This window comes from Physcomitrium patens, chromosome 8 (assembly GCF_059467195.1).
Source record: "Physcomitrium patens ecotype Gransden chromosome 8, ASM5946719v1, whole genome shotgun sequence".
Lineage (NCBI taxonomy): Eukaryota > Viridiplantae > Streptophyta > Bryopsida > Funariales > Funariaceae > Physcomitrium > Physcomitrium patens.
The window spans coordinates 9,562,759-9,620,509 of NC_143417.1; the positions used below are offsets into that span (position 1 = coordinate 9,562,759).

At 38.9% G+C, this 57,751-nt stretch overlaps 5 protein-coding genes and 2 long non-coding RNA genes across 11 annotated transcripts; 3 read left to right on the top strand and 4 right to left on the bottom strand.

Moving 5' to 3' along the window:
• Positions 1 to 1,150: 1,150 nt before the first annotated feature.
• Positions 1,151 to 4,239, bottom strand: LOC112285339 (peroxidase P7). Its single transcript, XM_024526059.3, has 4 exons — positions 2,795 to 4,239; positions 2,505 to 2,670; positions 1,996 to 2,393; positions 1,151 to 1,662 (listed from the first exon to the last, which is right to left on the bottom strand). The coding sequence occupies exons 1-4, from the start codon at positions 3,260 to 3,262 to the stop codon at positions 1,651 to 1,653; spliced, it is 1,044 nt and encodes a 347-aa protein (XP_024381827.1). The 5' UTR covers positions 3,263 to 4,239; the 3' UTR covers positions 1,151 to 1,650.
• Positions 4,240 to 14,613: 10,374 nt separating this feature from the next.
• Positions 14,614 to 17,764, top strand: LOC141045715 (uncharacterized). The gene is made up of 2 exons (XR_012218088.2): positions 14,614 to 17,243; positions 17,389 to 17,764. It is a non-coding gene; the product is annotated as an uncharacterized LOC141045715 (long non-coding RNA).
• A 7,247-nt stretch (positions 17,765 to 25,011) lies between these two features.
• Positions 25,012 to 29,671, bottom strand: LOC112286177 (S-adenosyl-L-methionine-dependent tRNA 4-demethylwyosine synthase). Its single transcript, XM_024527839.3, has 10 exons — positions 29,397 to 29,671; positions 28,399 to 29,180; positions 27,617 to 28,169; positions 27,361 to 27,476; positions 27,008 to 27,183; positions 26,612 to 26,802; positions 26,369 to 26,455; positions 25,998 to 26,155; positions 25,619 to 25,832; positions 25,012 to 25,473 (listed from the first exon to the last, which is right to left on the bottom strand). Exons 1-10 carry the CDS (start codon positions 29,448 to 29,450, stop codon positions 25,318 to 25,320), a joined length of 2,487 nt encoding a protein of 828 aa, XP_024383607.1. The 5' UTR covers positions 29,451 to 29,671; the 3' UTR covers positions 25,012 to 25,317.
• A 180-nt stretch (positions 29,672 to 29,851) lies between these two features.
• On the top strand, positions 29,852 to 32,893 carry LOC112286178 (cell cycle checkpoint protein RAD17). The gene is made up of 4 exons (XM_024527841.3): positions 29,852 to 30,075; positions 30,286 to 31,281; positions 31,465 to 32,250; positions 32,429 to 32,893. The coding sequence occupies exons 2-4, from the start codon at positions 30,571 to 30,573 to the stop codon at positions 32,732 to 32,734; spliced, it is 1,803 nt and encodes a 600-aa protein (XP_024383609.1). The 5' UTR covers positions 29,852 to 30,075; positions 30,286 to 30,570; the 3' UTR covers positions 32,735 to 32,893.
• A 508-nt stretch (positions 32,894 to 33,401) lies between these two features.
• On the bottom strand, positions 33,402 to 34,745 carry LOC112286180 (sec-independent protein translocase protein TATA, chloroplastic). The gene is made up of 3 exons (XM_024527842.3): positions 34,596 to 34,745; positions 33,842 to 34,080; positions 33,402 to 33,726 (listed from the first exon to the last, which is right to left on the bottom strand). Exons 1-3 carry the CDS (start codon positions 34,705 to 34,707, stop codon positions 33,598 to 33,600), a joined length of 480 nt encoding a protein of 159 aa, XP_024383610.1. The 5' UTR covers positions 34,708 to 34,745; the 3' UTR covers positions 33,402 to 33,597.
• Positions 34,746 to 37,045: 2,300 nt separating this feature from the next.
• LOC112285572 (uncharacterized) lies at positions 37,046 to 46,730 on the top strand. 5 transcript variants are annotated; one of them, XM_073535627.2, is made up of 15 exons: positions 37,046 to 38,014; positions 38,518 to 39,027; positions 39,404 to 41,016; positions 41,129 to 41,401; positions 41,550 to 41,660; positions 41,837 to 42,133; positions 42,325 to 42,597; positions 42,773 to 42,955; positions 43,165 to 43,494; positions 43,595 to 43,810; positions 44,013 to 44,162; positions 44,345 to 44,788; positions 44,958 to 45,082; positions 45,230 to 45,322; positions 45,442 to 46,730. In XM_073535627.2, the coding sequence occupies exons 2-15, from the start codon at positions 38,769 to 38,771 to the stop codon at positions 46,169 to 46,171; spliced, it is 5,097 nt and encodes a 1,698-aa protein (XP_073391728.1). In that variant the 5' UTR covers positions 37,046 to 38,014; positions 38,518 to 38,768; the 3' UTR covers positions 46,172 to 46,730. The 5 variants fall into 5 exon arrangements, with proteins under 5 accessions (XP_073391728.1, XP_073391727.1, XP_073391729.1 ...); XM_073535626.2 differs by having other exon boundaries at positions 37,047 to 38,014; positions 41,550 to 41,669; XM_073535628.2 differs by having other exon boundaries at positions 37,047 to 38,014; positions 41,550 to 41,669; positions 42,824 to 42,955.
• Positions 38,198 to 39,529, bottom strand: LOC141045671 (uncharacterized). The gene is made up of 2 exons (XR_012217977.2): positions 39,397 to 39,529; positions 38,198 to 39,157 (listed from the first exon to the last, which is right to left on the bottom strand). It is a non-coding gene; the product is annotated as an uncharacterized LOC141045671 (long non-coding RNA).
• Positions 46,731 to 57,751: the final 11,021 nt, after the last annotated feature.

Sequence of the window (57,751 nt, forward strand, 5' to 3'; positions counted from 1 at the left end):
CTGTAGGAATACAAACAATAATGTGAATGTGGAAAAACCAGCGTCAAATCCACCTGCGTCTGTTCACACGATCGCCGTATCCATTGCCACTTTCAACACACTAAATCAGATAATGTACGTGCATCAGTTATATATAGACTCTTCACAAGTTAAACTCATTCATTCCGTTGGTTGAGAATTGACGTGCTTGCCAGTTTCATGCACTTCAGTAGATTCGTCCAGGTTGAGTGACTATCATTTCTATTTCTTACAAGGCGTCAGATTCCCTCATAAAGTAGACTGGCAACTTGAGAGAATGGCAACACGAATAAGTTCGACGCAGCGCCAAGCACAGCATGAGAGCTATACGCAAGACACATGAACTGGCCTGTTGCCGTCCGCGACAACGACAACATTTGACCCCATTCCACGTATCGTCAGTAACGCAATATTCTCAGTGACTGAGCACCACGAAAATGGACATACCAAAAACGAGCAGGCACAATCTGCGAACATTCCAACGAATAATGTTTCCCAAGGATATCACTTTTATAATCGACTGTGAGAATGAAAGCTATTTTCCACATCCACCAGATGTGAAGCTTGAACAATTTATCTTTCTTGAGATTCGGCAAAAGCTTCCATTTTTCAGTTCCCGAATTTAGCAGACGCTTTGACTGCTTCGGTGAGATTTAATTTGATAAACTTGACACAATAGCAGTCTAATCTGCAACAGCTGGAATAACGATGCTAAGCTTGTCACGCAACAAGCCCTTCCACATTGAGGCTGTGCGACAGCTTGCGACCCAAACCTTAGATGAAACCCCTTTTCTCAAGTAATAGCGGATGGACCTTAAATGACTGTCAACTTCAAGAGATTCTGCACTGCAAATTCTCATAAGGGGAGTAATTAGGCAGAATTGGGTGGCTGTCACCCTTAGCCTTGAGAATCCAGGTGTAGAAGTTCACGTCCTCCCAACAGAAAGGTTTGCTACACTCCAATCAGCTGCTTTCCAGATACTCGTATCTTATGAGGACCATACGTAAACGTCCACAACTGGCTAGTGCTGATGTTCATAAACGTCTAGTGTTGAGAGTAATGGCCGAAACAGATTGAAGCAGGAATCATCAAGAAACTGGATACAATTCAATTCCACCAAAAACACTGGCATTGTCACAAAATCCATCAATTCATCATTTCAGCCATTCGCAAGAATGATGCAATAAGTTCACAATATGGTCCCGGCGGCTTCGCCAGCATCGACCTTATATGCTGCTTACCTTCAACTCATAAGTCACACTAATAAGCCATGAAAGATAGAGGCGCCAAATCTTCCTTATTCGGTAACCTTACCACTAAGTCGAATACCTCTACTCACGAACCAACTCCTACAGTGTTGATCGATCTAATAACCTTGCTCGTAAAAAGAATTTCCTCAATTTATGAAAATGTACGTAAACGCTAATCGGCCTATCCTTTACACTTGCAGCAACCAGTTACAGGGGTGACTTCTAATCACCCCCATTCAAATGGACATCGTAGAACAAAATTGTCGCACTCCACAATCCGGAATGCTCGCTGCTAACCTTGTGCATCGCACATTCATTCCAGCCAAAACCTCTACACACATCTCTTCGTGCATTTTGTACACTAAATGGCCCACCGACCACTCAAGGGTACACCTGTGAAACCAACACCCCACGAACCAACGCTTTAGTGGAAGCTTCAACCTCGTCATAACAACTACAGGTGTCACGTAAAACCACTACCCTACTTTCTTCTTACACCTACAATATCAACCATGCTTTGGTACTGTCGATCTCATATCAAGAAGGCGCCGAAAAAGTCCTTTCTTGAACTCTTTTCTTGCTTTGAGAGGGCGAGCCTTCAAGGTTGTGTACCTTTTAACACTTCAATTTCAAAAGTTACAACCCCCACTCACTAAAACCCTCGTCGAGGATCACGTCTCATGTACGCAAGCTTCTCAAAATGCTTATCTCTAACTGCACACTTACCCCGCATTGCTTCCGGATCACGCCGTTCGTCCCGGTGAGCACATGGAGCCGCCCCATCTTGAGCATGGACGCCTGGAAGCTCTCGAAGAACAGCGTCCGGTTGGCCGCGAACTCCCTCACCATAGGCTGCGTACGCAGGTCGTTGAACAGAACTTGATCCGACGTCATCACACCGCGTCCGATGATCAGGTTCACATAGTACGAGATGTCGAAGCTGTTGGGCGTCTGCAAGTCCATGAATGTTTTGAGATTCAACGTAGCGATATCGCCCGCGCCGTTCCGGGTGCAGAAAGCCAGAAGCTCCTGGCCAAAAGATACGTCGCCGAAGGGGCTGTTCGCTGCCGGATCGAAACGGTCAGCGAAGTTGCTGCAGTGAACCTCCCCAATAGTGTGAGCACCTGAACCACCACCACCATCACTTTCATGTCAGAAATCACCACTGCTTCAGCCCTCGCACATTAATCGATTCAATCTCGACTCCAGATAACCGGATGGAGCACAGGACCCACCTGAGAGAATCACAAGATCATTTATATCCAGCCCCGCCTGCACGAACATTGCCTCCAGATCAGGAATTTTTTGGGTGGATAGAGGCATGCTAGCCGTCGCACCCGCTAGATACGAAACCACGCCATCTCGTCGCCCCGTTTCCGTCACCAATATCGGTCCACCCGCCTGCAAACCATTCAAGATCGACAATCAGGCTATATTTTGTACAATTCTACTCTTCCAATGACGTGCTTCGGAAACGAACGTGTTACAAGAAACCCCTTACACGCTCAGTGGCTATGGCCAATACCAGTTCGACAGCTTTGGCAGCTGCCAGTGCCAGAATGTCGGCACAGGACACGATTCCAGGGCACGCCGTTTCCACCTCGCTCTTGATATCCTCGATGACTTGGAACTTGTCTAAAGTCACGGAAATCGGTGCGTCCTTCTCCGCTGCAAATTCTGCAGTGGAATTCAGCAATATTGAAGCCTCGCACCCAGCCGCAAAACAGTCGTGGAAGAAGAGCCTCAGCACCTTCCCCGGGGTCCGAATATCCTGAAGCACCCAGAAACGCATTCTCGTGTCGATGATAGAATTCAGCGTCGGACAGGTTAAGTCGTAGAAACCGAATATCAATGCCGGTTGCGCTGGCACAGGTGCCTGCTTCAATGACCGCCTTCCTAGGCTAGCGATAGGACATCCCGCGTCTCCTACCCGGAAAAATGCCGCCAGACTGAGCAGAACTATCAAAGTTTGCTGAAACCTTATCCTCGCCATCGCAACTACAAACTTCACAAACAGATTCAACGTTGTGCTTCGTGCTAGCTCACAAGCCTTCGGAATTCAAGCGGCTACAATTTCACCTTCGACACTACAAATTCAAGAAATGTCAAGTGCGCTCAGCAACAGCACACGCAATCCACAAACGTTCTCAACACTAATACTCTTTACAGACCTAATCAATCTGGTCCTAGTCGCTTGACCGACACAAAAGCTACGGAAGACGCGTATTGCCGCTCGACAATTCTGGCTTCGCCGTGAAATCCACGGTGACCCAAATCGATCAACAGCAGGTCAACCTCCGGTGATTGATTCAACTGGACCAGCTCGCACTCCAAAAGTGTGCAACCCCACTCTATCCTTGCATTCAACCACTGTAGCTCCCTTGTGTCGCAGACTGTATGATGGTAGCAATCTGCCTTGCTACTTATCGCTGCACCCCATCACACCTAGGTAGCTATATTGGAAACATGCAGATTGAGTGATCGCTGCACACCGTTGCACAAAAACCGCATTAAATGCTCCACTCTTTATATAAACGCCAACAGAAGCCGGTTCCACTAGAAAACTGCCCGACTCCACACTAGGCGCTTCGCTAGCTGGACGCGGTGGGCCACACGATTTATCATTACTTTAGCTGCAGGACGATTTTTCTCTTTCGGAGTAAGGTGTCCTCCTCGCAGACATTATCGCTCCACGGAACGAACCATGTCAACCAAGCGATGACACTCTCCCTGCTTCGGATCCTCACTGACACCCAGTGGGACTAAAGGGATCTCTTGCTGTGATCCTCCGTTCCGAAATTTCAGCACCCAATTTGGACTCCAATAGTTGACTGTATACCAGATTCGCGCTAGGTTGGGCAACTTCAATCCGGGGTTTCGAGAACGGTTTGCGACACCGCTTCCGAGCCGAATTGGTACAGCGATCCTCGCCGGACCGTTTCCTTCCCAAGTACTCCCATTCTCTCGCTGACTAGGGGGTGTCAGAATCGGAAGCTGGCAGCAGAGTCATGAACATAGGATTCATTGGGGGATACAGCTACGAGTTTGTTGAGTATTGCTATTAGAAATCTGAATTCGACATTCGCCCACTTAACATCGAAGCACTTTGAAAGTTGCACCTTTCAATGATACAAAGTTGGAAAGTTTAGATTGTGGAAAGCACTAAAAAAAAGGTGCCTTTATGAGTCCTTTGGCATATGTGATTTGGATGTTCGTGCTCTTTTCTTCAGATTGTGAATTATTCACTTAATCTGAGAATGGTCTTGCAAGGCTATACCATTTATGGATTCTTATTTTTGTTCATTTATTTTTCTATTTTCTATTTTGGGTTTTGTATTTACAGTAGTTTCTTATTTTTAAGAAGAAGCTTGCTTTCGATGTCGATCTAAATTACCAGCTGCTTCTTGTCTTTGAGGATTTTTGTAGGAAAATGCTCGGAAATTTTGTGCTTTGAAGATGTTGAGTTCGAACTCGAAGAAAACTCACATTCGATCACACTTCAATGAAGTGTAGTATGCAAACCACTGACTCATACCTAGACCCATGTCCCTCACGAGAGAGAGATAGAGGGGGGGGGGGGGGGGGAGGGGGACACCCAGTCAGAAACAAACATAACGAGATCCAATCAACAAACTGCCACTCCATTACACAAATACAATTAAGATCCGAACATCTTCATGCCGATGGATCATCCAGCCACGCAATCGCTATGTCTTCAACAGAACATCTATGCAGGGACGTGAGAGGGGCAGCTCACTTCGCGCTGGCCACATCATTGGAACCGGTAGCGGGACCACCTCCGCCAGTGCCTGACATGAACCAAACCCCGTCTGGATCCCACCACACAAATGCGAGAGAGATGCAACTACCACATACCCCCTTTTCTGCAGCTCCCACATTAACAGAGCCACCGATCGAGACTTAGCTCATCGCCATCCTTCCCCAGAATAAGAATGGAACGACAAAACTAAACAGCGTGGATTTTTTCATTTCAGGAGCTGAAACAATAGCTTTGTCTTTTGTTTCCAAATGGGCACAACTCGACCATCAAGGAGCACGGAGGAGGAACCGCAATGAGGCGCCAGAGGAGCTCACCTTGCGCTGATCAAAGATCCACTGCGGTTTACATTTGTGGTCCAATTTGCTCTGCGTCCTAGTTTTTCGCCTGGGGATTTACCTCGCGAACCTCAGTTTCCGTGATTCCAATATCCAGAGTTTAGTGGGACTGTTTTCTTGAGATTAGGGTTAGCTAGATCTAGGTATATAGAATCATGGAAGGGAAGGCGTCCTATGCTGACACTGCAGGCAAGGATGGCCCACGCCTCGGTGGCTCCCACACAGTCCGCCAAAGACAGAGGTCGCACGCGAACTCTGCGTGAGGAAGTGATTGAACCAGAGCTTGTCGCCGTCGTCATCAACATGGAGAAACATGATGCACTCCACTTCAATCCAGCAGTTTTAGGGGAAGTTTTACCCAAAGGCTTTTCGAGGAGTTGTACTGGTTCCTTCCCATGTAACAAAGTGCTCGAGGTCGACGTCGATCCGGCCATCATCAAGAAAAGATTTTGACTACCTCCAAAAAGCACACGATTGTGGCATACTTAGTCGGAGGTAAGTAACCTCCGATAGTCATTGCTAATTGAATTGAGTCCTTACAAAAACAAGCTAACAATTGGGTTGGAGTTGGCCATTAGCCAAGGCTTGGCTTCTTCCAAATCATCAATACTCAATCCATGACCACTAAGAAAGTCTTCATGCTTACTTCTCACAAGTCTCATTGAACTACATAAACTTCAAACTTGGATGCCAGGGTTCAATGTTTCACACTTAGTAGGTTTGAAAGAGTTCACATAGGTCACCCTTAAAAACATTCCAAATAAATTTTTGGAGATTGTTGCCCAAATGGCTAGTGGCTCAGGTAAGTTGCTTAGTAGCAATAAGTGCAACTCAACTTTGTCAGATCAAAGGTTTTGTGTTAGGCTTTCCTTCAACTCATGCTGAAAAACCTCACTTGTAGTTATAAATGTTAGGACATGGAAAAAAATCATGATTCTCATCGACTATTGTAATCTTTCTATCCAACATTGATTTTGTTTTTCTATAGAATATCGTATGAATCTATCAAGGACATAGATATTGAAGAACTAAAATATTTAGACACTCTTTTGTCACTTGAAAAGACTAGATAATTATTCAAAGATGGTATAATATTAAACTAGAATGGCTATTGCCAAAAGCAAGGAGATTTGAAAGTTATGAAACAAGACTAAGGACTAGAAAGGCGTTGACAAGAATGAGGAAGGCTTTACTCTTGCCTCAATATATATTATCTAATTAGAAGTTATGTAGCAAGATTTTTTAGGGCCTCTAACATATGTTCAAATTAAGAATCACATATTTTAATTTATAAGACAAGTTTTCTATATTTGCATCACATAATTAGTTTGTTCTACAAGCTATCAACATGAGCAACACATGGCTAACTTATTGACTAAATTTATAATCTATGAATCAACTATAAACATGTGTAAAGTCAAAGCTAAGTTTATGAAGCTTTTTAAGAAGCTTTTTTACAAGATATTATCTAATTAATCTATTTTTTTTTACTTCTACTTAATTATATAGGTAATTATTAGAATAAATATATATGCTCATAACAAAAGGATTATTAAATGTTATTAGATAGAAAAAGAAAAGTTTTTTTTTCTAGTGATAAAACATCTGCTAAAATGCTACATAATAGTTCTAATGGCACTAAGTTTTTTCCTATTTTAATCGCCTACTTCCTTCTCCATGCATAGAAAAGGCAAAGACCTCACCATTTTAGTCAGTAATTCTAGTGAATCAAAAATAGAAATGATAACTAGTGCTTCTCAAGATAAAGATGTCTAATCTTACAATCTACATTTTAAAGAAGAAGATTGTTTTTCTAATTCCTTGTGAGATATACTAGAATGGAAATGGAATGGATCAAAGCATGTTCATTGAAGAAAGGAAGTGAAGGATCTTTTCTAGATTGAAGTACAATGGTAACGTAAAAGAATAGATGCCAACCAAAGAAGAAAAAAAGTTGCTCAAATAAAGAAAAAATTATCAACCCTTAATAGCATCAACCATCCGACAAATCCATCGACATTAGAACAAAGAAAGTTTCTTAACCTTGACTTTTTTTCTATCCTAAAGATGTATAATCTATCAATAATTCTTTAATTTTAGGACTCTAATTGACTTTGGTCCTAATCTTTGCAAGTATAATAAAAAAAAACATAGATTAGACATCAAAAAGGTATGTGAATTCCAAGATAGAAGCCTAATCTGACCTACTAATCATTCTAGAGTTCCTTCAAGCTCCTATCTCATGTCTTATCCTCCCCTTCTTCTTCTCCCATCTTCTTTAGTTTTAGGAGTCAACACACCAAATAACTCCAAGACCATCTCTAATTAAAGGTTTTACTATCTTAATATTGCCTTGCAAAGGTTCCAATTAGATAGTCCATTCTTCTCACATTATTAGCTAAAACTAGTCGTATGTATCAATGAGAGTACATGTGACTTCCAAAACTACCTATCTAATAATACTATTGCATCAACTAAACTATCAATTAATTTCAATGGACTCACCTTCCATCTTAAATAATAGCAATTGGTAATATAGGCAAAGTCTCCTTGATATTCTCTCTCCAATTGTTAATTTCAATCCAATGAAAGGACTTACTATTGGCATCTTCTATTCTTAGGTCTTTTGTAATAATTCCATTGTGAACCCTCATTCCTAAATAATTTTATTTCCAAATCATAGAGTAGCTTTGAAAAAGAGATCTAACATCTTCAAATGGCGGCTTCTTCATTGTCCAAGCCTTTAAGTTAACAGACTTTTAATAATAATATCTCCATAAAATATCAAAATTTATCCATTGTCAATGCTTGTTAATTCTTCTTATTTATACATCCTTCAAGATAGAAGACAAGTTGGAACTATGGTCCAAATTTCTTTCCATCTTTTCTAAGGATTATCAATAGGTCCTTTGTAGTGATTAGAACGTCGTCAAGAGAAGATCCAACAAATCTTCAATATATAAAAAAATTATGACAAACATAAAGAAGTTGCTATTTGGCCAACTCAACAATTTATTGAATGTAATTAATTACTTCTCGGCTATAATTCTTATTTAATTTACATCAAATATCAAAAAATATGATAAGGCATAAGTCCTTGCTAGATTAGACTATTTTAATTTCTTTCAACTTATAGGTGCAAGGATGCATTGAATGAATGAATATAAAATTAGAAGTAATATTAATTATTTTAACCACCTTCTTGTGTAGAGGAAACTTTTGGTACAAAAAGAGAATCAAAAAAGATTCCTATATAACATAAGTAGCAAGTTCTTCACAGTAAATGAAGTCTTACAAAACATAACTTAAATATGGCAGTGTTATCTGTAATTGGGCTTTGTAAGTAAGTTCTATCGCATGATAAAATATTACAAGGAATTTTGTATTTGTAAAGCAAAGGAATATTAGCAAGCCAAGACCACCCTTTGTGCCAAGCTATCATTTGCAATTACATCCCTTTATGTGGATTCAATAGATTTAATCCTAAAATTTAAATCAAATGTGATTATAGATTAGCTACAAATCCATGAGCAATGACAAGTTGAAGGATAGTGAATCCAAAGCTAGATGAAGTGGCTTAAAGTAGAAAATTCATGTTCAAGAAAAAATTTCAAAGCTACCCAAGAATACATCGAAGTCTCTCAAATTATACAATTATTAAATGAATATGACTCTCTATTTACATATCAAAGGAATATTGAACAAATCTATAATAAGTTCTATTTTGTATGTATAAACTTGAGACTTACTACAATACCTTAAGAGATGTCATCCCTTAATTATGATTTGGCCTCTTTGATTACTTCTTTGCTTCTACTAAAGAGACTCTCAATGCCCTTATCAATATGCATGAATATGAGGCCACACTCAAGAAGATGGAGGTTGGTAGAGTCTTAGGTTCAATTAGAGTCATTATTAAATTCTACAAGATATATTAGAACTAAATAAAAAAATAATTACATCCTTATGATTCTAGAAGTTAGAGTGAACAATTGATTTTTACCTTGTGTTTCTAAAAAGATCATCTCACAACTACACAAATAAAGGGAGTGTTGTTGCTTAGAAAATTGGACGCCAATTACATTGTTAAATATGGCCTACGAGTTCTTTGTCAAGACTCTTCACATACATATTCAATCAATTCTGATGGAGGTTATCAATTTTGACTAAACAATATTTTTATTGATATTTTTTATTCTTGATAATAATTTATTAACTCATAAAATAATAGAGTGGGATGTCTATTCTAACCAATCTTTGATCTTTTTGAAATTTGATTTTATTAAAGCTTATGAGATGGCCAATTAGGAGTTATTTTTTTAGCCATGAAGCTATTAACCTTTCCAACAAGTGTACATCCATGTCCAAGCCTTTTTTTTGTAATCTCCATAGTTAGTATAAAGATCAATGATGTTTTGTCCCTGACCTTCAATATTACAAGAGAAATATGCTAAAGATACTTCTTAGTGCCATACTTCTTTCTAATCATTTCCATGATCAAGGATAGGATAGTAGTAGGACATATAAAGGGTATCAAATTGCCTATTGATGACAGATATGAAGTTGTGGGGCAATATATTGATGACACTTTTTCACCATTGTATAAAAGAAGACTTTGTTCCAACACACTATTTATATGCTAAATAATTTTTATGTAACATCAGAGTTGGTACTCAATTAGGAAAAGCATTGTGGTGAATGGCAGAGTGAGGACTCTTTTGATTGCCTTTCATAGACCAACTCGCTCAAAACTATATAGATAAATGAGGCAATAGTCAATAAATTGTTAAAAATGCCGTTTGAAATTTTCTTCTCCATTCACCAAGTTGATGATTTTTTGAAAGAAATGACAAAGAAAAAACTTTGATATTAGTGTACTTTAAAAGTCAACACTAGTAGTTGAGAGGTAATTACAAATAAAATCCTCTTGTCCTCTATTTTCTTCTTTGCATCACTCTATGGAGGTTTAAAAGTAAGATTTTCAAAAATCTATGCAAGAATATATGGTTATATATGATTGAGATCAATGTACAAAGCAAGGAATAAAAAGGCATAGGTCCAATGCAGCCAATTGAGAGAACTATGGGGCGATATATTTAGTAAACTCAATGGATGCTTTGATGGATATTTCAAACTTACATATGCTAATAAAATGTTGCATGTTATAATTTTAGCACTACAAAAGCAAGTAATGGGCTCTCAACTTTAAATTTTTTATTTACATCAACTTTCAAGGTAAATATAAATCAATAATTTGAAATAGAATTGAAACTTTATGGCAATCCATTATCTGAGACCTTATTCCAATTTAATTATCTTCCTTTAAAAAACTCATGAATGAGTCTATCTGGTGGATGGCCTTCATCTTGCAAATTGTTGTTGGATTTTTGAAAGCAATGATGGTTGAAATTCACCCCATAGGGTTGTCTCATATTTAAGATATTTGATTTGGACCTAGGTTTCTTACCCCCTCCAAAATCAAATCACAGTTTGATCTTTTGTCTCCTTTAGTAGCACTTGAGAGGTAATAATTTGGAAATTAACAACTTTCTCAAGGTGACTATTATCTCTAGGTCAATCATTTGCAAGCGACCAAGAAAAGGTAGGTTGTTTCTAAAAGGTGTCCAACAACCAATCATCCATTATCTTCTAATCTACTGAAAAGATGAACCTTTCTTTCGACAATCTTTCAAAAAAAATGGCAGATAGCCTCTCAAACCTCCATATTCATGGTTCGATAATTCACTTAATGCTTAATTAAATCCTCTCCTCCCCCCCTCCCCTTTTTCCTTCTCTTCCTCCCTTTCTTGCTCCAAAGATATATAGATGGGAGTTTTAAATAGATTCTTTAAATATTTCTATCGAAGATGTATGTAATCACTTCTACTAGCAGCCTGCAAAAATATCCTATTTGATTTTTCTATGATCAAATAGATAAATTATCATAGAATTAAGGCGCTTACAATGATCTAGACAAGTCTCTTCATTTCTTGTCATGAATTTCTTGTATAAGTTAGGTCGTAGCCTTCTTCAACAAAGATACTCTATTCCAAATGTCATCAAGTATAAATAATAAGAGGTTATGTCCTTCCACTTCTATCTTCAATAGACATAAGTCTAGGCCAAATGATACATCTCAAACAAGGCCAATTTACTATGATTAGTATGGTAATGAGCAATCATGGTGAATATGTGGCAAAGTTATGTTAACTTAGCAATTGATATTTGTTATCCAAAAAGATTGATAAATTAGTCATATATAGATTTTGGAAATGTTCATCTACCCACATGGCTTGGCAATGGAGCATCCACATAATGAACATCTTTTTCATCTCTTGCAATGTACATAGCCCCTAGCCTTTGCTCACTTGGAAGCATGTTATCTTTTCCAACTTCATATTGCAAAAGTTCTTCAAATTCAATTGGATTTGGATGGCTCTATGAATTGTCATCCTATAGACTCTTTGAATGGAATGCAACAATGCATCTTGCAATCAAATCCCATGGGTTGTGGTAAAATTACTCCTACAAGTTTGGTTAGGTCTTGTCAACTACGTGCACATGGATTAGGAGTGTATCAAGTTTCGCAGCCTACATTGCCCAAAAAAGAAAGGCTTGTTGGTACAGGACTTCCACTGCAAATGGTGCACTAACAATGTCTTTGCTGTAATGGTTGTAGGCTGCCCTTGGTGGGCCCTAGCGAGGCCTGGCTAAGGTTTTGTGTATCAACTCTTATAACTGCCCCTTCAAACACTACGGTTACCCTCAAACCCCCTATGGGCTTGGTAGACCATCATACATTTCTAACCCTAACCCATCTGATTCCCTCAGGCTGCATACAGCTGAGTGGTTGTAACTTTTCTTCTTGTAATGAAATCTTATTTCATTTGTGTCGAAAAATAAGTAAATAAAGTAGAGCAAAGTAAAACTAAACAGTGTGCATTCAGGGGTGAATAGACGAGCATCCAGGGGGGGGGGGGGCGGAATGGAAAGAAAGCAAAGGGGACATGCGGCTTGTCCTGGCGCGGCGACGCTTGCAGCAGCGTGGCAGTCATTTAGCACGAGCAAAGCAACTGCATCATGCAGCAGGACTCCGCCCCCACCTATTCCACCTCTCGTCCTTCGCTTTCACAGGCCAGCTTTGAGTGTGTAAAAAGGGTGGAATCTGTGCGTGTGGCGATTCCCTGTGGGGGATCCGCCCCTGGTGCTTCCCAGCAGCTGGCCCACGCAGCTGGCCATGAATTATTATATATTATTATTGTTGTTGGTGCTGTTGTGGTTTTCTTTCTGTAGCATTGCATCGGCGCGCTCATTGGTGCACTGCCCTGTTGGGCAGCACCCATAATTGAACGCTGTGATGGGGGTAGCCAGTTCTCCGTCGAGGCGCTTTGGCTTTGGCAGGAATCCGTGCACAACTCGTAGATTTCCAGGGGATCCCCTTAGTCTGCCAAGAGGAGGCTCAGCCTCTTCGTGGCCATCGTCGCCGCGGCCACACCATCGCCACTCTTCGGAGTTCCGCCCACGCTCTACAGCCCACGAAGAAGGGGTAGGGGACCTTCGAGGAAGCTTCTTGCCTGCTCAGGGGTGGGGGGAGCTGGAATACCCCTTTTCACATTGTGTCTAATGGCGTTGACGTGTCCCAGCGGGCAGAGAGAAAAAGATATATCACCTCGAATGGGGACTTGTCACCTGTCATCCTGCCCCTCTGGGAATATTGTTTTTGGGGTCGTAAGTTCGGACCACTTGAAAGGAGTAGTAGGTAGTTGAACAAATATTTTTGAATGTTTGAACTTCTTTATTTCTTCTATTATTTGGTTTTTCTAAAGAAGTAATTGAATTAGGGTCAAGGAGATTCTTGTTGATATTATTATTATTATTATTATTATTCCTTTGATACCATAATGTAGAATAAGTGAGCATGTGAGTGTATGTGTGTTTATATGTATACTCACAAACACGACAACAGTTAAAAGTTCTTGGGGTACAAGTTCTGCTACTTTGCTTGGAACTATGATAAAGTTTTTATTTTTGTTTTATTTTATTTTTCTTCTTCCTCTTTCTCTCACTAGATTCGCACCAATGTAAATTCAAGATCTCCAAGAAAGAAAGACGAAAAAACTGGAAGATATAAAATTACATCCAAAAGTACATATTCTATTAATGCTGAAGTTTTTCTTTATTTTGGTTGACCAAGAATTGGAATTGGATCAAATCATTAAAAAAGAAAATCTTAAGTTCATATTTTTGAAAAGGATTTTTTCCCTAAAATATAACCTTACTGTATTTTATTGGTAACTAAAATATAGTAAAACAGTATTATTAATTTAATAGCTACCATAAGTTATTACTGTTATTATTATAAATAAATAAATTTTAAACAAGTAAGTTTAGTAGAAATACTGGGAGTAGTTGAAGGCTTCTTCCTGAAACATTGTATAACTATGTAGTATCTCTTATAAGTAGAGGTATTTCTAAGAATTATATTATTTAATTATGTTTCAATTCTACATATAGTAGATTGTTTTACTAACTAAAATAAAAGAACATGTAATACAATTTTAATATATATATCAAAAAAAATTGACAAATTTTCATGAATTTAAAATTTTAATTGTATAAAAACATATATATTAATTTACGTACTCTTGCTATTTAATAAGGAAGAAAATAATAATAATAACAAAATTGATAAATTCTTTTGGACTTATTGATTTGTTGTCTTGTAAGTGTTATGTAAATTTAAATTTTTCAAAAGATAAAAAATAAAATTAGCTTAAAACGGTGCATTTAGTGTATATATATATATATATATATATATATATAAATAAACACCCCACAACTTATGAATTACAAGAATTGCAACATCTCCCCAACTTATGAGATTAGAGCTATTCTTCACAAGATCATACTTTTATTTTATTGCTACCTACTAATTCATGGTGCAAACAAGAAAAAAGAAATATGAAAAAAGAAAAAAAGAAAGTAAATTGAATTCACAGAATTCATTTAATTTTAATACTTCCAAAATGATTGTATCAAATGGTAGAGTTTAAATTTTCGGACACACATCGACCCAAAACCATTGCAACGGGGCAAAACACCATCAATGAAGTGACAGCCAAAAAGTAAAAAGTATCGCCAAAAGCTACGTAGTACGTGCTCCCTCGACAATGTTGTCATGATTGTTAACAGGATCTCGATTTCATCGGCAAAGTGTGAAAGTGGTCGTAATATTAATGCGGGCACTGAAGACCGCGAATTCGGTCAGCTCTAAACCCGTGATAATCTAGTGCGGCGAGTCTGGCGTCAGCGTCTATTCTAAGGATTCCTAAAACCGTGAAATCTAGATAAATTGAAGAGTCCTAAAATCTATCACTAAGGGTGCAGTTTCACTAGTCTGTGACGAGTGATGACTGACCTGTGCGGGGCCCTCTCGCGGATGAACCAGTAATGAAATTTTGTAATCTAGAGTCGAGATTGAACGGTTTCGAATGAGGGAAATGAATCTTGACGTGAGGGAGGTGGTGCATCAGGCGCTCGCACAATCTGGGTGGTACACTGCACCCATGTTGCTGACCGCTTCGATCAGGCGGCGAACAGTTCCTTCAGCGACACAGCTTTTGGCGAGGACATTTGGGTGATCTGTACCCGCAACGGCGCGTCCGGTATCGCATTCTGAATTTCAAAGAACTGATGGGCCTGTATATGCCGAATAGCTTGGACATCTTGTACTTCGGGAACCTGATCATCGGGCCAGGTTCTGTTCAACGACCCGCGTGCTCAGCCTGTGGTGAGTTCGTTCGAGAGCTTGCAGGCATCCATGCGTAAGGTTGGGCGGATCCGATGGCTATGTGAGGTAAGTGCGCAGGATCTTGAAGAGCATTTTGGGATGCTTGTGTGTGTGAGAGGCGATCCTTGAGGACGGTATATAGGGAGTTAGTGTTATGGAATGATGGAGACGGCATTGCAAAAAGGAGTGCCATCTTAGAGGCGCACGCTTTGCAAGCAAGGAAAGAGTTTGGGAAAGAGCTCCTTATGCTGCGCACTTTGAAGATACTTTCCGCGCTTTCTTGACATGGCCTTCCACGCCACTGGCAAAATTGACTTTGATTGTTTCCTGTGGCTGGTTTCAGAGCAAGAGCAAAGTTCTTTTAATTCATTCGGTGTGTCTATTATTCTTATTAGTTCGATGATGAGTGTTATGGGCAGATGCATCGAATGTGAGTGCTTTTGGTGTCTTTTTTCTGTGGTCGCTGGATTAGATTTTCTGTAACGAGAGCCCAGTTCCGTTCCTTTTGGGGTGTAAGTAATAGTTGAAGAGGTGTTTTCTCCTGTAATATGAGATGTGGAGAAGTGGCTGAGGGACTAAATTTTTATGGAGTGGGTTCTTGATTCATTATTAAGATCCAAGTAAAAATACATTTTTCCTGTCATTGGTAACTGATTTTCGAATTGACAGGTGCTCATCCATTCAGCTTCCTGATCTTTGGAGCTGTCCCCAACAGCAGACTCGCAGTAGTACCCATTGTGCGGATCATCGCAGTCCTTAGTGAGTGTCTCCTAGTGCCGTTTAGTAAGTATTGTGAAGGAGTACTTTCGTTAGATTGATAAGTACTGACAGATTTCAAGAGTTTTCATGTGAGCAACCTGAAAATTCTAAAACTGATTTTACAAGGCCTCGAGAGGCGTACTAGTCACAATTTTGGAGAGGTGCATAGACTGCGATTCGTTTACAAAAGAATAACATTTCTGGCTTACTCTGGTGTGTTGACTCGACGTTACCATGTACTGTGTGCGTTGTTGTTATTTATCAACCTTTCAAGTTCGTCAAACTTGTAGGATGACTAATTATTCCGAGAGATTTCGAGTTCCGCATACATAAAGTCTTCAGCTACTTGTCGGTGACATAATGCAAGCTTATAGTTGAACGGCCAACTGCTTCTTGATTGCGGGTTCCATTTTGGGAGGCAATAAAGATTGGATACATACTCGCCAATTTAACGGACAAGCGTCTCCGCTCCACGATATCATGCTCCATAAAGAATCACATGTAATGTTGTGAAATTTCAGCAAAGGTAACTGCCTCCTTTGAGTGCATCCAACAACATGCATGATTTGAGCGTTATCATTCAGAAGGGTTTGTTTTCTTACTTGCCAGACGCCTGTGGATTACAATTTAAAATACTGTTGACATCAATTTTAGCTGTCGACATCATGGGTTTCTAGTTTGCAGTCTTGTAAACCCCCCATCTATATACAATGACCCCTGGAGATGGATCCAGCAAAGGTTGCACTTTGCAGGCAATTCATGAACATCACTGAGATTGAGATGCTCTTATGTGAACCTGAATATTACTTCTCGTCATTAAAGTAGACCTTTTTCTATTTCATTTGTTTTGTTCGTTGTTTTAAAAGTATGTGCAAAGGGGTTGAATCCTATTTTATTTTCTAGAGCTCTTCTTACACGAGAGTGTAATCATGTTTGAGGTCACTGGTTGCCATAGCTGTTTTCACAGCACACGTAACTTGAAAATCAATTTCTACATCAGAAGAAGAATGTTACCTATTATCATCTTTTTCCTCATGATGGCAATATAAGAGCATCATCGTGTTAAAAGAAATTGCTCTGTATAACATTCAATTTTGTTCCATGCTGCGGGTCCCTTGCTTTTAGCACTCACCCCGTCAACCGAGCCTCTCCGAAAATAATTCTACCTGTAAAGGCGGAGAGACTTTTATGCTTTTTTTGCCAGGGTTTTATTAGCTTTGACCAAAGGTAGGCCAAGCTCAACCGTAACTGCCGCCAGCATCACAACCAATCGCAAGAAGCCACTAATTGAAAATCCTGCAATGAAAGTGTAATAATAGTCTTCCTAAAGTTTACTTTTATTCTGGGTTTTTGTTACTTCACCAATCGTGTAATAAAAGTCTTACTATACTTCAGTAACAAAACCCCGAATATTATAATATACTAAGCAACTTCTTAATACTGATGATACGCAGGTAATCATACAATCTAATTCATGGAAATCAATCTTCCCAACACCTGATAGTGTAATTTGTAATTCCAGAAGAACATCAGTTCCGCGATCGATGTCGATGCACTATTCCATGCTCGTCGCTTTAATTTGAGACAATTTCTGTTGGGGCTTGTGGCATCCACTGGCAGCTTCAAGTTTCTCATCGTAATTGTAAAGTAGATTTTTGAAGGAATAGAACTTCACGGGTTGCAATTCCAATTCACTCATTAAAGCCGCTTGTATTGCATAAGAAAACTGTGTTGTTGCTACTCTTTCAAAGCAGTATCTCATCTTGTATACTTTGTGGAGAGCACTCGCTTTCGTCTCTAGATTATAATAAAACTACGGCATATTTAGTGTTACATTCTTGAGTACATTTGATCAAAAAATATGTCGAAAATGGGTAGTGCTTCCTTTATTTCGTGTAATGAAGATCTTAGTAAACTTCAGAAACAAAATCCCAGAATATAAAACCATGGATTGAAAAGCCTTCTCTTTACAAATTGGGGTTTTATTTCCAAGTGTCAAACGTCCACTATTAAGTGAAACAACTCATTCCTCAATCCAGGAAACCAGGGTCAAGGCAGAAAACACACCACGTTAACCACCGTTACTGCTCTCGTGGAGATCTGTTTGAATAGTACGGGGCAAGACCGGAATCCACCGCCTTTCTCAAAACTTTACTCGAGACAGTCTGAAGGATCAGCCTTCTCGCACCACTGAATGGCTTTCTCCGACGATCTGACAGCCAACTCTTCAAGCAAGCTCCTCGTGCAATTCTCATTGGCCCTTCTATGCATTATCAACATCTGTACGAAAACAATCAATCAATTCTCCAAGGCTTCCTCAAGGAACTAATTCGAAGTCCAGTAGAATTCTTTGCTGACAAGGCCTCTAGAGCTCCAGGTGATAGAGGGCATGAGGATCATTCGACCATGACTCTGCACATTGACGAGTTCATCGCACCGGTAGTTCAATTTACACCTTGACCTAGGCCTGAGGTAGAATTCATGTCTAAATGTTTTTCTTTTCAATTAGACAGATAGCTAAGTCGCGGTGCCAGATGACGATTGATTTACAGGGGCGAAAATTGCGGAAGTGCCTTGGCAATGGCACCAAAGGTTCGAAGGAAACCTAAAAGTTGTTTGGGGGTCAGAGAAATGAGAAGTCAGTATCAGCGGAAAGCAGCTCGTAGCAATCTGTGTAAATGTCCACGTCGTTCTGGGAGCTACAGATATCCTCGCGCAGGTCTTTCAGGATTTTCCGTCTCCTTGCTTCGGGGAATTCTTCGTGGTTCAATCCCTGCAGTACCGCGAAAACGCTGCGGTCACGGCGGTGGAAATTGATGGATGGAGACTTGGAATCATTCTCCCTTGACCCACCGGGGAGGAGGTTCACAGTCGATGTACTGCTCTCGTGAACCTGGAGATGGGAGGCGACTTTACTGCCTAAAACCGAGCTCTTGTGCACTAAGTAACTCAGGACAATTTCTACATTGAACGGCATCCTGTTCTTGCGAAGCAACGCTACACGCACAATCTCTGTCGCCATTGCCGTGGTCAAGCTGCGGACTGGCCGCATGCCTCCCAGAATCACTCCAGTGCTGATCACCTTTTTGCACTTCTCCTCCACATCTAGTGAATTCCACAATCCCTTCCCGTAGACACTCTCCAGCATGCCAATCGCCGCGGAGCCGTCCATCTCCCTTACATTATTCGTCTCGTTCTTCTTTGATTGGGACTCTATGAATGACCAACTTTTTCCGGTGTGAAACAGATGTAGTCCCATGTCCTTCTTCTTCAGTTGCAAGAAGATGTCCTTGAGGATGACAACGCCGGAAACCTCTGTCAGGAACACATGGCGGTACTTGTGACGTATCATGCCCAGCAAAATTTGGTAGCAAATCCACCGCCGATGGTTTAAAGAGGGCGAGTCGAGGAATGCGGTCAGTGTGTCGTCCGGGTCCAGTTCCTGCACGTCAAATCCTACGACTGCGCCAAAATGTGGGTTAACTCCATCCTCATCCACCTGCTCCTCCTGTACCACCTCGGAATCAGCGGTTTTAGAGCTTGTCTGGTTGTGAACCTTCCCCCAGACAGAATACTTAGTCGCCTTTTCGGAATCCACCACCGATAGTGACTGAAAGTACGCATTGTGGTGGAAGATGCTCAGTTCGGGTTGCCGAATCCCTTCCAGGTCTGTGGGATTACGAGCTTCGGAACTCCTCGGCTGATACTTTGCAAGCAGTCTTTGGAAGTATATTTCCTCTTCGTGGATTACGGCCGCAAATTCCACTGCCAGAGATCTCGACGGGAAAAGAAATATGACGTCCGCTCTGGCAGGCAGCCCGCTGCGGTGTAGTGCTCTGAGAAACACTCTAAGATCTTCAGAAGTGGTTGTTTCGGAGAGATGCGCAACGACCAGCTCGGGCATCCCACGAGTGCCTTTCCTATAGAGTGTTCCCATGCCCTCTAGCGCAGCTCCGGCTGTTTCTGCCTGCACATGTTCTCGCCTCTGTCGACTCGAAACCTCAACATCCTGCTTCGCAAGGAGAGTATGACTTTGGAGCCTGTAGGGGATAGTGGCCAGCACGCGAGAGCCATGTTCAGGCAGCCGCCAGGACTCCTCGGAGATTTTAGAGAGGTCCACTGCGACAAACACGAACAGGACGAGCGTGCATAGAGTCATGCCTACGCACATGATGGCGGACTTCGTTTTGCGCTGTTGAGGCGACTTCATGCGCCCCGAATGACATTTTGTGAGAATCTCATTGTAAGCGAGATCTCCGCCTCCGCTGCCAATGCTGATCACCTCCAGCATGGGCATGCTAGGCGATTTCCGAATCGCCAAACCCCTTCCCGCTGATTCATACATTTACGCAGAATGCTGGTCCCTGAATCCTGTAAATTGAAGAACTAGCTTCCAGCGCAAGACACAGAATTCTAATTCGCCAGCAGACGCTTGGCATTCTCGACGGATGAAGATGCCTCATCCTCAAGATTCATCTCAACCAACCTTAGCTCTCTGATCCAAAATAATCAATATCATTCAGCGGTAACATCTACCCGCCGAGAGTCCAATCCACCAGCTACAAACTCTACAAACCCGACACCCCTAACTACAAACAGCATCACCTCCCACACAAACTCCTGGTCTGAGGTCGACCCACACAACAAAATCTGCACTGCTTACACAGAAGAAGTACCACCAGCAGCAGCGAAATCCTATTAACAACTCAAATTCCACACATCGACACACGAACGACGCCCTTAACACTCAGCACCACCCGACCCAAATAGCGAGCTCCACAAACGGCCAAGAGATGGCGAACAGCAGGCATCAGAAAGCGGCAACCCAGCAGTCACACAAATCAACCTGACAACGGGGCAGATCTTGCTAGTGGCGAGCAGAAAGGATGACTGCACTGGCACGAGATTTGCACGCGCGTGTCCACGCAGCCGAGTTGTCGCCGCAATCAGTCATTCCTCCGTCGTCCGCTCGATCCAACTGCTCCTCTTTTTCGTTCCGTGCCCTGTGACAGCTACGACAAAAAAAAAACAAAAACCAGCACACCCGTGGAAGAGCTGGCTTTCAGTTCGGTGCATGTCGAAGGGAGCATCGGGGCACATCCACCGAGTCCCGCCCATGCTCCAGAAATGCCCCGAGCGGCGAAGTTATTGCAGGATCCCGAATTGGACCGAGCGGCGTTGGCCTCTGTGGCGAGTCGCGCTGACTCGGCTATACCAGCTAGGCCCCACAGCCGCGTGTCCTCCACTCACGGTGCGCTCGCGGCCATCTAACCTGCTTACGTGGCCCCAGAATGCACGGCTACCGCCAACCACCGCATACCCGTGTCCCAACTCCCTTCGCCGCGGTTTATCTGCTTCGTCGAAGCCCACCTTGCCCTTGCGTATGCTCTCCCTATTCGATACTTTTCATTGGTTTTCAATGGTTTTCATGGGAAATGGGAAAAATTGATCTGGGTCAATACGCTCACCATGAATTTGGCTACATTAATGCACCTTTTTGTAATGGGGGATTACTTAGAAAGTTGTATGTAAATAGGTTGAAGTTTGTCTCGGTCCCCTTGACCTTTTTTCATTAAAACCTTCCTTGAATTAAGGAATTTTATTTTACGTAACATCTAGAATGTGGCATTCTCCAAAACAAAGAAACATGTGTTTTTTTGTTCGTTCCTTGTTCTCGAAGAAAAATTCTTGTATCCAACTTTCCCCATTATTATTATTATTTATTTACTTTTTTTTTCTTTATTGTTCTTTATGTTTTAAAAGGTGCTACTTATGTGGAGAATATGGCATGCATGAATGATTTTTTATGAAGAGAACAAATTGGTATTTGATTGTGACTTGAAAAATTTGTTTAAAAATGCATTCAATAAAATATATGTATATATATATATATATGATTAAATATTTACAAATAATTTTGAAAGAAACCTATAAGTCATGTCTAAAGCTATTTGCAAAAATAAAAATGCAAATTAAATATTTAAAGAACCATGAAACTTTAAACAATTATTTTTCTTTATTTTGAGCTAATTAAACTAATTATGATATTTTGTATTCTGTACAATTTCTTTTTCTAGTGAATGAAATTTTTAGTAGATAAAAATATTTAAATAAATATCTTAAGTTAAAAATTATATGTTGATTCAATTATTTTTTTATGATATTATAAGAACTGGTCTGTAATTTTTAATAATTTAAATAAAGATCCTTCTTATAATTTTTTGTGAATAGATTTTTGTATATATATATATATATATATATATATATATATATATAGCAAGCATTTTCTTTTTAATATTTTTCTAAGTTTTTTTTTTATAAATTTTTAGGGCAGTGAATTAAATTACAAATATTCTATTGAAGGCGTTTATAAAAAAATCCGTTTTAAATTATTTGAGTTATTGCTTGCATTGCAATCCATTGAAACTTTAGACAATGAAATGTAATAAAAGATAGAAATTTTGTAAATTATATACATAAAGTACATCAAATCAATGTTATTGTTTTTTGGAATAATAATCCAACAACTTTATAATATAAACCATAAAGATTTTTTTTTTAATCAAAATAGCTAAAAAATATTTCTAAATTATAATGATTATTATTTTTTATAAACGATAATTATGTTACTAGGCTTGAATCAATCTCTATTTTTCTATGGGCCGCACTATTCTGAAGCACTATTTTATTTGGTGTATTTATTCTTCATCTGCCCATGAGCTGCCCCGACCAGCCTTGAGCTGCCCATTAAAGCATTTGGATGAATACTAAATTCATCAATTCATCCGTTCATTTGCTCAGCCCAGGGGTTGTTTCATATTTGCCATCGGGCTTCTCAGGGAACGAAATACTCGTCAATGGATGAATGAACTTCAGTCACTGGCAGTGTGAACGGGACCAGTCCACAAGTGACTCCCACATCGACAGGAGGAAGCTCAGTCTTCCATCCTGGGCCTCGATTTCATCGCGGCAGCTTCGCAAATCCGCCCAGATGGATAAGTAAATTCGGGTTTCACTGTGAGGTGGAGCAGTATTTTGCAATTTGCAGAGGCGAGATTGGTTTGCAATCACACGGCGCTTAGAGAATGTTGTACTCTTTGACCTGGTTCGAAACTGTGTAGTGCAGACCCCAAGTTTCGGCGATTGCGCAAGCCTCTTGCCATCTCCAACTTTAGAGCTTCGGCGTGGGACAATCGGGGCCGAAGGGTCCAGCGAATGGCACACATTGGATTCTGCCGATCGCCCAATCGCCATAAACCCGCCCCTGGCCACACTGGCAAAGCACATCGCGTAAGTTCCATGCGGAACTCTGCTCCTCGTCGCAGAAACTTCGCAAACCCCCTGCATCAGTTCCCAATGATTCTCCTCTTCGCTCTGGTTTCGGGTGCCACCGCCACGGGCTTCGCGACAAAGGACCAGAAGAAAACCTGTTGAAAATGGTGGGCCTGGATTGGAAACCTTTGCAGGTAATGACCACTACTTGTTGCACTTTACTTGGGGTTTTATGGAAGATTTGAGGAGGGATACATCTTTGTATGCAATTCTCTGTTGCTATTCTTCTTCAAGAGTCTCCACCTAAATAGCAATTGAATGGGGCTTCGAGTTCTATTACGTACACTTTGAATTGGTTCCGTCATCATCAAAATCACCACGTGCTCGGCCCCCTAGTCTTCGTCGTCGTTGTTTTCTTGTGTTTTTGAATGTGCTGGCATTTTGTGATTTGCGGCACCTTCTGGTGTTGCCAAGTGGACCTAAAATGCCGCTGCATTGCCTTTTCCAGCTTTGAAGGTCACACCTATTTGTGTGCTCTTATCCTCATATTCGCTGACAGATGGTGGGATATGATTTGCCAAAGCAAGAAGACGTACAACGTTGAGATTCTTTTCTTCGATGGGGTCTGCCCTCGGCATCAGACAAAGCACTATGCTGTTTTCCATGGCTATTTTAAAACTTTATTTTTATTTTTATTTTTATTTTATTTTTGGTTCTACTTTTCCTTCTTTTGAACCTATCCCACAATTGGTGTACACATGAAAGCTGCTTGCATTACCATGTCCATCCTCTGGCGTGTTTGGTATGGGGTTATGAACGACAATCGAGAATTGGTGAATCCACTCTGAACTCTGCGAAGCATGGTGGTGCTGTAAGTGAGCCAGCTCTCAGCTGTTTTTTTCCGCTGTCTGTCAGTGACGAAATAGTGGCGTTTAACCAGTATCCTACAGAGTGGATCAAGGACTATTCGGTAAAGTACAGACAGTGCTTTCAAAGCCTCTGTGATTTTAGAATCAGACGCTAACAGAATCGGTCCACATTCGCACCTCTTATTGCTCCAGGCAAGCATTTGCATTGATGACTAACAACCAAGATATAACAATACTGCATATACAGAAATCGGATCACACCACTATGGGTTTGTGATTGTCCACATACACAGCCTCAGAGCTGGCACACAACAAACAGGCTTCTAAGTTGTAATTGCACTGACAAGTCCACGAAGCAGTAGAAACTGGGATGAATGCGTGTGGTCTTTTGAAAGATACAGCTTTACGACATCAATCACGCTCATCTAATGTTTAAGGAACGAGCAAGAGGAGTACTTTGTATTGTAGATGTAGCAGCAATGGTGAGGAAAAGACACTGCTGTGAGGACAGGAATCATCACTTCTCCCGTCGTATCTAATCTTCAGATTTACATGCTCCCACTATCAAGTGCAGACCAGCTTCTCTTCAGGCAGGAAATTGACTTGTGAAGAGAACTAACTCTCGTCATTGGAATCAGAATCACGAAGAGCTCTGAAATAACAACACATAGTTTTTCAGAGTGGGCATCCTAGTTGCGCTGTGAATTAAATCTGAAGCCTTAAGGTGCACATCCACTGATCCGGTTTGCAGATGCGATTTCTGGATCATCACTTCCATAAGCGATTGATAGTCACCACTTAAAGGTTTTCACAAGCCAGTTCATCAGAGGTCCTCAAAATCAAGCTCAAATGCAGTAAGTACGTTCCAAACAATGTCGGATTCACAATTAGTGTTTCAGGGGGCTACATTAGAGTAGCACAGCAACAAATCCAATCTAATTCCAATGCGAAAAAATGACATTCACCTCATGTTACACTCAAAATTACGTGTAGAAACTGTTTCGGTACCATGATTCCGACGAAACTCACATCCACAGCATAGCTATCTGAAGTAAAAATAAGGGGAGTAAGTGGCAGCAGATACAACTGTATTTTGCTCTATTAAGGACCAAGAACACAAGTGTCCTGTGCTTTTCGATCCATCCAAATCGGACATGCCAACATCATTGACTTCTGTAAATTCAAACGGAAATTTCATACTACCTCTAAACTCGGAGACTCAATTTGATGAGCACTATTCACTCATGTGCATCCTCCAGGGTCTGCGGTACCGTGTCTTCTCTCCTTTTTCACTCGAGTTTCCTTAGGGTCGAAACCTCCCTCAACAGCCCCATAAACTGACCAGCTAGGTGTTTCAGCCATGTAATCTTCACTGCCAAAGGGCTTGCCAGATGCAACCTGCAAACCACAAAAATCACAAGTTTCAACCAATACAACATCACACATAATTCAAACGAAAACTGAGCTTTACGTGAAAAGAACCTGTGCAGAGATCGTTAGACTGCCCTACTTGTCCCCCTACTTGCGGGCGTAGAGTGCTCACCAGATCCTGAAACTTCTCATAGTCAATCCAGGTATGCCACTTCCCGTTCACTTTGAATTTGGAAGTTTTAGCAAGCAGGACGCAACATGAATGTGAGTGTTCACAAGCCAACTCGTACTCTGCACCCCCTCTTTCAGCTGCGATTGCCTCCGCAAAAGCTTTAACGTCCTCATGCCAGGGAACATTCTCCATTGTCAAGGAAGAGGTTGCAGTCCTGGAAATACAGATTAGAGGATATTAGATACAATGTTTTGCATATCTATCTAGATGAAAAAGCCCAACGCACAAAGTAAATGCAGGAGGGATTCAAGCTGTTGAGATATTCGCGGTATTCAATGATTAAATGCCACGTATGGGCTGAGAATATCAGAAAACGTACGATCCACAGTAGGTAACACCCTTAATCTCAATAAAATCGGGTTGTCCCAAGTCCAGCAGCTCAGCATAAGCCTTCACTTCCTCAGTATTCCATCCTTTCACAAGTGTCAAACGGTAGACAGTCCGCTGGCCCTTGTCCTCAAGGGCTTTCAATGAATCCTGAAAATGCATAAATTTATGTGTTAATCCGAAACATTCAAAATGGCCCAGTATATGAGGAAAAATATTAACCAAGAGACTTCGCATAGATTAAATAACGTTACCAAGTGAAGGAACAAATAAGGTTGCAGATAATAAAAACGCATTCGTATGACTGGCACCCGATGTACAGCCCAAGAGCATACATGCGCCACGAGAGCAGAGGATACTTACAATGAACCTCTCCCAGAAGTCAGAGAAAAGGGGCCTGTCAATTGCCTTGAGTTTCTCCTTAGTTGCTGCATCAACACTTACATAGAGCTGCACACATTCAACTCATGACGTAAGACAAGTCCATCTTAAATCTTCGAAGTTCAAATGTCTCATATAGACTGGCAATAGTTATCATCAAAAGACCAAAAAACGAATCCTCCTCTGTTGTTCTCCGTACTTTTCTTTCTGATTATCCTTCACTACCTGAGTGATGGGTTCAAGGTTTGTAATGCGTTCTGGGAACTGTGCATTTGTAACCAAGAAAGTTGAGATTCGCCGCTTATGTAGCTCATTCACTAACGTGTTGATTTCAGGGTACATGATTGGTTCCCCCACAAGTGACAGTGCACAATGCCTTGGGTTCATCCCTTCAGCTAAGCGCTCAGGCTTCACTCCTGCAAAAGACACCAGGAGATATCATCCACATCGTGTAAGAATGCTGGATAGACATTTCATGCTAACCAAGACTAAGAACTGATAATTTCTGGATTATGTTACTTATACAACTCTTCAATTCAATAAAACTATCCAGACATAATAACCATTGACTACTCAGTAACTCATAATATTTATTAAAAGAATTGAAGATAACAAAATTACCAGGTACACCCTTCATTTGCTTGATCATCTTCGTATGCTGCTCCAAAGCACCATTGACAATATCAACAGGGTCATCCATTTGCCACCTCCATGATTTGCCAACAGGATTGGTGTGATGTCTCCAACAAAACACGCACTTATTAGCACATGCTAAACTGGGGGTTGTCTCCATGCACCTGTCATCAGAAAACCCACAAAATACTCAGTAAGGAATGTATCAACTACGAAAGTTATCAGTCAATCAATCACAATATTGAAATTTGAAGCATTTACAAAGCTCGAAAGAAGCACTAGCTTTTTATGTTAGCATACCCATAACTCACGAGCTCAATGTTTCCAGAACTAAAGCTTACCGGTGGCTCTCAATGCCATAAAATGAATGCTTGTAGCATCCACCACGACCTCGAAGCTGAGACTTAGTCCAACGGCAAAGCTTCACTCCACTATGCGAGCCAAGTATTTTATAACCCTTCATGATGCGTTCAATGTACGCATAAGTAAAAACTCACGATGGTGGGAACAAAAAAATTCCATCATAAAAATGTTACGTTTTGAGGAAAGATATCAAGAAAAGAAAGAGAAAAGAGCAAGGTGAAATGCAGTAAATACCTGTTTCTCTAGGCTGGCTCGAAGCACAGGTGTGACCATCTCTTTCGGCCCATCTTTGAGCACTTTAGCTAATGGCGTAGGTTGCTTCTTAGGAGGCTGCCTCCTCACCACACCTCGCTTCTGGCTCGCTTCAAGAGGCTCAGACATGCCACGTTGACCACCCATGTCTTCCAGATCAACAACGCCATCTGAAAAATTGCCACTCTCATCGGCATCCTCAAATGTTTCGCTATCTTCATCACTATCCTCGTCGGATCCTTGAGTAGCACTCAAATAGCCGTCAAATTTAGAACTTTCTTCAGCTTCATTAGTTGCTAACGGTTCAGCTGCAGATTCATGGGAAAGCCGTCGAGGATCAGCTCTTTCCAATTTTTCAAGTAACGCCTTCGACCAATCATCAAACTCTTGGTCAACTGTGCCTTCATCAACATCGCCTTCACCTCTCAATGCCATCCGAAGCCCACCGAGAGATGCAAGGTGGGCGTCAAAAGCCCTAGCGACTGCATTGAAATTGGCACCATAAGCTTGACTTCCTACTCCGAACACACAAAACCTGCAAGACAGATAGTTGTCACAATTTGTCAAAAGCTTATTCTCATTGATATCATGCATTGTCATAATTCGGTGACCAATTCGTAGTTTTCTATGAACAGATTCTGTAAGGAAGTGATATCATGCATTGTCATAACTGTTCATTGCATTCAGAAAAGGATATGCACGGCTTCAGAATTTTAGACTGCGAGGCAGCAACTCAGGACATGAACACAAATTGAGATACTGACCTGCATTCGCGGAGAATGCCAGACCCCACTCGGAAATCTTCTGAACTCTCCTCAAGCCATTGAGCAAGAAATGCAGCATTCTTTGGAGCTTTACCATCCTCCCAAGTTGAAGCAACGACAATAACAAGCTTCTCTTTAGGAAGATCTTCAGGTTCATAACTAGCTGGATCTACTAGATCGACCGGCAGACTTTTGTCATTAAATTTTTTGAGAAGCCTTTCAGCAAGCCTTTTGGTGGTGCCACTCTCGGATGCAAAAAAGATTTTTCCACGTACACCATCCTCGCTCAATGCGAAAGGTGACACTCCAGTAGCGGGATGCACTTGGTGCAGTGCAACTTCATGACTTTTTGAGCACGCTTGCGACTTCTCCGACCCATCGGTGCAGGTACCGCAAATACGACTACAAGAACCGCCGCTGGCATTAGCTGCAAGGTCACTGCCATCGCCACATCTCTTATCCCCTGCGTCAGCAATGTCACTGCAACCACACTTCGAACCATTTACACCAATTCCCCAAAGCCCACCTGCATCTTCAATAAAATTCCCACCACCGACATTATCACCCCCACCACATTTCTGATCTCCTTCCTTAGCAGCAACAGTACAAACAGCCTTAGCCTCGTCACTGCAGCCGCACTTTGCAGCGTCTCCTTCAAGCCCCCATATCCCGCCTTCGTCCTCTATGAAATTACCTGACCTCTGCTTATACAGCGTCGGAGCCTCTCCGTTAACACCTCCTTTCTTGACAATGTCCAGGGCACTAGTTTGTGCTACCAAATTCTGCAATTCAGGTTCTCTCAAGTTACTGCAATATCCGAGTTACGAAATCTACTAAATTCAAAAACCCCACTCAAATTCTGCCCCAACACCAGCTGCATTCCCCTCCAATCCGCTTCGTGTGCAACGACTAACACAGGCTCTGACCCCAAAGCCCAGAACACAGGCTCTGGCCCCTAAGATTAAAACCGCAAAAAACAAGCCCTGACATGAACTCACCTCCGCAGTATCTCCATCGCGAGTTTCCCCAACTAGGGAATTAGTAGAAGGCATCGCGGCAGACGTTGATCACCATACAAAGAGCTGAAACCCACCGCAAACCCCAAACAAACCCTAAACACTCCACCTCCCTCCCCAGAATAAACAGACCCTGCACCGATAACTTCAGGTCGGGGAATCATAGATCAAGCACTCCATCACGCCATCGTTCAAGTCATCTGGGTCAAACATGCACACATCTGCCTGCCAGCCGCTGCAAAACCGAGCAAAATTGAACTATTCTGATTAAAATCAGAAAAGGATGATTGTCGACAAAGTTATTCGTCCGGTGCCTTCGGTAGCACAAAGATTCTCGATTGGGTCAACTTAACCGCTCTTCGTGGATAGAATATTCTAAATATTCAGATGTAAGAGTACATCAAAACATTCGTCCAATTAGGGTTCGATGCTTCAGCTCTGAGTCATGACTGCTCGCCGAGAAAGATGCTTTCGGATTCTCTCGATTGCCAAATGCGAAGCTGCAGAGTTGAGAAGAAGATTTTGAGATTGGATCTTTGAACTTTTAGATTCAGCATGTGCCGCGAAGTTGGAGGATACATGGGGTCCTCTTCTAAGTCCGGACTGGTTTCTCTACGGCAACACTTCCTCTCAAAGCTTCGTCTCGCCAGATCACTCCTTGGTAATGGTCGTGTAGATTATAAATTGGATGGGCATAGAGTGCTGTTCAAATGCACGGAGACCTGTGCCGTTTCCTAGCATTCGAATGTCTTCACGTGCCGCTCTAATTTGATCGTTATCAATTTTCTTGTTTCTTAGGGCTACTATTTGCCGCAACCAGCCCCGTGAAATGCTCGCGCACCTGATCCGATATACTGCGTTGTTTTCACAGATTGTTGGCAGCTTTGCTGTTGGGCATGCAATGCGATGAAGGGCGTGGATTTCTGATGCAACTCGAGGTTTCTTGGTGTTAGTGGGGTGGATGTTGAGAAGATGGTATATGGCCATGGTAGACAGAACATGCTTCGAAGACAAGAACCAGATATTCTCTTGTTGAATATACTTAGACTGGTTTTGCAAGAACGGTGAATTAGGTCTATGGTTATGTTTCGAACGGAACTATGCGGGAGAGCGGTGATCTCTGCAGCACTAGAAGAGTGAGGAGTGTAGAGATGTGATGCCGCAGGTTTTCAAGTCCCGGCCACCTCCGGGAAGCAGCAGAAGTAGGAAACGCAAGTTATTGCAAGGGGAGCCAGCTAGAAGTGATGCAGAACCGGCGAATTCCACTGCACAGTCGGAGCTATGGGTGGAGAGGCATGCGCCGAAGACGGTAACCGACCTAGTTGTGCATGGCAAGAAGGTTGGCGATGTCCACAAGTGGTTGAAATCCCGGTTGCACGACCCTGGCTGGCGTGTACCTGGAGGCCAATTGCTACTCCTGACGGGACCGCCAGGAGTTGGGAAGTCGACTACCATTCGTGTGCTTGGTAAATCATTAGGCCTGGAATTTTTCGAGTGGAAGACGCCTACGCCCACCCAATGGCAGGAACATGTCCACCATGGCTTTACAGGACATCGATATACTTCGAAGCTGGATGAGTTTGAGGCATTTGTGGAGAATGCTCGAAAGTTTCCAGTGCTTCCTGTGGAGTCTAATATGGACTCGCCGAGGAAGGTGAAGGCGCTGTTAATAGAGGATCTGCCACAGGTCAACGATGCTGCTCAGACGCAGCAGTTGTGCAATCTACTGCTAGCCCTTGTGCGGTCAGTTTGCTTCATTACTGTGGTTATTATGACTGACGTTGTGGAAGATGGTGGAGGGAGAAATACGAGGTTATGGAAACATCGAGAGGTGCAGCAGACGTTGGAAGGGGCGGGTGCTACCAAGGTCAGTGTAGCAGCTTACATTCCATTCCAATGTAGTGCTTCCTTTACTATTCTTTGTGGTTGTATGCATCGCCCTTGTAGTGCTCTGTGGTTTTAGGTGTTGGTTACAAATTTTATTTTGGAGGGTTGGAGTTCTCTTGTTTCTTGCATTGTTGATTGACTGGCAAAACTGGTCGGTTTTCAGATTGTTTTCAATCCTGTAACAGCAAATTCCATCAAGAGGTTACTCACCAAGATTGCGGCTACTGAAAAGTGCCGTTTATCAGGGGATTACATCTCTGCCATTGCTGAGAATTGTGGTGGTGACCTTCGACATGCCATCTCCGCACTCCAATTTCAATGTACAGGGCACTGTTTGAATTCTCGTAATGTGAAGGACATAGGAGCTTTCGAGTTTGGTAGTGCAAGGAATTCTGTGTTAGAAGATACTGTAGTAAGGGTTGCAGAATTTGAGAGTGGGACAAGTTCATCTCCCACATATGGCCGCGACAATATATTTTCCCTCTTTCACGCCCTCGGCAAATTTCTCCACAACAAGAGGCACACGGATCAAAGCCTGGAAGCAACACAAGAATCTTTGTTGGTTTTATGCGAGGATTACAAAAGACATCCTTTGAACATGGAGGTACCGGAGAGGATACTCTCAGAGGCGCAGATTGAGTTTCCTTCTCTTGTGGCGTTTCTTCATGAGAACGTGCTGGATTTTGTTGATGAAGATGCCATAGATGATGTGGCAGTCATTCTAGCGTATCTCGGCGATGCTGATACTCTATTAAGCAGGCACTTCAAAGGCTCCTCCCACTCGCCTTCCTTGAACGATATAACCCCATCGCATGTGGCTTCTTTGGCAGCAGGATCCGTGGCTGCTCGTGGTGTTTTGTTTGCCAATACTCACCCTGCCCCGCGCAAGTGGCAATCTGTTAGGGCTCCAACTCTATGGCAGGTTGAGCGGCTTTTGTCAGAGAAGAAGGTATTTTAGCTTACTGTTGTTTTCTGCATTGTGTCGCTAATTTTTATCACTTCCTGTTCTTTTTGTAAATTGTTTAGGGCTTCAGGTTTATGGTTGGCAGTGAATCTTGTCTCCCAGTGTTGTTTCTAAGTCACTACCTAACATACTGGTCTAAACTTTTGATGGTGTGATTATCTAGGATCCAAAGTCACGATTGAATGCGGCTCAAATGACAGGCGGAGCACCGCCGGTCCAACTTTCTTGGCATGAACCATCAGGAAGCGCTCCAGATTTTCTTCCCTCAGAGTCTGAAGACGAACCTATGGACGACATTGTACGCTTGACTGCGGATTGTATAGTAGACCTTGACAGCCTTGAAGACTTAGACTTACCTTTTTCCAACACTCAAGCGCAGATGGTCCATGTTAATAGAGGACCTGTGGACAGCTTGCCAGAAGAAGAATATATGGAAGATGAGGACGTCATAGAGGACGATGATGATTAGAACAATGCTAGGTGAGGATTCGCGTTCAGATTGGGGTTTATCCCCTTCTTCAGAGGTTATGAATTAGAAGAGAGGTTATCTTCTAAGAAGCTCTGTTATGTGACATGGTTTTCGGCAATTCCATCTGAGCAATCCTTATATCTTCCTTTGGAGCGCTAATAGCATGATTCGATCTTCGATTATGTCTGTTTTATCCACTATACATCCGAAGACTTGTGGACTTTACACGTATCTTTTAATCCTTCTAGAAAAATGTGCCGCAGCTGCAACAGAGATGAGCTTTTCTGCCAAATGTTCAACAGTGTAATTAGCAAGTCCTAAACTGCAAACAGCATAGTAAGGGTACAGTATTATTGTTACTACAATCAATGATACTTCAGAAATTTAATTTGGAAGCGGCTTCAATGCGGTTTGCAACTAGTTTTGATGCTCAAATCCATGTAACTTGTGGGTTACATTTTTCATAACTTGGTGGCGAAATTGCCTGACATATCCTTCAACTAGTGTAAGTGGCCTTGAAATATCCTGACATTAAACAAGTGCCTATCGTGATGGAGACCGCGCAAATTCTCAGTTTTCGATGCAGTTCTGATTCATAATGCTCCACAACCATTCTCAGCTCCTTCTTGTAGTAAAAAATGAATCAACCATCTGAGGGAGCAGCAAAAAGTGTCAAGCTCGTGCCTTCTTATTAATAAAAAGGCAGGATATACATTGATGCTCTCTAAGGGAGACATTACCTCCCTCGACTTACAACTGTAACAGACGTGGCGATGCGTTCAGCATTGCATTCGGCGGAACAAGCCCCATAACCCCCAATTTCTAGTATGATACATTAGAATTGATTTCAGTGCTCGTTAATATTATGAGGAGCTGTCCTCGGGCTTCGAAGGAGTGACGCTCTCTGTTCTCCGAGGCTCTTCCAACTTGACATCATTTTCTTGAGCTTCGCCTGAATCTTTTTTCACTTCTGTCTCAAATTCCTTTGCAGCCTGAAATATCGCCACCCCGTAAGAAGGTAGACGAGTAATACAGAGTCCAAACCTCTAAACTCTCCGTTATACATACACATAGAACGCAGTTTGCAGGTGTAAATCTGATGCCTACCTGCTGGAAGCTCGTCACAGTCTGGCCCAATTTCTTTCCAATTTGCGGAAGCTGCTTTGGGCCAAATAGAAGAGCAGCCACCCCTGCAATTACAGCAAGCTCAGGCACTCCAAGGCCAAACAGCCCACGCACAACGAAGGATGGCTGTGTCCGTCTCGTGGCAATTCTGGGTCTAGACTCCACATTTAAAGCGCTCCTTCCTTCACTGAAGGCAGTACTGGAGCATGACGCATGGACCTCTGCAGAAAAACAAAAACAAAAAAAACAACAACATTTCAAAAACCAGTCACATACATTCAAGGTGTCCCTCTCGTGCATTCGAGCAGTTCAAGAGGCAGATTTTACTGCGATCCACCTATAATTAGAAGTTTCAGGGTTTAAAATAAACACCTGGAGAACTCTATCTGATCAAAGATTCTGAGGCTCTTTTCTACAGCATTCCTCCTCTAAAAATTACTCCTATCACAGCTTGTTCAGCTCAAGAGGTCCCTCAACGTCACCTAGATTTGCATTGAGCATTCCGTAAGTCGCTAAAAGAAAAGACAATTTTCCCACTCTCGGAAACCACTAGAGGCAAGGAAATCATCAGATCTCCTTCCGAGGAGAAGCACAGTCCTTCCAAGTCACCCTTCGTTCCACAATCCAATTGAACTCGTGTTCAAACCTACTCCCCTCATTACAGGAAAAGAATCGACAAACTAAAATTGGACTCCAGAGCTCAGAACAGAAACAAACAGGTGAGGATGTCCTATACCTGATGCAAAGAAGGCTGAGGGACGCGTTGAGGGCCTCCGGGGAGCCGCAGTGGCGACGGTGCTCTGGCTGGGAGCGAGGGCCCCGTAACCCTGACACGCTGCCAACGCCATCGCTCTCAGTCTAAAACAAACCCTCGACCAGGTCACGAAACCGCGCGCGACAAGAGCTTCGCAAACAGAAATCGGTGACTAAAGCAGAACTGGAGCTACGCGATTCGAATTGTGTGAGATCCAGCTCCGACACAACGGCCACGACGACGGGGAGAGTGTGGATCAGTTCGTGCTTTCCGGATAAGATAAGCCGCGCTTTTCATCCTCTTCCATCTGACTGCTGATTGATGAATATGTGGATGAACCAGTGGATGAGGAGAATCATTCATCCACCTGTGACCCGGTCAGTCGGTGGCTGTGGCCTTCTGCCACCCTCCTGCTGTTCAATGGGTTGCTTGAGTTTTTTTAAACTAGTGAATCGGTTGACGAATTTTATTGAAAATTACCAATGAAGTTTAGAAAACATTTAAAAAATTATTTCTAAATTAAAATATTAAAAATTTTAAAATATAATTTATGTTGCTATTTGTTCATTACATGATGTGACATTTAAAAAGTGAATTTTTCTCAAATGATATCTATAGTATAAGAAAACTTGGGTACAACACAAAAAGACAAAGAAGTCTTCTAATTAGTCATGAAAAAGGGAACAAGGAAACCAAAGAAACCAAGGAACATGGGAACAAGGGAGCATGAATGAACAAGGAAATGGATGGATGTGCCAGAGATTGTAGTGTTCAACATCACAAAATTTTGCTAGTATACATATATATATATATATATATACACACACTCTTTCAAAATAGCATAGTCTATGAGTTGATTGTAATTGCACTTTCCTCACTACAAGCTTTATGAAGCATTGTAGGTTTTGAATAAGATTTTGTATTTGCATTTATGCAACAAATTTGCACATGGAAGTTGGGGCAACATTAATTTGTTGAGAAGTTTTAAAAAAAAACAAAAAAACAAAAAAAACAAAAAACAAAAAACAACAACAACAACACATATTTCATGATGAAAATTCATTATAGTTATAATTTTTGACATAACCACAAATGAATCTTAACTTTTTCTATACATAAATAGAAAAAATGAGAATATGAAACAAGATATTTACAATACATGGACAATTGAATGGATATGATGCACCTATTAATATTATGAAAAAATGCCTTTTTCTGAAAATTAAGTATCTGTTAAAATCTGTTAAAAATATGTATACTGTCATCTTTTAACAATTTGTGATACAAACTTGTGTTTACAAGGTAATAGGTATAAAGCAATTCTCAGAGTTTATGTTTGTACAATATTTTTGTGATGTTCTTTTTTTTTTTTTTTTTTTTTTTAAAGTATGTTCCAAAATTATGTGTTCTATTTTAACTTTTAACAACAAGAATACAAGTTTTTAAATTACATAATTTACTTAACCAATATATAATGCATTCTCTTCTTGACAACCTCTATGAATTAGATTCAATTTATTATACCATAAAATTGTATCCTTAGATATATTTGTTGTGAATTTAATGTAATTTACATGTAGATAAGCAAGATGTGCATTTAAAGTGAAAATTCAAAGCTCATGTTTTAAGGTCATGTACACAGCTTAAACTTTATATGTGTGCTTATATTTGAACTCGAAATCAATTCTACATAAATTTGTTTTGAAATAATGTACAAACTTCTTTACAATCAATTACAAAATACTGAAAAAATTCCTATCCATACATGTTTGGTTAATAGTACTTATTCATGCAATACATTCTGTTGTGTGACACAATTGTCAAATTAGAAGTAGATGTGCAAGTACAAAAATTCATAGTTTTGACACAATATTTAAAATCAAAAGTACCATAGTGCATACAAATTACCACTAGAGATGAAACTATTATACAAATATACGAACATACATACATAAATACATGCACATAAATAATTATATTATTATTGTATTGATATGTTAAATAGAAAATAAAAAGTATATATATAAATATATATACATATAATACATTAAATTACAATTGTATATAATTTATACACATACATACATACATACATACATAAGTGTAGCAAAAAATAAACTGATTATTATTATTGCTATTGATGGTGAAATGTTTTGAGAGCATGAATACCACATAAAAGACAAAACAATTGTAAAGAAAATGGTAGATTGACGCAACAGGAGGTGGGCATTGTGTACCTGAAAGCAGCGCACATGCAGAAGAATCTTTGGACGCTAAGATTCGTTTCGCCTGATGCACCGAATTTCAAAGGGGACACGTCCAAGATCCGCCGTGATTTTCATGTGGTTTTCACTGTGAAACGGCCAGTTGAGCTGTATAACCGTCAGGAGCAGACCCCTCAGTCCCTTGCTGATCTGGCGCATGCCACGTAGGAAAATTGCTTATGTGGAACCAGGCTCGCGCCATTCTGGCCCCTCCCTATCTCCTCCAGTCCACCCCGTAGCCTCCTCCACGGCCGCCGCTGCTTCTCCTTCATTCCCATTTTGCTCATGCCACAGAAGCCTCCCATTTCTTCTGGTTTTTGTTACCATTGTCGCCGTAAGAATTGCCGTAGACAGAGGCAAATCCTTGATTAGGCCTTGAACCATAGAGAATTGCAGATTGTATACCGGCAGACATTGTGCAGATCTCAATTGAAGAAGAATTCACGATGTCGTGGGGTTTCACTCTTTAACCTCTTTTTGAGGAGGAGTGGTTCTGAGAGCGATGGCTGCATTGAACATCAATCGGCGCTCTTTCTGAGCGCATTTCATATTTTTCGGAACCTAGTTCTCGTGAGATATGGAGTAGGGCTGCAGGCATTTTTTAGCCACACCTGTTTCGCAAGGGGAGTTGGTATGTTGTTGCAGTTCAGAAATAGGCCCACTCTTTCGCGAGAGTAAGGCTGAACACAACTGTGCTAGTGATTAATTACTCGTATGACATACAGCTGTAGGAACATGGTGTTGAGAGACGACAGACCTGTGCAAGGACTTTAGGAACAAGGGAGTGGCACATTGAGCGTCGTGACGTCGTGAATGAGGTCATGCGAGTTGTGTGATGTGACAGAGTGGTCATGATCTTATGAAATACAATTCCAATGAAGTTAAGTTTGTGTTAAAGTTATCAAATGAAGCTGAGCTGTAGATGTTATTCGTAGACTTGCTCCTCAACTAGCTTGCAAGGAACCTCACGTTCTTACGATTGTTAAAAAAATATGATATCAAGGATCTCCAACATCGAAGTGATTGTTTCAATTTCGACCAGTATCAGAGCATACTTGATAATCTTCTCCAAGTCGGAAAAAAAGACGGATCAAAGATGTAGCATGTTTAAGTTTGGGCATTTGGAGTCGGAATCTGGTAAGCTGATCTTAACTGTTATTTCACATTCAAGTGTCTCGGGTTGTTTCTTAGTGGTTACAAAATGATTACATTCGTTAAATAGAAAGAGAGCTGCAAAATCTTACACCCTTATCGTATGAAACGAATTGGACGTGAAGGTTGTTTAATGCTTCCAGTCTATCAGTGAAGTAAAATCATAAGAAGGGTAACGTTGAGCAACAATTGGCAATGATTATTTAGGTTCATAAAACTCCATCTCTCATTTTTCTCCATGTGTCATAACTATAATTACAGGGGGAGAAGAGTCCATAAGCTCAAGCCCTCAGCAAAACCAAACTAAGATTGAGGCTTCTAACACTCAACATTGACACAGACTTGTGCTTTACCTGCCGTGACTACATTGAGTTCTCTCCAATAAGCGCTAACCACATACATCTTCATGTGTCCTTGTGGTAGACAATCATTCCAGCTCACTACGAAATCCAGCACTTTGAAATAACAATTCTGGTGTACCCTGGCAGATTCATGGCTGAAAAGGAAGTGCGAGAAGTCCAGTCTCTGAATTTATATTTGCACATTGCTGTTGTCAAGGAAAGAAATGGAAAGCTTAAGGATTGTGGACAGTCTCCAACCACAAGAAAGTAGAAGCATGTGACCAGACTGTCGTTGAATCCAGTAGAACCTTCACCACTGACACATAGATCTGCAATTTGTTGCATGACGTCTTCGGGATCTAAATTCAAATTTTCCGTCTACGATTTCTTCCGAAGTGATGCTTGAAGCCTCAGAAATTGTGAAGATCGATAATTCCGCTCCAAAGCAGTGGCCACCACGCTGGGATGTAACCATGACTGAAACCAACACCGTCGAAGTGTCTGCTGCTGCAAAACCTAACTCCTTGATTCAACTGCCGAAGAAAGACTCGATTACACAGCTTGCAGATACAAAAACTTCACCTTCGCATGCTCAGACAGCTGGAATGGAAGTGAGCAGGCTCCCATGCGCGGAGGGGGCTCACAACCCTAAACCAGGTATGAAATATCAAAGACTTTCGTACTGCTGAACATAGTGTTGACGAGTGTCTGAGGGCGTGATTCGCAATCATAGATTGCAAATCAGAGTTATAAATTGTGGAGTAGATGCAGATGTCCTGTCGAGAAGCTGTGATGCACTTGCATTGACAAGGACAGCACTTCAGAGAGCTGTTAACGATGATTGCTAACCGATTGCAATATCCAACGCTGTGGTATTGAGCAAAATTTTATCAAGTATACTGAGAAAGAAGCCATCGGAGCTATCCAATTTACAGCCTTAGTTTGCAATAGTGTTCGCAATAAACCTTATTCACTAGTAGCTCTAAAGTTCGCACAATGTTCGGAGAATTGAAGGTTAGGACGTACTATTCAGGTGACGTCACGATATATCGCCCAACTCCAAGACGCGGAGATACATCGCACCTGAGAGAAGCAGCAGGACTTTCAGAAATTCGTCCCGGCATTCCAGGCAGCGCTGCTTTGAAAGCTTTGACATCGAGTGTGGTCAAAGTAAGAACCTCAGACGAAAACTGCACTCCTTCAGGGAATTCAAATTTTAATAACCATCAGATCGACTCAAGAGATTTGGTTAGGGGTGTTCTGAGGAGCTCATCGGATGTTTCAATCGATACAGTGGAAAACAACATGGCGAATACTACCAAGACAGATATTGATCAAGCAGAAGAACTAATTGGAAGGATCCCGAACCATAATGACAATGTCAGGCCTTGGCAACGCAGCTCAAACGGGGAGGGCTATAGTGAAAAAAGCTCAAGGTCGGAGGTTAGGAGATTTGGCTACCATGAACGGGGAATTTCAGCACAAGGCCTAGGCGTGCTTGAATGGAAAGGGGGGTTTTTGAATGGGAATAAGGGGTTAGATGAGTCACTTGAGAGATTGGATGCGTCTGGAAGTAACAGATCACGGAAGAGGATAGACAATCAGCCAGCATCGGCGCCGGTACGAAGCGCATCTGCAAAGGTGGTGAATAGCACGCCTCCTGCATCGCTGGGAATGCAGCAAGGAGCGAAGGAGAATTGTGAGCCTTTCCGACTGCAGATGCAGCCGGTGAGAGAGAAAGCGGATAGCACAAGAATGAGAGTTTTGGAAGAGGAAAACATTGAGCATAGTCTGCAACAGCGACTAGAGAACGAAATAGATGTGGATGGAGACGACATCTGGCTCAATAAGAGAAAAGTTTGTGTTAAGGGCGATGAACAAGAGAAATCACATAACGGCCACACATTCGATGGATTGTCGTCTCCTTTTCATGCATATGAGCATGAAAGCTTTATTGAGCGAACTTCGCTAGAGTCTCTTAATAGAACCATGACCAGACTCATGAATGGAGACTCACCACCTCAAGAGACCGGTACGAGCCATACTTGGTCAAATAGAAAGAAACCAATGTTTACTAGTGCATCGAATTCAGACTCTTCGACTTCTCAGTCTTCTCTTCCTCTCTCTCATTACATTCAGAGGCTGAGAGACGCTCGACGCAAGAAATTGACTGAAAGTGGCAGGAATCTGCACCAATTTGAGGCCGTAGAGCTCAAAGTTGATGGTGCTATAAAGGATGCTGGGTTGTCGTTGAAGGCGGAATGCCGTGATCGGCAAGAACCGTGTAAGTCAGCATCATCATCCGGATTATCCTTGGCAATCTTGCCACCCACTAGCTCTACCAACGGTATTCTTAAAGAAAAATATCGTTCGTTGCCACCCACCCACTTTGGCAACAGGTTGAAGTCACAATTGTACCCTTCCCTTGTCCATTCACAAATGTGGAACAGGATAACACAGTCTGACTCTGGTCCAGCCACTCCGATTCAGACGAGTCCAGGCAGTCAGCACCTTGCTGCCATTTCAGGCAGCGGCGTCATGATTGAAGCCATCCATCTTCAAGATGGAGAGCAGTTGAATCAGCAGAGTCTACGTTGTTCACATGATGAGTTGGGCACCGGACCTCTGTGCCGCAACAATTGCGAGGTAACGGACTTCTAAACCCAATTAATTTCACAGTTTTCTCGAACAACTGTACCGAGATACCTGAAAATTATCTGATGCCATTCCTCAGAACAAATAAATACCCGTTTTGCAGAGTGTACATAACGACGCAAACAATGCAAAAATCGCAGACCTGCAAAGGGTGCTTGGGGAGCTGAAAGGGTCTATGGAGAGTGTGAAGATTTGGATTGAGGTCGAGGGCGAAGGATGGCGGAATCGGGTAGATCGTTTGGAGAAGGATCTGGAGAAAGTGAAAGAAATAGATCAGACAAAGTCTGCGAATTACAGTGTTAGTAATGAATTCAAAACCAAGCTCATAGAGTTCACGTCAGACACTGAAAAGCTCTTGCGGCAAGAGAGAGAGCAGGTATTAATAATGTTGCAATGGAGGTGATTTTTTGGTTCAGAAATGACTGCAAAATACAGAATCATTGTGTCGCACTATATGGTCACATTAGGATTATGTTCCATGCATTCCGCACCACTAAAATTTATCCCTGTATGATCTTATGCAGGTGAGCTTAGGAACTGACAACTTAGAAGACCTAAGGCTAGTGGTGGAGAAGCTAAGAAATGACGGAAAAGACATGAAATCGGAGATTGAAGGGCTGAGGAACATAGAAAAGGTCATGAAGGTATCCTAATTTGCATAACCTATTTCAGAGATTGCATTGTGGAAGGAAGCCCACGTTGATCTCATTTAAACCTCACTCCAAAGTTTGAAAGTAGTAATTGGATTGAAACGGATAAATGAGGGTTATGTGATTCATAAGCATGGCTGCTTAATTTTTGGTTTTGACAGGTCGAGTTAGGAGATCTGCGGACAAGGTTAGGAAAGGTGCAAAATGAGACAGAAAAAATTGAGCGAGATTGGGACGCGAAATTGGAAGAAGGCGCTCGGGAGAGGCTCTTGATCATGGAGAAAGTAGAGAACCTGTCACAGCTCTACTTGGGCGGCTTAAAGGAAATTAGACAAGATTTAGACCATGTGAAACTGAGATGCAGCGATCGTTCTGAGGAGATTGAAAGCCAGTGGAGTGATTTAAAGAGGAAGCAGAAGCTAATTTATGAGGACAGCAACGCCTCCATGCCACGCCAGGTATCAGTTGCAGTATGGTGGTGATCAAGCTAAAATGGCCAATTGATCCATGATTGCGTCACTGTCGTCTTTTTCACTATGAAACATGATTGTGTTTTAAGTAAACGTGTCTTCCACACTCTCACATTGTAGATATCAATATAGCATACACGATACCATTTTCAACTTCGAATTTGTTTATATGCTGACAGGTTCTACTGGATGAGCTAGACCAATTCCGTTGCGACATCGCTGAATTGGTAGACACCGAACGTGGTCTTCTCAAGGAAACTCTTGAGAAAGAGAGTAGATCGATTTGGTGCAAAGTCATGGATGCTTACGCCAACAATAAAAGTGACATGTTGAATATGATGAAACTGGAGATCCAAAAGCAGTTGCATAGTGCCAGGGAAAATGTTCTGCTGATGACAGATGCTCTTGAGCGCAACTTGAACGAACTGAAATTAAAATTTAGACATGCGCAGGTATGCCTATGATTCACAACGCTAAGTAAAGCAGTTCGTTCTAACCACCGGCTAAATATATTTCAACAGACTTGGTAGTTTCATTAGATTTCCACACTTAGAACACATCAATCAATGGGCTTAAGGCCGCAAGAGATAATATTGATGACGATGTGTCGAGTATCCGGCAATTTAGCAGGATGGAGCCGAGGAACTAAAGCAAATCATAATATCCGCTGAAAAGCAGAAGGAGGTAGCTGCGCAAGTAGCGGCAGACGCCACCGTCTCGGCAACGAAAGCAAGGGAAATATTAACTGACATGTTGGTATCCACACAAAGTGAAATTACCAATGTACGACATGAGAGCTTGCTGTTTCAGGTTAGGTTTCTTGAAACCACGCGGCATAAAATTCACTCCCGTTTTTTGGTTGGATATTTTCATACAATGCAATTCCTGTAAGAATGGTAGTTGTTTTTGTACTAAACTGGTGATTGCTTTGAGTTGAGAACAAACATGGGAACTTGAGACTACCGAAGAATGTAGTGGTCCAGTCCCGCCCTCTAATTGTATGTACACCATGCATGCAGGAAAAATTGGCACTTGAGAAAGACATGGCAATTGCTGTAGCATCCGAAACTCGTATAGCGAGTCAGAAAATGCAGGAGGAGAGATCGGCTGCCATTGCTACATTTCAAGAAGTGCGAAAACAGGGCCAGGAACTTCAGGATACTTTGGAAAAAGAGAGCCCTAAACTTCTGTCAACCATATTGGAAGTTCAAAAAGAACGGGACACCGCATTGCAAGCCGCTGCAGATGCCACCACCTCAGCCATGAAGGCAGGGGAAGTACTGGCTGAGGTTCTGGGTTCCTTCAACTTGGAGATGGCCAAAGCACGTCACATAAATATGCAGCTACAGGTTCTTGCCAGCACTCTGTTTTCCATTGTCTTCATTGTCCAGCTATTAATTCAAAATCTACTATGAAATGGCTCCATAACAAAATGACAATGTTTTCCAGGAGGGATTGGAACATGAGCGTGGGCTTGTCACTCAGCATAGACAAGTTGTGCACAACCGTTTCAGTGAAGAACTGGAAGTCGCCTTAGCTACTTATAGACATGCGATGGATTTAGAGGTTGCGAAGTTCAAAGGTTTCCTCCAGGGAGTAGAGAAAGAGAATCTTCAGCAGGGGACGGGCCTTGCTTTGGTCGATCTAGGAGACTCTGTGTCGAAGGTTAACCTCGAAGGATGCAATGTTCTAACTCTCAGCTAGAGTTTTTCTTTGAGAAAGCTAGCCTCAGCTATTTGATTACCATCTTATTCCTATGACATGAAGTGGTTGAATAAATCCAGCACTCTCTCTCTCTCTCTCTCTCTATATATATATATATATATTTTAACACAAATTACTTACATATGTCCATTGTCAAATACAGACGGAGGACAAACTGAGAAATCTCATGGAGACCGTGGAACAACTGCAAGACTTGACAAATACTCTTGATGAAGAAATGAAACGTTTTAAGCAGCAAGAAGATGAGCAAACAATAAAGGATTGGAAGGCCAACATGACTCAGCTGAATCAGGTCCATGTCTCCTCATTTTATTGCATTTACAAGGCATTTGGATGTTTGCATCTTGGAACTAAAAAGTTAATCTATTTCAGATTCATCAATTGCCTAGTCTCGACTACTCCGGAAAACCAGGTTGCTGTGCTTACTACGTTATAGAGCTAACTAAGGCTGATCATTTCGATGCTATCTTCCAGTGTTCAAATATGACATGTTCAACAAACTTATCGAAGATTGTCCATAATGTGGAGGAACGAGTGGAGGAGTGCTCCTTAGAGCAGGCCGAATTGCGTAAGAGACTGAAGAGGTGTGAGAGTATTCAGACGGACCTTGTCCAGTCTGCTGGAGAGGTGTGCTCAACTATGTGTACTCTTGAGAAAACAGTTAATGCCTTTCATCCTCAATACGATACTGCTGTCCAAGTTGTGAATGACTTATCCTCCAAGGTGGAGCGGATGGAGAAGAGGATCGAGGATTTCAATTGTAACGAGAAACTTGCTCAGGAAATCTCCCGAGTTTATGAGACAAAAACAGAAAGCTTCAAGGAGATGAGTGTGCTCACCATTAGCTTACAAGAGCTGCGAAGAGATCTTAGAGAACTTCAAGACCATGTTAACAATAATGACTATCATCATGGCCAGGTACAAATAATATTCACTCGTCGTTTGTCGATCTCAAAATGAGGTTCGCATTGATTTGAAGGTCTGTTGATACGTATTTGTATCTCAGTCTCTGTAGAACTGATGCGATTGTTCACGTCCCAGGAGAAACAAATACATGAAATTTATCTACTTTCTGAACGTAATCCAGGGAATTGCTGAGATCGAAACCCGCATGGTGGTGATGGAAAGCACGTTGAGCGATATCCAGAATGGTGAACACTCAGAGAAACAAGAGAGAGTAACGTTGAACGACACTGTTGACACATTGCAGAGGTTATTCTGCCCCCTCAAAAATCTCGTGGGAATCTGGAGAACCAGAAAGCTTTGTCAATTTTCTTTGTATGAAATCTGGAGGATTGTCCACTGTGTGTACATCATCATGCTACACAATTTGACATCATTTCCTCCCCACAACTACAGGAAAATGGACATGCTGAAGCAGAATGTGGCTTCAAGCGGAGACTTGGAAAGTCGCATCGATCATGTGGCGTCTACAACTTTCAGTAATCTACAGTAAGTAAAATCTCAAGAAAACCACCAAATGTAAGAAATAAAAATAAAGTTGGTCTTCATTCGTTCAATTCGAAGTTCCTCACCAAGGCTGTTCAACCAACGATTCGGATTCTGTGAAGGCATCTGGAGAGCAAGGTGGAGCGGTTTTCAACGGGCGTACAATCCGCCCTTGAGAGCGCAGCATTGGCAGACAGGAAATGCGGAGCACTAGGAGTTGAAGTTGTAAAAGTATTTCGTATGTTGAAAGCGGCCACAGCTTCAAGCAATCTCGACGTTGGTGGCAGCCATTGGCCACGGCTGCCAGGTGATGGCAGCGGCTACAGAGGACGAAGCCATTCACCTCCATTAAGGAGCGCAACTCATAGACTGCAGAATGCGAGTAAATCACCTCCATTAGGACGAAAATCCACATGGAGTTCCAGTAGAGTTATTTCGTCGCCCTTGAGACGCTCTGGCGCCCCTCGAACCCGCCACAAGTCTGGAGTGAGAGAGAAACGAAGAAACCAGAGTTCTGATCTTCCGAAACTGGAAGGCTGGGAGCGAGATAAGCACTTAACAGAATCGGAACAAGACCCCAACAGAAGAAGTCCCGCCAAAAACGATTATTGGTTGAAGTCATATCCACGAGAGTCCCAACCATTCGGATTTCCAGGACAAGCTCTCACAGTGGTGGGGGACAGAGCGCCGATAGATCCATATTCGATGCCAGACCGACGTCAACAGAACTTGCAGAAGACTAATATACGTCTGGAGGGTGGCCGAATCCATGTGAATGTTTGTCGGCGATCTGGTACAGTAACTACAAGTCATTATGAGAAGCGAGCTGATGCAATTGCCGTTGAATCGTAACCCAGTTCCAAACTAGTGCACCCAGTGAATCCAGGACTATCTCCGATAAGTTAGAGGAGGCTGTCGTCCCCAACCAAGACCAATGACAAAACCAGCCTTGTCTAAGTTAACATCCTTCATTTCACTCAGTTTTCCACTGGATTTTGTCATTTCTCCAGTAGCGAGATGCTTTCCTCTCTACTCTTTGGCCTGATGATCACAAATTGATTAGGTACGCTTTGGACTGTTTCTAGTGGGTTTCAAAGCTCTACTCAAGTTGGTTACAATTCGTAGCTAATGTCAAGTTACCCCAGGTGAGGACTGGCTTGTAGCTATCAAGAGTAGAATTTCTCTAGTCACTGATGTTATTTGAATGCAGTGCTTGCAGCACAGAAAGACATGTTATAGAATCCCGATAGATAGGTTAGGTATCAATTCAATCATTGATGTGTTTCGTCAAGCGAAGGAATATTCATTGTGCTTGAGCGTTTGACTCATGAATGATTCAAAAAAACTATTAATCAGCTACCTACAATGTAAATTATTCTTTTGGATAAGCAAAGCTTTATCTGATTCACAACTTCATGGTGTGAAGTTTTGACTTAATTTCCTATCTATCTGGTTATGTCAAAACAAACGGAGGAGTCAAAGATGGAGGAAATTTCTATTAAAGGAAATGGAAAACTATCACTCAATAAAGAATTGAATACATTTAATGCTATCTTTGGTGCATAACTTTGAAGAATTGTTTTTTGTACTGAAAATGGTAGAATTTTGTACAATATTATTTGTAAAAAAATACAAACTCAAAAAATTGAGAAAAATAATTTTGTTATTGTGCTTAATATGCATAAGCAAACTAACATTTTATATTAATTTATTAAATTTTTAAATTTTAGAATATAACATTGGATGTTTAAAAATAATATTCAAGTTTCAAATAAAATGTTTGATATTTTGCTACAGTGATTTGTTGAAAAATAAAATGTTTGATATTTTGCTACAATGATTTGTTGAAAAATAAAATGTAAAGTTACCAGATGGATTTATTCTAAAAACATTTTGATATATATAATATTACATAATAATAAAATATATGTTTTTTATATGCATTGGTTATATAAAGTTAGTAGTAGTAAATACTAATAATGATAATAATAATTTTTAATTTTAATAAAATATAAAATTTATTAGATATAAATAAAAATTTATAAAATAAAATTTTTATTCAATATGTATTATTTACTAAATTATCTTTTTTCCTAAAATTTTGGTACTATGTGAACTTTAAATTTTTATTTAGTTTAAAAGTTGGAATTATATTCATTTGTTTTAATAGATCAATAATTTTTTTTTAAAGATGATATGAAAGTTTTCAAAGAAATTTTAATTATAAGAAATTTTAAATATCATAAAATCTTCTAATACAGCATTGGTTATATAATGTTATATAACAATAAAATATATATATATATATATATATATATATATTATCATGGTTTGTGTAGAAAAGATATCAACATCTTGAGATTTGTTACCAAACAAAAAAGAGTAAACCAATTGGAATCTTTAACATTCAAAACTTCTAAATCTTGATCATAATTAATTAAAAAAAAAAAAAAAAAAACCATTCAAAGCATCAAGAATAAAACACAAGTATAAATTGAGTCACAATAAAAATAAGATATATGGAAAAAATAGAAATCTAATTTTGGAATTATCCAACTTAACAAGTAATTATTAGAGTAACATTAGAATGATTTAGAATTGTATAAAATTGACATATGTATTAGAAAATGTACGTTTAAGATAATTATTTTTCACTCAAGATTCTCTTATAGTATTCTAAACAAGAAGCAACAGCACCTCAAATCTAAATGTTGTCCACAAGCTTCGGAGGTTATTTTGGCAGATTGACAAGAAAGAGAAGTTTTAATCAAAATCATACACATCAAGCCAAGAATGATTGGAAGAATCTCAATGATCTATAATAATAAAGCCTAATATAGATGATATTGCTTAGTGGGGAATAAGTGCAAGATCAAGAATTCTCTACAAATATTCTTGAATTCTTTGATATTAAAGAATTTTATGAAGTATATAATGATTGGATCAGTTGGATACATATTAAAATGAATAATATAGGTAACTTCTCAATGAAGCATGCTAATGAAGGAACTTTGAGGGATTTAGACATGTCAAATGAATCTAAGGGAAGAAACACTAGTAATAGGGCCATAGCCAAACTACCTTCAGTGAATGTGTTTACATCAAATTATTTCAAAGTTATTTATCTAACACATCAAAAGCTAATTCTTGTTGATTTGACACTCACTAAAATAGAAGGTAAGCTAAATATAGATTCATTTATCTCACTAATATAGATAGATTGGATAAACAAGAATTTTAGCTTTGAGGAACTAGGAATAAACAACATAGCAATGAACTTGTTATAATAAATGCTACGTATCTAATCTTTAGAATTATTTGGTAACTAAGCTATACAATTGAATATTGATTTGAATAAGAGGCATTTATTATACTCAATATTAGTAGGTATAAATAGGGATAATGTCATTGAGACATTGGAAACATCTTACATGGTACTTCTAATTGCAAATAAAATACAATCCGAGAGGACATTTCAATTTCTAGATACTCCTACAAAAACCATTTGATAGATAAATAGAGCAAATTACAAACTTATTGCTTTTTTAACCTCCATCTTCAATGATTGGTTGCATGGCCAAGGTTTAATAAACAATCTATCCTTTCTTCCAATACAACTTTGGTTGTTAAGCAAAACTTTAATAAAAAAAGAATCAACAATTGATTTTGAAAAAATAGAATCCATTGTCATTCTCACATAATAGGAAGCATTAGTAAGATCCATAATGATAGAAGTATCAAATAAAATCGAAGGTCAAAATTCTCCTCCTTTTCATACTAATACTTGAAGCTTGTTATACTAACTTAAAATGTACAAGGTTTGAATAATCCAACAAAAGATAAAATTAAATGAAATTACTTCTGTCAACTCCAATATAAAATAGATATAATTTGTAATCAAGAACATAAATTACAAGCCTTAAATTTAATAACAATAAAATATTAGATTTGATCAAGTGGTAGTTTCTTTGGATAAGAAGTAGATAAAGCTTATAATCACTTAGCAGACAAATTAAGAAAGAAAAGTGGCAAAATAGATTTCTAACTAATACTTTATTTATTACACCTTATTATATTATCAAGATATTCTAACTTTAGTCAAGCATATTGGATTTTGCTACAATGAGTATTAAAAGATGATAAAGCAATATTGAATATGTATGATATGCATATTGTAAAAGAATGGTATATGCTATAGATAGAATTGATAAAATTATTAGTCATTATTGATGGATCATCATTGGAAATAAAAACTTTGTAAAAAGATCATAGCAATAAGTCGAACATTTATAAATCAATGGTCTTAGGTGACAAACAAAGAATATTTAATGCACTCATGCCTTCATCTTAAATGGTGGATAACTTCTTAAGATCACACATGTTGCAATATAAGTGGGATAAGGAGCAAAGATTTGGCAATTCGGCCATGAAAGACTAAATTGTATCTATATTTTTTTGTCTTATAAAGAGACTACTTTTAGCTCCAATTATATGATATTTGAAGAAAATGTGTACTTTGACTATATAGCTATATAAGGGCATGTACAAATTCAATCAAAATCGAAGAAAAAGTTGATCTATGTGATGAGTATCTAAGACTCGACTATTGCCAAAGTAAAATCCTAAATCCAAATGATTTAATAATTGCATCCTTTTTGGTCTTTCTTTGAAAAGATGCAATGTTGTATAAAATTTTATAAACTCTATTGTATGTTATAGACATCCAATAAGAAGATTTTATAAATATTCTTAAAAGATTTTAATTTTTTTTAGAAATATTAAAGAAATTTTCCAAGAAGCTTTCTAAAGTTGTTTCATCTTCAAGCAATATGGAAGCTTCTTTAAGATCTTCTTAAGATTGCTTCATCTCCAAGTAATATTAAAACTTCTTGAGAAGCTTCCTAATACTTAGTATATATTAGAATCAAGATTGAAGGGATCCTTAGTCTTGACAATACATTTCTTGAAGCTCTATCTCATCTCTCTTGGTGTTGATCTTATATTTATTTAATTTATTCAAGTTCTTATTAACTTTCTTATTGAAATTCTTTTGTTCAATTTCTTGTTTGGTCTCCTATGTAGTGTATTCATGACAATTTGTCAAGACTACTCTCTAATCAATACTAGAGCTTGATCTTTTTTTTATTAAAGAGTGGATTATCTTGCTTTTTAAAGGCATCGAAGTGCTTTAGAAGTTATAGAGTATTGTCTTCTAAACTAATATTATTTTAGATTTTTTTTTTTTTTTTTTTTTTTGTTAGGATAGTTGGAAGTAAAGATGATAATATGATTGAGTCTCTTAAGTCTAAATTGGATGTTATTATGAACACATTGAATGCTTTAGCTTGCAAAACTATTAAAATTGAGGAATTTTTGTAAAATTTTATGGTGATTCAAGACTTGGAGCAGGTTAGCCTATAATGCAATTACTTTCTTAAGCTTTTACATCTAAGAAGGCTATGGCAACTATACTTCAACAAAAAAATTCATCCATTCAACAATGTAAAGAGCCTTAGATTAGTCTTTTAGAAAAGTTTGATGACACACACTCAAAGTTTCAAAAATTTGTTAACCAAATTTGATTGATAATTTTTCTACAATCTAATCATTATCCAACATAAGAATTATAAGTTGATTTATTTGGACCTTTGCTCACAAAACAAGCTTTATGTTGATTTGTTTTTTTATTTGAAAAGAGATTTTGAATCTTGTGCAACTCTGAAGTTTTTTTAGAAGCATTTGTAGAGACATTTAGAGAACATAAGTAGGCTTAATTGACAATAATAAAGATTTACTCACTATGCCAAATATTAAATTCTACATTAGTTTATGCATTTGATTTTAGGCAATTGGCTTATGACATGAATTGGAATGAATAAGCTTTTATGAATCAATTCTATTGGAAACTAAGAAATAATATGAAAGACCTATTATTATTATTACATGATCCTCAAATGCTTAATGAAGCTATTAGCCAAGCTATGAAGTACAATATTTGATTATTTCAATGCCATCAAGATCAATGCTTGTAGACTTTGACAAAGCAAAGGATTAAATATTTGTACTTTTTTTTTAATAAATATATTACTTCCATACTCTAAAGCTAAAGATATGTAAATTCATATAGTATAATTTAAAATTCTTATAGAAAAGAAAAAAAAATCAATAAAGCCTATGCTTATATTATAGTCAAGAAAGTCACAAATTTGAGAATTTTTCAAAAAAACAACATACAATCAAAACTAAGAGTTTGATCGTTCAAGAAAACAAAGAAGCCTAGAAAAAGTAAGGACCATGCGGCTAAATATTTCAATATCTTAAATTCATCAAGGTCCCTTTTTTTCTAGTCAACGTGCTTATTGTTTTATTATATCTTTATTTCTTAGCCTACAAAAACTTCAAATAAATATTTTATCAGATTCAAGAGTATCTCCTTACTTTTTAGATAAGAAATTTTCTAAACTTCATAAAATATTTTTAGTATAAAAGTCAAAATCTATACATATAGAAGTAATAGATTGTCAATCTTTATCTTTAAGTAATATTAGTCATGAGACCATATGACTAGAAATTTCATTTAAGGACTATAGTGGCAAAATAATATTTAATGTTATTAGAATCTTATTCAATCCTATCCAATCCTATCATACTAGGATTTTTGTGATTAGAAAGATATAATCCATCTATAATTGGAAGTTTCATAAGATTAAATTTTCTATAGAATTTCTTCTGGCAAAACCTATTAAGAAGTTATCAACGACCAAGTCTTTATTTCTTGGAATAAAGACTTTAATAAAGATGGCTAAGAAAGAAATGTTATTTTTATTTATTTATATAATTTTAGCTTATAAAGAAGCAAGCTTACCACTAGCTATTCTAGAGCAATATAAGAAGTTTTAAGATGTCTTCAAAAAGAAGAATGACTTTTGGATTGACAAATGCTCTAATTAAATTTTAATATTTGATGAATGATGTTTTTTAAGAATTCCTAAACAAGTTTTTTATTTTCTATCTTGATGATATTTTATTCTATTGTACAAGTATTGAAGAATATTGAGAAGTTGTGGAATTAGTATTGTAAAAATTATACACTAAATTTTAAAAATATATATTCCATTAATTAAAAGTAATTTTTTTTGAATATATTATATTGAATAAAGGTCCATGGATGGATCCAAAGAAAGTTTAAGCTATAATAGAATAGACAACTCTAAAGACAATATGGGATATATAATATTTCTTTAGATTTGCTAATTTCTATTAGATATTTATTAAGAATTATTCTCAAGTTTCTACTCTTTTTACTTGGTTATTATCCAATGATGAATTAAAATAGGAACCTTAAGAATAAAAGACTTTTCAAGATTTAAAGACAACTTTTATTACACCTTTAATTTTAATACATTTATATTTTATGGAGGCTTTCTATTTGGAAATTGATACTTCCGATTTTGTATTATGAGCTATACTATTACAGATGAAAAAAGATAGAAAGTTCTACCCAGTTGTTTTTTAATCTAAACAAATTTCAGGTGCACAGATCAATTATGAGATTCATGATAAAGAATTTTCAATTATAGACTCTTTCCAAGAATGGAATTGTTGTATTATCTAAAATTTTATTTAAGAATATATCAATCACCTGGTTGTGAAAGTGTGTGTCACTAAATTGACTCACTAGTTGTTTTAGGACAAAAAGATGTATTTAGAGTACTTAAAATCACAATACATGGTGAATATTATAGAAATCTTAAGACAAATAAAAAATTATAATGTTAATTGTATAAATAGAGTCTTAGTAAATCTTAGAAGTAATTATCTTAATTGATTACTATTTTTTATTTATTATTGAGTATTAAGGATTATTTATTAAGATAAATATTTATATTGGTATTCTATCTATATATATTACTTATAAAAAACCATAAATATTAGTTAATAGCTAGAAGAAGCATGAGAAAGAACCTCATGTCTTTTAAATTATTTATATAAAAATAGGATTTATAGTAGATTTAAATTGATTTTATTACTATAAAAAATAATCAAGATAGGAAATTATAGCCTTAAACTGATATTAGCATTGTAAAACTATTATAGGAATTTTTAGAATTTATTTAGAATTTTTAGAATAATTTTTAAGACTTTGGTAAAAATAAGTTTTATTATTTTTAGAGCCATTAGGAAGAAATGGAGCAAGATTTGAAGGTTTTTATAATATTCCTAGGCTAATTGGATATTTTTTAATACCATGGTGAAGTCAAAATTGCAAAAATATTGGATCTATTAATAAAAAATAGGAGGATCAATAGTTAGTATAATTCTTATAAGAAGCGAGGTGCACAAGTTCCATATGGATTATAGCACCTTGAAAATAGATAGGAGGATAAGACTAAGGTCTCGTGACCTCTCTTAGATACTCTTATATACTACATATGAGCCTTGGTGAGGTTCGAACCTTTGGTCTATAAGTAAATTATCTTTGAAGTAATATATTTCTATTTAATTTTTCATATATTACTTATTATTTTAAACTTTCATAACTTAATCATAGTAATTTGGATTTACATGTTTCTTAAATCATTGAAAAGAAAGAAAAATGATTTTTTAAAAATATTTTTTTTACTTTTATTTTTTACTAGATAAAAACTCAATGAACTGATTGAACCAAGTTTTGAATTGTGTATTTGCTTAATTTCATTTATTTCAATTATTTTTTATTTTTTCTTCTTTTATTTTTACTATTTTCTTTCTTTGCTTCACACCACCTATTACAAGCAACTCTTAATTAAAGCCATTATGTAACTTGGATTGAGGAGTGAATTTTATACTCATAGGAAGGTAAAAAAAAATTGCAACAATAAGTCCTAACAACTCTAGTAGAATCATATATGAATTGTAATTAAATTTTAATAAATATAATCAAACATTGATCAATTTCAATAAAAATTTTAAATAATTTTTTTAAAAAATAAAAAAAATCCTAAATAAATCTTAATTGAATTTTAATTAAATATTACATAAAACCTAATCAAGTCCTAGAAAATCCTAGATAAAATCTAATCAAATCCTAGAAAAATTCTAATCAAATCTTAGACAAATTTTAATCAAATTTTAGAAAAATCTTAGTCAAATTCTAAACAAATTCTAATCAAATCTTATACAAATCCTAGACAAATCTTAATAAAGTCTTGGCCAAATTTCAAAAAAAGCCTAAATCCTAAACCAATCTTATATCTTAAAAAAATTCTTACTAAATCATATGGTAGATTAAATCCTCCATAACTAACAATCAAACTATTGATTTCAACTCAAATTTTGTACACATTTCAACAACTAAGTTGACAATAGGAAAAAATATTTTTAAGAAGATTGAACCCACTAAATAGAAGATAAATCCTAAAATTTGCTTAGATATTAGCCAACCTCTTTCTTCAATCTTAATACCAATCTTTCTAAGTCAAAATCTCTTAATTCTATTATTAAAAATCTTTTAAAATTTATATATATATTGAAAATTAATTGTAATATCAACATACATAAATTTCACTTCATTTCAATTAGTAGGTTGCTAAAGATCTTAAAAATCCTTATTGACCCTCAAAATTGTATTTTTGAGATTTCAATGTACTTAAACTTTAATAATCTTTAATTTAATTATTTGATCATATTTATATTTATAATATTTAATAAAAAATTATAATTATAAATCCATAAACTACCATTTATAGATCTACTACCAAATTTAAAAAATTTATCTAAATATAAATCCTTTATTTATTTTATAAAATCAAATTTACCAAAAATAACCCTAACTTTGCTAAGCTCTTACAAAGTTATTTCAAACTTAAATTACTCAAAATTAATGATTGTAGAATAGGTAAATAAATTTTGTGATAAGTTACAGGTTGGTTATTGAGAACCTTGAGAATTAGACTTATAGTTAGGCAGTTTAGTCGGTAACAGTAGGATGTTAGTAGAATAAATGGTTAAGAATTCAAAAGATCAAAACCTTTGAAATCCGTTGATCGACGGATCATCTTTTTGGTAGGATAAAGAGAGTGAGAGTCGTAAGCCAAGAGCCAGACTGTGAGAGTCGTAAGTCAAGAACCAGACTGTGAGAGTTTTAAGCCGAGATATTGAATTCCCTGTGATGAATTGAGAAACTTAATACAAAAGATAAGCTGGAGATCAGTAATTGAATATATATAAACTACAAAGAGAGTAAGTGGGAGATGAACGGATAAGAATATGGAAGTATTGTTGAATTGATAGTCGTAGAATGGATTATGGATTGAATTAAGATAGAAGTAGTAAGACTTGATATTTTGTAGTTGATAATTGATTTCAGATAGTCAGAGTACAGTCAATTGTGACACTAACAGATCCAATTCATATAACCAGTCTTTTTCCATATTTGAATCCACTTCTATTAGTTCAATTGCTTTGGTATATCGGAGCTTGAACGCAACAAGAACAACATTTTGGCACTGCTGCCGGGGAAATGATAACAATATAAAATGTTAGAAATTAATTGTATGAAAAGAATGAAAGATTATGAGTGATAATCATGAAGGAAAAGATTATCAAAGAATTAATCGACAAGTGAAAGAAAGACAGGAGCAATTATGCATAAGAAATATCCCACAGGAACGACAAAAAAGAATTGTAGGTCCAAGAAAAATCAAAGGAAGAAAAATTCAAATTCAAATAGCAAAGAGACCAATGATAACACCAATGGCCGAGGGAGTGCCAAAAGTTCCAATTGCAGTACAAATGGGAGTAGTAGGAGACTGAACTACAAGTGTGGCACTATTACCTACTTTTAGTGGTTGGCCGGGCTTTGATCTCGATCACCATATATCTCAATTCTTGACAGCCTACATGGCTAATAATGGTAGAAATGAAGACATTTGGTTGAGATAGTTGCCAGTAACTTTAAAAGTTATAACTTTTGAATGGTATATTCGACAACTAGTGGGTAGATTTCTCAATTGAGGATCCTTGAGTAATGCCTTTTTAACCAATTTTAGACTAGTTGGATTTGAAGATCGGCTTCGAGAAAGTTTTATGAATAGTAAGATGTTTGCGAGGGAATCAATAGAGTTCTATTATGGTCGGGTTGCGAATATACTTTGTAAATGGACAAATAATCAAATGCGAGATGCGTTTATATTGTTGATATTAATCAATGGTTTGCATCAACTAGAATTGAAAATATTTGTAAAAGAGGCTTGACCAGCTATGGTAGAAAAATCGTTGGTACAAGCAAAGGTGTGGAAAGAATGTCATTATGACCAATTATTAACAGTGGGGGCCATGATAATTCCAAGTTCAGGAAGCCAACAAATACAACCAGGAAATGTGTCGATGGATAATTATCCACAAATGGTAGTCTCTAATGTAAAGAATATTATGTTGTAACAACCAATTAATGCTACACCACTCTAAGCAATAGCGCCAATAACAATGATATCTTACTTTACATTGCCAACCTATCAACAATCAGAATTGTTCACAAATGCGACTATTAAAGATCCAAATGAAGCCTTGTTATTAAATCTAACAAAGAAGATGGAAAAATTGGCCGTGAATTTGGCTAAAGATAAGGAGAAATGACATAAGCCTTCTAATACAAGACCTAATATATGGTAAAATAATTGTAAGGGACAAAGTCATTTTGATACGGAATGTCCATCACCCAAACAAACGGATGTTTAATGTACATTTTGTGGACGAAAGTATCCTATCTAAAACTACTGGCATTTACAAAGGCAACAATAATTCAGTAATCAGACCATGATCCCACCGACTCAGTGAGAAGTCAATCAAATTCAAATAGGAAATATGTATGGATAGAATAAAAATCGATCTAATCGACAAAATCAAACATTCAATAACTTTCAAAGTTCCAATTTTAATCAGGGATTTGTATCAAATCTCCAGAACTATAGAAAGGAGCAGCAGAGCTATCAGTAATATGCTCCCCTGACATCATCGAACCAAGTATTCTCCGTATCAACGGGACAACCACGATCATTTTCTAACCCTACATAGAACAAGCCTAGTAAGTATATACCAGTGGAGATATCCAATATGCCAGATGGAGGTGTAAGAAGACCACTTCATTGTTTTCGTTGCAGACAAATTGGTCATTGTGCCAATGAATGTGCGAATCCCAGAGCTAGTGACAATTATGCGCCAATGTGTGCGAATTGTAAGCAGTCGGGACATACTTATCAGCAATGTAATGCTCCATTCAATTTCAATAATCGAGATGAGCAAATCCAAAGCCAAGGAAAAATAGAGGAGATAAATCAAGGTCCTCAAGATTCACCAGTTCATCGGGTAGAAGTAGTCCAAGTTATCCTTACAAAAAGCCAATAAAAGGGACAACGACCAATTCAACATTTAGGTGATCCGAAGAGAAGGGCC

Coding starts and splice junctions, on each gene's coding strand:
- LOC112286180 (XM_024527842.3), bottom strand. CDS start 34,707: ATGGCGTTGGCAGCGTGTCAGGGTTACGGGGCCCTCGCTCCCAGCCAG. Junction 34,081..34,595: donor CTCAGCCTTCTTTGCATCAG/GTATAGGACATC, acceptor GTTTTTCTGCAG/AGGTCCATGCGTCATGCTCC. Junction 33,727..33,841: donor CTGTGACGAGCTTCCAGCAG/GTAGGCATCAGA, acceptor GCGATATTTCAG/GCTGCAAAGGAATTTGAGAC.
- LOC112286178 (XM_024527841.3), top strand. CDS start 30,571: ATGCCGCAGGTTTTCAAGTCCCGGCCACCTCCGGGAAGCAGCAGAAGT. Junction 31,282..31,464: donor AAGGGGCGGGTGCTACCAAG/GTCAGTGTAGCA, acceptor GTCGGTTTTCAG/ATTGTTTTCAATCCTGTAAC. Junction 32,251..32,428: donor GGCTTTTGTCAGAGAAGAAG/GTATTTTAGCTT, acceptor GTGATTATCTAG/GATCCAAAGTCACGATTGAA.
- LOC112286177 (XM_024527839.3), bottom strand. CDS start 29,450: ATGCCTTCTACTAATTCCCTAGTTGGGGAAACTCGCGATGGAGATACT. Junction 25,833..25,997: donor GGTGTTACCTACTGTGGATC/GTACGTTTTCTG, acceptor CTGTATTTCCAG/GACTGCAACCTCTTCCTTGA. Junction 25,474..25,618: donor ATGAGAAGTTTCAGGATCTG/GTGAGCACTCTA, acceptor TGTGGTTTGCAG/GTTGCATCTGGCAAGCCCTT.
- LOC112285572 (XM_073535626.2), top strand. CDS start 38,769: ATGCTTGAAGCCTCAGAAATTGTGAAGATCGATAATTCCGCTCCAAAG. Junction 43,495..43,594: donor ACATAAATATGCAGCTACAG/GTTCTTGCCAGC, acceptor AATGTTTTCCAG/GAGGGATTGGAACATGAGCG. Junction 43,811..44,012: donor TAGGAGACTCTGTGTCGAAG/GTTAACCTCGAA, acceptor TGTCAAATACAG/ACGGAGGACAAACTGAGAAA.
- LOC112285339 (XM_024526059.3), bottom strand. CDS start 3,262: ATGGCGAGGATAAGGTTTCAGCAAACTTTGATAGTTCTGCTCAGTCTG. Junction 2,671..2,794: donor CTGCCAAAGCTGTCGAACTG/GTATTGGCCATA, acceptor AATGGTTTGCAG/GCGGGTGGACCGATATTGGT. Junction 2,394..2,504: donor TGATCTTGTGATTCTCTCAG/GTGGGTCCTGTG, acceptor GTGGTGGTTCAG/GTGCTCACACTATTGGGGAG.